This window comes from Hirsutella rhossiliensis, assembly GCF_020360975.1.
Source record: "Hirsutella rhossiliensis strain HR02 chromosome Unknown scaffold00017, whole genome shotgun sequence".
NCBI lineage: Eukaryota > Fungi > Ascomycota > Sordariomycetes > Hypocreales > Ophiocordycipitaceae > Hirsutella > Hirsutella rhossiliensis.
Genome location: NW_025408683.1, coordinates 1,478,811 through 1,550,279, shown reverse-complemented (window position 1 = coordinate 1,550,279; position 71,469 = coordinate 1,478,811). Strand labels below are relative to the sequence as shown.

Genomic DNA, 71,469 nt, shown 5'->3' with positions numbered 1-71,469 from the left:
GTCCAGTTGCGGGACTGTGGCCCTTTCAGAAGGGCCTTCCGTTTTGGGTCTGCACTCCCAACCACAAGACTATCCAAACCTGGCAAAAGAGTCTGGTTAGTAAAAGTAATGAAAGACAAGCCAAATACTCACCAAAGCCAGACATAATACCGCCTTCGTCAACATTCACGGTATTTTCTGGTTTAATCCATCCATACTCCTTTTCCTGATATCGAAGAACCAGTGAACCGCACGAGGCGTAAAAGCATTAAATCGGTTAGCTTCCTGACGTCTCCCACGCTTGTTCTTGATGTCCGGATGGCGATTGATGAATTTAGAGACCCAGTTGCGCCCCACTGTCCGCTCGTTGTTCAGTTGCTTCATAAGAGCCTCCACACATGCGCGGATCTGACTGTGGGAGGGAGCATAGCCGAGAGACTCTTGGCGGAGGATCCAAGAAACCAAGCGAGCTTCCTGAGACTTACTCAAGAGTTGACGAGGCTGGATCTGATCAGCCAGGGCTACCTGGCCTTTGAGTCTGTCGGAAATAGACTGCTGAGGTATGTCATACTTTTGGGCGGCGCGGTACTGCGACAAGCCGTTTTTTGTGACATCAATTATCGCATTAGCCATAATATCCTCCGTATAAATACTCCGAGGCCGCTTTAAGGTCATTTTGGTCATGTGGTGGAGGAATAACGAGAAGAATCATCGTCAGGAGGCGGAAGGAGATTAGGGGGTTGGATGGTAATTTCGCGTGCAAGGTACGCACAGGCCACAGACCCTGTACAAACATTCAACCATCGAAAAGTAGAATTCAATCAATCCTCTATCTACTCCAAGTGACGGCTTGTGAATATCTTCAAAGCTGGCTGGAATCGGTGTAAGTGAAATTGATGGGTTTTGGTGGGGATATTTCCTAATGCGCTACCGAAAGGTGGGTGTTACCGAAAGGGGGGTGGGGCATGGTAATAGCTTATATACCCCGCTAAAATAACTTACTACCTCGGTCCTTTAGGAAACGCTTCTATTTCTTAATCCGAGCTAGGCGAGCTATCGCTTCCTTTAATGCTTCTTTTACTTTCCGTTCGTCCGAATTAATCTTTTACTATTAATTTATAATACGATAAACTAGAAAAGAAGGAATATTAGTAAAAAAAAAAGGGATAAAGAAGGAAAGGGATAAAACGAACGGGCAAACGCTATATTATAACTATTATAAGAACGACCTACGGAGGTATATTTAAAATACTAATTAAAACGCTCGCCGACCTTATAAGTTAGACCTAACCGAAAATAATAGGAGTAAGGTATAATTTTAATACTATAGATCTTAGTCTAAGATACTAGTTCTAATTATTAATACGATTTATCGGAATTATAAGAATAGGATTTTTAAATATAACTAGATATACTATTAGTAGTATATCCTAGGAAGGATAAGGGTTTAGCTCGATAGCTTTTAATATTATAATTATTACGATCTCTATTATAATCTTATCTTTAATTTTAATTACTTAATTACATAGTTATAGTCTACGGTCTCTAACCTCCGACTTATTACTAACGTAATATACTTATTATTGCTTAGACTACGCCCTATTATATCTATTAATATAAACCCCTCGATAGGTTTATCCCTTAGGAATAACACCGGTCGTTATAAAGGGGAAGACGGTTAGAATATAAGCTATATAGCCGAAGCGTAAGATGCTAGGCGCTATAGACTATAGAAGAACCGTTAATATAAAGGTTATATAATAGATTAGTTAGATTAGTTAGATCGGATAATCGATACTAAGTAAACTAAGTATTAATTAGTTTAATTAGTTAGATTAGCTAGATTAGTACTAAGTAGACTAAATAAGCTAAATATAATAAGCAATATCGTTATAGTAAGGTAACTATAGATATATATTGCTACCTACTTTTACTCTTTTAGATAGATAGCTCTTTAGCTTTTAATATAATTATTATAATCCCTATTATAATCTTATCTTTAATTCCGATTACTTAATTACCTAGTTATAGTTTATAGTCTATAACCTCTAACTTATTACTAACGTAATATACTTATTATTACTTAGACCACGCCCTATTATATCTACTAATATAAACCCCTTAATAGGTTTATCCCTTAGGAATAATACCGGTCGTTATAAGTTAAAAGAATATTAGTAGCTTCTTTAAGTAGGATCTTCTTTATTAATTAAGATACTAGATAGGTATAAAGAGGACCGTTAGATAAAGGAAAGAAGGATAATTAAGGTAATATAATAATTACTCCCCTACTATAATTACTGCCCCTATAAGAATTAAATATCTCTGCCCTACCTATCCGACCCCTTACTTCTAATTTCACCTTCGTGTATTTTATATATACTTCTTATATCTCTCTTTATAAGAACTATATATACTAAGATTAAGGGATTCTAACGGTATAATTAGATCTTAATTTAGTTAAGAAACTATAAAGATATAGGGGGTAGAAGTTAGCCCTATTTACTACTAAGAAGTAAAGTTATTACTAGACTACCTATTAAATAGTATAATACTATAGCGCTTAAACTTACGATAATCGCAATAGCTTTATTAAATTAAGACTAATTAATATAAGGAATATATTATTAGAAAGCCTACCTTTATAATTACTTTTATCTTAAAGGACTACGTTGCCGGCAAAGGTACTATAGTACCTAGGCTACTTAAAGGGATGCCCCGCTATACCCCTCCTTATAAAGAAGGTTATAAATATAACTTATAACTACTAGTTAAACGGTAAGAGCAGGCTATATAACCTTATTAATCGTAAGTTCGACTCCCCCTAGGGCGGAAGAGCAGGTTATATAACCACGCCCTAGGGGGGGCCCGGGCAATAAACTTAGGGACCTAAAGGGAGAGGAAATAGGGGGCTTCTCCCTATATCCTCTCCCCTAGGTCCTGGCTTTTATTTTTTTTATATATACTATTCGAGCACTAGCCGCCGAATAAACTTCCCTTTTATTATATTTACCTTTCCTTTTTGTAGGATATAATTAGGAGCCTCCCCTATTTTTAGATAACCTCCTTAAATAGAAAATAAAGTAGCCGAATTTAATATTAGAATAGCCTTATATTTATTAGACTAAACGCTCTTCTACCTATTGCCCTATTATCTAGAAGCTAGGGTAGCAAGGGGGTATATTAAGGAGAGTAGGTATAAGAGGCTATAGTTATGCCTAGTAGACCTAATAGTTATATATAAGGAAGCCCGCCTAACTAATATAACTCCCCTAGCCTAAGGACATTATATAGGCCTAACTTAGGTATAGGAATACCTTAATGCCCTCTTTTAGCTAGCTATATATAGTTACTATACCTATATAAGCCCTCCTTATCCTAATAGATAGACTAAGATATATATTACTTAATTTACCTTTCTATGCCTACTTCTTCTACTATGCTCTTAAGCCCTGCTTAAGAGTAACCTTTTTTATAGACAATAAGATTAAAACTATAGATAATTCTTTTAAGTTTATATTTATATACGCGCCCGGTTTAATAAGAGATAACGTGGATCAACGTCTCTCGCTCTACCCTATATCCGACTTCTAGGCAAACCAGGGAGCTAGGCTGTCTAATAAATTCTTTCGATCGGCAAGGGTTTTCAGAGATCTCCTATGACCTGTCCGGCTGTATAGTATGCTGAGCGCCTTAACACGGCGGGCAATGCCGTTTACCTATGCAACTGGAACCAGACAATCCTCGACTCCGTACTTGCTCACGCAAACACCAAAATGGACTCGGTCCTATTTATAACTCGGAGTTTGCGTATATTTTCGGAAACCTCTCGCATTACGATGTCAATGGCTATCCGTTCTATCCAACGGCTTCCGACTCGTATTTAAAGGTCAGGGGCTCAAGGTCGTGGTCAACATTTGCAAGCACAGGCAGACCGTGGCTAAAGAGCCACGAGACCTTTCAAGGGTTCGAGCCGGCTTTTCCCACCCTAAACGAAACCGCCCTATATATGATGGGAGGTCCCTTTGAGGGTCTGTTAGCTTTCGACGGGCCCCGCTCTCATCTTGCCATCAGCAGACAGAGATTCGATGGAGAGATGCGCCTTCATCAACTCTCCCCACATGATTGAGCGACTGGGGTACTAGATGGGACACGTACGACCACAGCGGGCAGCAGCCAACAGTACCCAGGCTCGTTTACTTGTGCCCCCACACGCTGCGCCATGCAACTCGGCAAAAGATGCAATGCGGGGTGGCGCTGGCCAGTCAAATCATTTATTAGAGGGAGGGTAGTAAAAATACAAATCAGTTCCCCGCTTATTATAACCAAATCCGGCCTGCCTTGTTCTCTCACCGCTTTAGCTACCCGAGGCATTCGTTTGCCCTAGCATTGACTTCATCTGGAAATCGTCCTAGCCTGTATGCTTTCTCTAACGGCTTGCGTTGGCCGTGGATTACATATCATGGCCGCTCGCAATTCGTTCTATATTGCTCCAGGTCTTGTGCTTCTCTTGGCAGTTCTTGGGTCTTATACCTATGGCACCAGCCTTCGGCGGATGACTCTCGTTCTGGGCGTGTTCCGAACGCCCGCAAGCCAAGACTCTATACAGCCAAAGGATGTCTCTATCATCGGAAACACCTTGCATTGCGAGGACCTTCACTATCATGAAGCAAGCAAGCTGCTCTTTACTGCTTGCGAAGATGTGGAATCTACCCGATATTCGTGGTTTCCACCTCTTGCCAACTTCAATAATCCGACAGCTGCCTCCAAGGCTCGAGGCAATATCCGGATCATTGACCCAAGAGTACGTCCGTTTTTGCTTCTTCCATGTCCTCATTTGCTCATTCGTAGCAGACTTTAAAGGCCAGGGCCTTGCACTTTGAAAATTTCGAACCGCCCTTCGTTACACACGGCATCGATATAATCGACGATCCTAGTAGACGGAAGGGTGAGGCTGTCTACGTTTTCGCGGTCAACCATAAGCCAAGCCGTGAGCACTTCCAAAAGCCAACGCTAGTGCGCCCAAGAGTTATTCGGTGGTCGAAGTCTTTCACTACGTCATCGGATCCGACACGGTCCGACACGTTCGTTCAGTCTGGGATCCGCTCATAGCAACGCCCAATGACATTTGGCCCTATCACCGACATCCTTCTTCGTGACAAACGACCACTACTACAGGGACGGATGGTTAAGGATGCTTGAAGATCTCTACTACGAAGCAAAGTGGTCTACTACGCTCTACGTCGAGTTTTCTGCCAGCGCCGGTAGTCCGACGGACGACAGCTACAATGTCAAGGCCTCGGTTGCCCTTGCCGGTTTGCATAACAATAACGGCCTTGGCCACGGAAAACGTCACAGGACGTGTTGTTGGGGAGCGCGGCGAGCGGGGTGCTACATCTAGGTACATTTGAAGGCATGGACTCGAACAGCACAGCCCGCCGGATCGACGTCGTTGAATCGATTGAATTGGACTCCACCTTGGACAACCCGAGCTACTTTTCGGACCCCTTCGCGAATGCCACATTTGACGCCAGTGGCTTTATCGTCTGCGGCTTAACAAGAGCCGTCGATCTGCAGAAAAACAGTCGTGACCCCCATGCCAAAGACGGCGTCATGGTATGGAAGGTGGCACCTCATGGGCCGCATGGGCAGCAAACAAGCAATGCTCGAAATGATGTGGGCCTAGGGGGATGGAGCAAACGCCTGCTGTTTCAGGATGATGGCAACCGAATTCGCAGCTCGAGCACCGCTGTGTTGGTTGCTACCGATCCCTCCATCAACGGGGGTCGTCGCCGGGCGCAGCTCTTCGTCACAGGATTCTTGTCCAAGAGTATTGTGTCAATTGGAGTTGATTTGTGAGTCTAAGTGTTTACAGCCGGGGTGTGAGCGGCTTGTCGTATGGCGACTTGCGTTCTATGGTGCAAACTCCTCCCGTGATGGGACTTGTCACGCCACAACCTGAGCTGGAGAACAGATGAGACCTCCTTTTCATCATTGCCAATGCCCTAAGACACTCCAGGTATGGAACAAGCAAAATAGGCGATGGTCCTTAGAACGAGCCGGCAGGGTCAGCCACTATCAGGGGCCGAGGAAGCCGAGGCTTGGCTTGTCTCCCTCTATGCCTTCAAGCAGGGTTCGACACCAGGAGACCACAGGCCTTGAAGGGACTAGAATCTCCCTGTACACTTTCGGGATGTAGATGTCCATGTAACACAGCGGGCGGAGAAACGAGTAAAATCTCATTTGCTTGCCACGGCTTTCCCCTTGAATAGTCATCCTAGTAACATGGGACTATTCGATTTGGTCGTGTTTGGCCCATGCCGGACCGTGCTGCTTGCCCAGGCTACACAAAAATTTAATTGAGCGCTTCCCGTCGCCCGGGGCGGCTCACACACCGATTAGACTTTGCTTAATATTCCCTACTCAGAACTGATTTTACCTTTGAGAATTTGGTGTTGATAAATGATCGCCTTTGGGTCGTCGATCCAGTCAAGAGTTCGATTGGCTGCCCAACGCCGGCTGGCCAGCTGTCACCAACGGTTGAGCTCAAGCCCTTTCGCCAGCATTCTGGTCCGGAAAGCGCCATGGGCATTTGGATTGAGGGCTGGAAGCCACGTGCTGGATAGAAACCTAGATGACGTATCTGGACTGTATATAGGGCGGCAATTTCATTGGTCATTAAAACAGAGCATCGCGGGCCGTGGCTTGAGTGCGGAGGAGATTAGTCGAGCGCTTAAGCGCATTCTTCTCGGCCGTCACAAAAGTTCGGCCTGTAAAGGAGCGTTTGGAATCCCCTAAACAGTCAGAGACTACCTAAAAGTTGTAGAATAACTGGTCCTAAGTTCGTTCACCTAAGGTAGAAGGGGAGGGGTGTTCAAGTGCAAGAGTGCGACCTCGTGGCATTAAACTCGCCGAGCTGCCACCATCTCTCCTGACGCTGCCAGTTGACCTCATGCTTACTGGGATAAATCATGATAATCCATCTCGGCCATAGATGCATCTTTCGTGAAGAAGATATAATATCCAATGCCAGACGCGCACGGTGGCGATTTCTCGCTCCAAATTCTTAGATCCTGCTTTCCGCCTCATGCAGGCTTCACGGATTCAATCTCAGTGCTGAGGAACTAGGTTAGGAGCGAAGGGGGTCCGGTAGCCGTGTCCCCTAAAGGTCCGAAAGCTCAACGCCTTTGACAACTCTCGGCACCGACCACACAAACCGGTTGGTCTCGTTCGCGGCCACGTTACTACTGCCTACTTGCCTTAACCTAGTTTGTCGCTTTCGGCGCCTTGACGCCAGACTGGGGCTTAAATGGTTGTAGACGAATGCCGCGCTTCTGCATGCGGTACAGGCTGGCTTTCTTCTCGGCCGGCGTTCACGGCATACACCAAAAGCTGTTGTCATCTTTACCGCCTAGGACGCGCCTTCTCGTCAACGATATGACGATCGTGCAGCCCTCCGCACAGCGGCGGTCTCCCTGACACTGTCGACCATGGTATACAAACCCGCCCTCCGGGCAACTTCCTGCGCGGCGTAACCATATGTAGCCGTCTGCCATGGATTCAAGTGATGACGTGACGGCGATCCAGGGCCTATGACTAGGGTTTCTGTGTCGTCATCGTCGTTTTCATCAGCATTGCGCTCTATAACTTGGTGGAGCTCAATTTCCTAATAGCAAGCACCTTTAAGCAGTTTCGCGGCTTCTACTTTTGGGGCCTTGTCGTTGCAACATGGGGCATCGCCTTTAATGTCGTGGGCTACCTGCTCCAGCTCCTGCATGTTGACCCGGCGGGCTTCGTGCATTCCAGTGTCCTTATTGGCTGATGCACTATGATCACGGGCCAGTCGATCGACTTATACTCGCGATTGCACTTCGTCCTCTAACACCCGAAGCTCCTGCGCTACGTTCTCGCGATGATCATAACCAACGCGATACGCCTGGATATATCGGTCATAGTACTGGTTTACGGCTCTAACTCGAACAAGCTAGAACCGTTCGTGACGCCGTACTCCATTTTCGAGAAGCTGCAGCTGTCCGCCTTTACCGTGCAGAAACTCATTATATCGGGCCTCTATATTATCGAAACGACTAAGATTCTTCAATTGCTGAAGGGCGTGGCGCCTGCTGGACCGCGACGCGTCATGAGCCACCTGATTATCGTCAACTTCTTTATCGTTCTCCTCGACGTGAGCGTCCTGGCCTGGGAGTTCACTAAGCAATACAATATCCAAACAGCCTGGAAGCCTGTTGTGTACAGCGTCAAGCTTAAGGTCGAGTTCACTGTTCTGAACCGGTTCGTTGAGTTTTCGCAGCTCATGGGAACTGGAAGCTCGTTGCAGCCAAAGAATTGCAATACCCGGACCGACCTGGCGCTAGAGAGTTGCTCGACGAGCACGCCCGCGACGCCAACAGTCGCCAACTACAGAGTGCATGCGCGCGACACACAACGCGACGAAACGGTTCAACAACCACGTGTCCGATCTGAAAGGGGCCGCTGGTGAATTGCTCTAGTCGAGGGAGGAAAAGATTCGTTAGTTTCAAGGCGGCTCTAAAGAAATGGAAGAATACTCTCTAGACAGCTGATTCGGGGAGACGGTGTGGCTCAAATCGTCCCTTCGATGTACTCCCTCTCTACCCAGCACGGCGTCCGACTCCGGAGACCGATCGTGCATCCCGTGCGGGGCCATGGAGACAAGGGCGGGAAGGGAAGCTCATGATGGGGAAAAGCAAATACCGCCGTAACCAAAGCACAGACTGCAGGCACAACGCCAGGGCGTCCAGGACCAGTGGAGTCTGGGCTCACGAAAGAAATCATCCTCCTCCTGCTTCACACCACTCACGTTCCCTGGTCCCATCACGATGCTCTGGCTGACAGCCAACATGTCGCATTTTGTAAACGTCGATTTATTGGCGACGGCCACCAACGCCCAATATCTCCCAAACCTCTTGGGGGGCGCCGTCAAGCCAGCCATCTCGTTCCTGTCGTATTCACCCGACTTCTACGACGTTATGGGCCACAATGGGACGGCGCGCATGGTTTGGGATCTGCCCTGGGAGGCATTTCACGAAGCCGGCGTCTACAACAAAGAGGACAGTTCCCTCAATATCACGTCCAACTACAGGAGCCCGGGGAACAGCATCAACATCACTGTCGTCTCGCTCGACTCGGACGACTACGGCTAATACCAGCACTTTCGCCCACCGCCGTCGATGCCTAGGCAAGTCTACCGCTTCGAGTCGGATACATGAGTTGATTAGGTCGTAGCAGACGGCTTCGTTTAGCTAAATGGCATCGAGTTTTCGCTGGACAACAAACTCGTCTACGTCTCCGACACTGGCAGCCAGCAGTTTGACGTGGTCACCGGGCAGCCGGCAACCATCTATGCCTTTGACGTCGTCGAAAACAAGCGGCTAGTTAACATGAGACTCTTTTCGTATTCCGACGTGGGTTTCTCGGATGGCATCCACTGTGATACCAAGGGCAACGTCTGGGCAGGTGTTGGCGACGGCGTCCACATCTGGAATCCCGATGGCGTGTTGCTTGGCAAAATTCACATAGGCGAGACTAGCAACAACTTCGCCTTTGCCCCTGGAAAAGCGTTTGTTTTCTCCAACTATCGACTATGGGTTGTCGAGAACATCAAAGCCCAAGGCCGGGAAGTTTGCAAAGATTTCGGCATGGGTGGTTGATTGCACTCGGTGCGTACAATTTCGCCTGGAAGTACTAAAGACCGGGGCAATGCACTGGGCACATACGTTGTCGCGAACGCCGCAGCTTGAAGAGTGTGTATAGTGTGCTTCACTTCTCATCAGGGTGGAAATCTTGGCGGTTGTTTGACCCATGGATTTGTAAATGCAACTAAACAGACTTGTAATGATGAGTTTTCTGGACTATATACATAATCTGCGATGCGACATAAAATGCCACCCACTCGTAACTATAGTTGGTCAAAGCATTGCAACGGTGACGCTGTAACGCGCTGCGACTCTATGGTCAGTGTAAGTGTGAGTTCTGCCGCCTATCCATTGGGGGTCGGCAAACATCTCTTGTAACGGGGGATACATCGCGTTACTACATATGAACCTTCTTGCAAAGAATTGCCGACCAAACCAAAAACAGATTGGCCGTGTATGTCGAGAAATATTCTTAATGAAGCTCGCTTGGAATATAAAATTCTAACCCACGACGTTGGGGGCTTTTAACTGCCTCTAACTTCAAAGCTGGGGCCAAAGCCAAACAGGGACACTCTCGAAGAACAAATTGCCACAGCCGAAATCAGTCGGTTGATAATAGAGCGGCGCTGGGGTGGCACATTGAGATGAATATATCACACCATACGACTACCGAGCTTGCATAAACCGGGGCAGTAATAATGTACATCTTAGAGGATCGCCTACAACGAGGTGAAACTTGGGGCTTCAGCCTCCGACCATAAAGTTCAATTTTTAAAGGTTCCCTAAATGAAATCGTATCAAAGGCCCGAATGTCACTCTTCAACGCACACTTGTGTCGTAGTACGAAGCATATCGACATCGAAGTTGGAGCAGTTCAAGCTTCCAGAGAGGAAACGCACCGCCCGGTTCATCGCTGGCAAGCATCGACTCGACGCGGCTGTCCCAATACCGAAAGGCGATGAGAGCTGCTACTAGGGTGCCATATTCCTTAGCCATAAAGCACAACATGGTCACGTTGACTTCGTGATGCGTGCAGCCTTTCATGGCTCTAAGCACCCCTATTAGCCTCGCCATGGCCCTAGAGGCTGCATGCGAGTAATGATATAAAAAAAGGCTCTAAGCATTCAGATTGCTGCGACCTTCTTGTAAGCAGCGCTCTTTAACGTGACATCCGATCAGCCCCGTTGATAAACCGCCCCGACCGTACAACGCGTTTCAAGTGCGGCACGGCGTTTCGCTTGCCCTTATCAATCTCACCTGCGTTTTGGGATGCTACGAAGTAGTACAGTCGCCCTGCGCATTTCCCGGCAACCAGATGATAATCAGAGACGTCACTCGACTTCACCAGGCTCTCCCGGGCTTTGTCTGGAATTATTCAGACGACAGAGCGACTAGTTTACTTTTGCTCGTACCGGATCTGACTCCTGCCTGAAGCATCATCTACGTGGTCGCAACTTCACCTGTCGCACTAACACAGCTTCTGTTGAGTGACCTGATTGGTTTCAAGTGGGTGCTAGTCGGTAGCGCTAAGACGATCAAACCCGAGCATTCTAACCTTCGAGAGTGACGCTCAGTCCATCTCTCTCTTGCAGGATTATCTAGGTGTGGACGGACTCTACAGTCTCTCTCTTGGCGTCAAGTGTTTCGGCTAGTCTGGCAACTCGGGTTTTACTCCGGCAAGTGGCTGGCATGTCCTTTAAAAGACAGCAGGGGGCCAACAACACACAAAGAGCCATATTATTATGATACGTGCTCTACAATTGGCGATGCAGTCGCTAAGCGATGTCAAGACGCTGGCATCCAGGTGCTTGGCCATGTCTGAGATGGATTGATGCGCTTGATTGCATACAGACCAGCGGCCTCCCAAGGTCTCGATCTCCTTGGGGAAGCCGCATCGCTTAGCGAATGGGTCGAGTGGATTCCCGTCCCTGGTGGAATAGAAATTAGTCATAGAGCCCTGAATGTCAGGCGTGCTGTCGCGTTGGAAGGGCAATAATGGCAAACGATAGAAGTTCTAAGAATAGCAAATTGCTATGACTGCGACAAAGATGGATAAGATCTGATTGCCTAGGCGATATTTCAAGGAGATTGATAAAATTAATGCAACATCATTAGATTGCATCACCCGGACCAGGGGGCTCAGCGTCAAGTCGTCATGTTGCATCGCTCTTCATCTTAATATTCCTTGCCACGGCACCAGCCTGTGCCGGCCAGGGTTAAACATGAAACGCGGCATGAACATGGCCATACCATGCCACCCGAGGGTTTGCTCATTCTCTCAACTACAAAACGGCAACGCAGGCTAGTGTCAATAGTAGAGCAGCTTCATCCGACTCTGCCAATGCTTTAACCCGGAGGCTACTATGGCTGGGGACCGTCCTCTTGACGAGTGCAGAAACTCATAGCAAAACAAGGGGCCAGCTCACGAGCCATATAGAATAACCCATGTTGAGTCACATATAATATCAACCGTAGTCGAGCCGTCAGCTCCTCAAAAGTCTGCGAGATCTAGTCGAATTGCGCAACTAATGTCCCCGCTATATATTTTCCCTTAAATCCGTGATTCCAAGAAATGCATCTGTCCCTGTTTGGCAGGTAGAAGTTAGAGCAACCGGAGACACGCCTCATGTCTCCGATTCTCGATTGAACTGAATAATGTAAATATTCACTTGAATATAAAGGGCATTTATCTAAATATCTTACCAATACAATAAGATAAAACTCTACCTGTGCCGGAATTTATTGCTTAGAGTTCTATGAGATTGATAAATATATGAAACTATTTTCAGTAGACGATATGACGACATCGACGCTGGTGTTGTATGTATCTGATATGGCTCCTGTTTCTGGGGCCTCCACCCCCCCCCCTCCCTCGTGCCCCCTCCCCTCTTACCCCAGCGTCCCCCAGTAGTGGGAGCAACGTTATCTTCCGAGTCCTGTCACCAGGCGTTACTGTGCGCTGCCTAGTCAGTTGCTTTACACGCATAGAGAAGCTGCCTCAGTCAGCCACGTCACAAACCCGCGGTCAATGCAATTAACCGCCTTGGCTATGGCTAAGTGTGGTACGTGATAGAAGAATTTCATTGTTTTCGCTTTTGATTTTTCCTATGCCGGCAATAATGCTGCTTCACGGGGAGGAGATATCTCGGTTGAGGTTTGCGCACTGCTGCAGGCCGTCTTAAGGCCACATTGTCCGAAGACCCCTACCTGATACTTTGCCAACAATAAGATAAGCGAACAGAGGCCCGTTTACTTCACGGGACGAACTACTTAGTGATCTTGCTTGACCTGTTGTTCTCCACCGATTGTCTGCGACATATTATCCCATGCTGTCTGAGGTGTTTACATCAAACATTGAAAGCGACGCTGTTCTATAATAAGAACCCCCACTTCCCTTCGTCGTATTATTCCGTATCCGTACTCCGAGTCGGGATACGTACAGTATTGTTGCCGAGTCAGGGCCCGCAGATCCTGCCGGGGCGAAACCTTGTTAGGCCTTGCATTTGTCACCGCCCCTGACGGACCAAGAGAGGAATCTGGCGCATATTCTTCACATTGAGTCCTCCCTCATAGGGGAGGAGGGGGCAAGGCCAAAGAAAAATGCCCTCCGTGAAGGTTTCCGCAGTGCATCATCTCAGTACGCATAAGGGATGCTGTGTTTCTAAGCAAAGTACCTTGAGCCCAAATCGACTTTGGAATCATGATGCGGCACGTCAACGGTCCACAAATTACTACATTAAGCGATTACAACGCATGGATCGTCTGGTTCTAAGCGCAACGCAGTAGTTATCATCAAGGCCCAAAAGGGGGACCTGAAGCTGGAAATAAAACAGAAGTAAAGTGTGCATATGTTTGATCAAGGGTTTGTTACATTAAGCCCTTGCGTATCCAAGGAAGGGTAGTCTTTGCGTGCGTTTGACGTCTACATGAAGATCGGTGATGGGGAAGCGTCACCACATTCCCGTCGTTAGGCCTGTCCGGGGCGTCACTAATTAGCTGAGATGACGGAAATAATCACACACGCGTTATCAATGGCGCTACGTACAGTGCTTCTCCGTCAGACTGCCAGTCTCAAACTTGGCGAGGGTCGCGTTTCATCGCCTCCGCATGACTTCGTCGCTTGGGCTTACACGACCGCCGAGTGATACATGGTCAGTTGGTAGCGGCCCAGTCTCCGCAATGGCCACGACTTTTACTACATTCGTCTCATCAAAGGGCGGCCCGCGACATATTCTCCGACAGGGGCCCCAGACCGCCGGTTGAAGCGGCAGTGTGCTTCCTTTGCCCCTGTCGTCGGCCGCCCGCCCTAGCGCAGCCCCCGAGAATGGCGGAGCCGCAGCACATTTCCTGTGGAGAAAAAAAGGGAAAAGGAGCGTTTCGAGTCCGAGCAGCGGCAACTGGAAGACTTCTATCCATGGGGGGATCGGAGCTGGCGTCGGTGGTTTGACGCCTGCCTCCCGCCCTCCGGTCTGCTGTCTTAAGTCTTTAAAGGCGCGGAACCCCGGATTTCCGTACTTGCAAAAAGCTTCATGTCCCTCTGCACTTTCTGCGGCGCCGTCACTCGATTCGCTGGTCGACGACTCTTCGCTGGTCGAATTCATGGGGCTTGCTTATTGATCATTTGTCGAGCTGGAATCTCGACATTCTCGCGTAATTGCTCGCTTTGACACCCCGCGGCACGAAGCAACGACCTTGGTCGCCGGCAAGAAAGGGACACCTTCCCCCATCTCCTTCATTCCCCCACGAGCCGATCTGCTTCTTTGCAGCGGGCGACGAAGCTGCCGACCATGGATGCAGACGCAAAGCCTCAATGTGGGGGAAAAAAGGAAGCGGCAGAATATGACTTGGGCCTGCACGTAGCAGGGCTTTGTGAGTAGCCTAGCCGCGTTGCTAAGACTCGATACTGATGACTTGATAGTCCTGGTTCTGGCAGCATCATGCATAGGTACGGTCAAGCCCGACTCCCCTTGCTGCAGCTTTCCCGCAGGAAGCGCCCCGCGCTGACTTCACGCCCAACAGGCTGTGGCTTCCCCGTGGTGGCCAAGAAAGTCAAGTGGATGAAGATTCCCCCAAAAGTCTTCTTTGCTTGCAAGCATTTCGGAACCGGGGTTCTCATAGCCACTGCCTTTGTTCATGTGAGTCCGGCTCCTAAGGCTAGCTTACCACACCAACTGGAGGCGTCTTGGCTAAACCTTCGGCCCAGCTTCTCCCCACCGCCTTTGAGAGCCTCGGAAACCCATGCCTTCCCAACCTTTTTACAAAGGATTATCCACCACTCCCCGGAGTCATCATGATGGGTTCGTTGTTCACTCTTTTTGTGGTTGAGATGTGGCTCAATGCGAAGACGGGAGGACACTCGCACGGCGGGCCCACGGGCGAGAGTCTCGACCTCAACAAGCTGGCTGCCCTGCACTCGCCTCGCCATAAACAACCACCGCCGGCCTTTGATGAGGCCAGTTACGGTTTCCCAATGGACAGGAAAGAGCCTGTTGACATTCAGTCTGTCAAGAGCGTCTACGAGCGGCACGTTGCTTCTAACGTTTACGACGACGACAATGCGCGAGATAGCCTATCAACCATGCCCGCGTGGTTCGTCGTCTTCTACGAACAATATATTCGCCAACACAACCAAATGATAGATTTGGTAAACTCGCAGCAGCAATCGAACTCGCGATCGCCCAAGGTGAAGGATGGGAGTGAGGTTTCTACATCCGAGGTGGTCTACTTGGACGAGGAGAACCAAGCCGTCGACCCACAGGTGTTCAAGAAGATGTCGACAAACATCACATTGTTGGAGGGAGGCATTCTATTCCACTCCGTCTTCGTGGGAATGACGATTTCCATCACTATTGACGGCTTCGTCATCTTGTTGGTCGCCATTCTGTTCCATCAAATGTTTGAGGGCCTTGGCAGGATCCCGAATCGCCGCCGTGCCATATCCCAAGGGAAGCTATCGGCCGTGGCTGCTAGTCTTTGCCTTTGGGACGACGGCCCCATTGGTCAGGCTATTGGCTTGATCACCCGGAGCAGCTATGATCCGAGAGCGCATTCGGGCTTATCATCGTCGGTGTTTTCAACGCCATGTGAGTGTACCTCCTCTCCACCGGAGCCCAGCAACCAAGCCTGTGGCTGTTCTTCAGGCTGATAATTTCCACTCAGATCATCGGGTCTGCTTATCTACGCCGCTCTGGTCGACCTCTTGGCCGAGGATTTCCTATCCGAGGAGGCAAATCACTTGATGAACGGCAAGAAGAAGGCCATTGCGTTTGCCTGGGTTCTTGCCGGAGGTAAGAAATCACCCCGACTATAGCTTCCAACTGTCGCTGACCTCGAACTCTCGAAGCCCTCGGCATGTCCATTGTCGGAGCATTCGCTTAAAACCCAGCAACGAGGCGAATCACACCAGCTGAGAAGCAGACAAGACCAGGCGCTTACAAACGTCGCGGCCTCCACGTACACCTGTCTACCGCCTGCCCCTAGCATGATAGCGTTTGCTCGTTATTCTCTTTGATGTTTCTAGACATGCTAGATTTGCGAGCAAAGACGCCCTTGCGAGGTCTGTGGTTCTCGCTACGGATCAGTTGTGTACATGTACATTATGGGAGGCTATGCGTTCCGATTACGTTGCCATGCAAGGCCGGGACGTCTAGAAGAGCTGGGTGACATGTTCCATCTCAGACTCTATAGGTGGCCACATTCGACCAGACGCCGCCGGCCAATGCCACGTCGTAACATAAATAGAGGGTTTGAAGCATAAGCATGTACCGTTTATGAGCGACCCTAGTTTAATAAATCTGGACTGGGTGAATGCCTCGCTCTGCCAAATATACTCTAACTTGAAGGCTCAACCCATAATCTCTTATCTTCTCTCCCCAAAACTCATTCCATTCTAATCAATAATGCCTCTTGATACCGGTTTCCGTTTGCATTCCTCTCAAGGTTTAGCCCCTGACTTTCTCCGAGGAGTTCTACTCCTACTGACGTAAGTTGCCGTTCAGACATCCACCTACCTCCACGTGCTACCTGTTCGCCTCTTATCGTTTTAATAATTTTCTGGCCTTCTGGCCAGTCTCTCAGTAAGGGTTTGAGCTTTTCACCTGATTGACACTGGAGTTCACGTCTCATTTATTACAAATAACTCCGGCAAGATTAATACTGGTAAAGTTGAATGATCATCTGTAGTGCGTTGGTAGAAGGCAGACCAGGCGATGGAAACATCGGAGAGGCGTTGAGTATGTTATGTCATTATTGCCGTAACAATAATGTTGCTCTCTGGTATTAGAAAGGAATACAGCTAAAAGGCTTGGCCGGGGGAAAGAGCAGACACGACCGATAGTGAGAGCTATGTGAAGCATCTGTGATCACAGGCTGTGACTTGTTGGAGATTTCCATGCCTCTCCACGAAGTACAGCAGCCAAATATATCAGCTAACAGGGCGAAGAGTGCGTACGGGCCCGGACTCGAGGACTCGAGGGCAGCTGGCTACCGGGACCGGCACACCTAGGTTGCCACATAAGGTTGTAGGGCCGAAATGGAGATTATATCAACTCTCGGGCAGCCAGTCGGCTTGGCATCGATGACAAGTGGCCATGCCCTTCGTAATAGAGTAAGTTATGAGTGAACAGCACCCGGTTTAGATCTTCAGCCTGTCAGCTTCGAAGCAAGCTCGCTTCCTTGGCGTAAAGGAATGATGTTCTCGGTACGCGCAAATTAGACACCTTGGCGTGATACAAGGCACCGGGGCAGCAAACTTTTGGCTAACAATACGCCCGTTGAATAGCGTGAACCGTATGGCAACGAAGAACTCTGCAATAGTTACATCTTTGGTGCGGTACATCTTCAAATACTGTCGAGGGACCCAAATTTCGAGGCTGAATTAATCCTCTTCCACTTTGTATCTGCCATATCTCCTCCAGGGGACATATCTGCCGACTCCCACCAACATTAATATCCCTACCTGGGCAGCCTCCTCTTATCCTGCATCGCTGAGTACACAAGGCACTTTCACACAGCGTATTCGCGGGAGGTCCCCATTCCTGAATCAAGCACGGACGCTCTTCTATCACGACAATGGTGGACAGGGAGCTGTGGCGCCTTCAGTCATCCGGTAGAGTTTCCGAAATATAGTAAGTTTGTGAGCTGCCGTCGCCACGAATGAATAGTTCCATCTTCATCTATATTTATAATTACTATGCTATCATCGACTTTTCCGCAGGCATCAGAGCTGACGAGTGGCTGAACAGGGGTCCGGTCTTTAGTGACGGAGAGTACACCTACCCGCCCATTGCTTTTGCTCTTTACGAGCCACACCAGATTCCCGTTACTCTGACCCTCCTGCAGCCGCTGTGAACGGAGCAGAACCTGACATACTCTCTCTCTGATAAGCAAGCCCCTTCCTCGCCGCCAGGCATTTCTTGCCGCATTCAATTCTGTTCACGTCGCTTGCGCTCCCTTTGCTTATAACTCCTCTCCTTTCGTGCTGCTAGATTTTTCAATCACACCCAGAACCCCTGCTGCGGGTCCGTAGTCTTTTTCTGCTCCGATATCTGGCTAGCCAAGTTTCATATCAATGACGTGAACGAAGGCCGAATGGCGATACTCGGGTTCGCCGACGTAATCATTCGTCACTCGACTTGGACAATAAGTTAACCGAACGTCATTTTTCCAGGTCTTGTCCTGGAGGTTCGGCGCCTGCCAGCATGTTCCCTTGACTGATTTCGAGCATGCGCAACTTGGCGCGAGATCGTCACCTCGCTATTCTCTTCTCTGCACCTACGGGGTCTCCAAAGCGATTGCTACCCACAACGAGCCAAGTTAAATATCAGCAGCCTTGCACCGTGTTTTCATGAGCACTTTATCCGACCTGTTTTATTTGAATCGACAGTGGATTCGGTTCAAAGACCATTGTCAACTACATTTGCCGCGGAGATGAAGTTGCTTCGTCATCATTCATAGGATATGTTCTCTGCATCGACCTGCGGCGCTGATAAGAAGCATAGCTAGTCCAGCTAACGTACTGCTGCGTAGCCAGCAGACTCATGAAAAGTATTTACAATATCCAGTTAGGTTACCTAACTTTATGCGCTATCGGCGTTGTGTAACAGCCACACCGTCCAATTTCTTTGTTGCATCGGGGCACGACTTCTCTCCAAAGACGCATGGCATCTGAACCCGTCTGAGAAACCGATCTCGCGCGGAAGCGACCGAATCTTAGGTATCTTCATCCTGCATGGCTTTTCCCAAAGCTCCGGGGTTTCTAGGCACGAACCGGGCACGGTACCGCTTTGGCATTGCCACCAAGCTGGTGGGATCCGCATTGCCTCGTATCGGGTGGCAGTCAACCTGGTCATGCTTCTCGATGCGGAAGCTGTTGAATAGCCTCATATAAAGGAGATAGAGTTCCCTGTTGGCCAACAACGACCCAGCGCACATGCGGTAGCCAACGCCATATGTGAATAGAGGGCGTCGGGTAGCTCCAGCCATCGTTCAGGACGGAAGACCTCAGGATCGGACCATACGTTGGGGTCTTTGCGCATTAGCTCGTTCCAGCCTGGGCAGGGGGCTTGATTCTCGACTCACCCATATTGCAAGCCCAAGCGTTGAGGAAAATCACCGACCCCTGAGGGATCGTGAGACCCTCGTAGACAACGGTCTTCACGGATGCCCGCGGCAGGGCAAGGCGCAGGACGGTAAAGTATCGCAGCGATTCACGTACAAGGGCAACAATGTATTGGCATTTCTGGTCGTCGGCAGATTCACACATTGGCTGGCTGTCGTCGTAAAATTTGCGTATCTCCGACACGGCCTTTTCTTGGATTTCGGGGTGCTGAGAGAGAAAGGCCATGAACCAGGCGACCTGTGTGGTCACGGTGTCAAGACCGCCAGAAAGCATCGTCAAGCTGATGGAAGTGAGTTCATCCTTGTTCAGCCTTGCCTGCTTGTCCATTATGACGTTGGCCTGGATACAAGGGCTGTAGCTGCCGTTGGCGATGCGATCATCCAGTCCCTTGTTGAGGGCGGACAGGTACGCGTCGCGCCGGCTGCGCATCTCCTTGGCCTTGGCCGAGTGAAGATTAACGGGGTTCAGGCGCAAAATAGGGATGAAATCCTGGAGGTTGCCCGTTGTAGACCGAAAGCGGCTAATCTCCTCCTCGACATGGGTAATCTCGTCGAAGAGGTCATCTTTTTGGCTCTTCAACCGGGTTCCCCAGTTCAAGGTCAGGGCAAGGGAGAGGGACAGGCGCTGGATCATGGGCATTGGGTCGGTCGGGGCTGTTCCGGCCTCTCCATAGGTGTACAGCTCCTTGATAAAATCGCGGGTCTCGACGTCAAGGTGCGAAACGTACGTCTGCACCGAAGGCTTGTTGAGTGCCGAGGCGGCGCCCTTGCGGCGACGCTTCAGCGAGTCGCTATAGGGTGACGTTCCAATGGTTGTACCGGCCGTATCAGAGAGAATCTAGGCAAAGCCGTTAGTGTGCCATAATTTTGAGAGGTAACGATGCCGGGGATTTGGTGCGTGCCTTATGAAAGGTGTAAAATTCGGGCCTCGAGCTCATGGCCTGGGCATTCTGGCCAAAGATGGCCTTGGCCGCCGCGGCCGAGTTGATGACGACGACCGGGACATTTCCCAGCTGGATCTGATAGACATCGCCGAACGAGCGCGCCCAGTCTCGATACTTTTCGGCAGCGTTGACGCGAATGTCCCAGAGGTTCCCAATCAAAGGCCACCCGGAGGGACCCTTCATGCCACTGATGCGGGCATTGTGCCGGACAAGCTCGTTGATGAAGAGGTATATGAGGGGGGCCACAACAAAGGTGACCAGAACCGATTGCCCTGTATTGTAAAGGAGCTGGTCCTTGAGGGAAAGGAGGAGGTGTGCTATGGTCATGAGAGGCAACGTGCAGGTGATGAATGCGAGTGTTGGGGAAGACGGCTTCGGACTGGGGCTGAACAGGCCTGTCTTCAGTCCCATGGCCTCTTTATCTACCCGCCTCTGCCAAGTTTCAAGCAATGTAGACTGCGAACATGACTCTAGCAATAGGCCGGGGGCCACCATGCAGTAACCAGTGATACAATGATGCAGCAATGGATCCACCACAGGGACCTCAATTGCGGGGAATACAGATGATAGGCGGCGGTGGCTACAGACGGCACAAGTTTTCATACCGGCAGCCCTCGGAATGTCGGAACGCGCGGCTGACGGGTCCGAGCAAGGGTCGGGGGAGCGAGTCATGTCCTGCATTCTGTGAGCCATGCAATACTTGTACAGTAAACGCCCACATCCGTAAGTAATATCCCATTCTTCCGCGTGAACGCCAGAGCCCATACGCCAGCCGCCCTCTCGGAACCGCTGCTTGGAAACGTGGTGTCGATATTCCGCCCCCACCTCTTCCCTGCCTAGTGAACCTCACCCCGAGGACTGACATGGAGCCGAGGGCCATGGATGATGACGCTTCAGCGACTGGCGAGGCCGGGCCCAGGCCGCCCAAGCGACAATCCCTGGGGACAGAAGGCCCACGGCGACCAAAGCGTGGCAAGTACACACCGGTAGCATGGTAGGCAAGACGCCCCTTTGCCAGTGAAGAATGCAGACAGAAGGGCTCATAGACATCATGTGCTGCCAGTGACGAGTGCAAGAAGAGAAAGCTCAAGTGCATCCCGGCTGGCGATGGGGGCTGCGAGCGCTGCATCGCCGGCGGGCTGGCATGCGCCTACGCGTCGGGGCCGCCGCCGGCCACCAAACAACGGCATCAGAGGTCCGTCCCGTCCCGCCGATGGCATCGGTATGCATAGCCAGGCTGACATTCTATTCTCTCGGCTACAGCGACCAGGTTCGGTCTCTGAGCGATGAAATGGCTCAACTCCGCCAGCAGGTTGCCGACTTGGTGGGCACTGTCAAGCAGCTCAAAGACCATTCGCCGCGTCCCGCCTCCATGGCGCTGCAGTCGCCGGACACGACCATTGTCCAGTCTCCCTCGACTGCCCAGAAGGAAGCTGCGCCGAAGCAGCCACAGTTCGTCGGGCCCACCAGACCGTCCTTTGGCCTCCTGGTGGGCGAACGATCCTTGACGCGCATGGGCATTCCGACCTTCGAGTCCCCCCCTCCGAGCGGCGCCCAGTCTCCGGCCGAACCCCTCCGGGAGATAACGTCCGAGGCCGAGTTCTGGCATCACTGCACACCGGGCGAGATGGCAAGGCTACTTGCCGTCTTCGAGGAGGAGGTCGAGTCCGTATACCCTTTTATCGACATTGTCGAGCTCGCGTCTCGGGCACAGCAAATCCTCGACTTTATCCGAAGCGGCAAGTCGACAAGCGGCGAAGTACGAGAGGAAATGCAGCTCCCCGTGAGCGCCAGAGATGTTGAAATGGCCAAGGTTGCCATAGCCACCGCCCTGGCCGTTGAGGCGCACGGCAAAAGCAAGTTGAGTGCCACAATAGCCGAGACCGTAGAGCGGAATGTATCAAGGATCTCGAGTCCCCAGGTCGAGCTCAAGGAGATCCAGCTCCTGACTATGCTGGTATGCTTTCCCCCTTCGCCGAGTTGGTCACCTCAACATGACCCCGACTGACCCTCCATACGCAGAGCATTTACTACTTCCACTGCGACGACGAGCTACTTGCGTGGCGCACCATTGGCATTGCTGCCCGCGAGGCTCTAGAGATGGGTCTGCATCGCCGAAAGAGCTTGTTTGACAACTTCAGGACCCGGACACTCGTCGCCTGGCTACACGCGTCTTTTGGTGCGTCTACGTGCTGGATCGCCGATGGAGCTTTGGGACGAGCCTATCCTTTGCGCTCTCAGACCGCGATATAGATCCCGGTCTCCCTGAACCGGTGAGCCGAGCACTACCTCGAATCTGCAACGCGATTACACTAACGGGCCCCCAATGACTAGGATTCCGATTTCTGCTACCTCAAGTGCATGGTAGGCTACGGTCGGCTCTGCTCCAAGCTCTGGGACGCTATTCCGCCACTGGGTTCCGCCTCTCAGTCTATCCCTGAGGAGACAGTTCATGCCTTGGACCTGAGCACGCAAGACTGGCTCGAGTCCATTCCCTCCCATCTCCGACTCCGACACCCGCGCCTCGGACTCGCGGCACGGACCCAGCCTCGCGTCTTGCACCGGCTCCGGGCCTTGCTCTACCTGCGCGGAAATCACACGCGCATCTCCGTCTACCAGCATTATCTCTTCAACACAACCAGCATCACGGCGAACCTACGAAGCGCATGGCTGGTGGTCAACATTGCGCTGGATAGCGTGCAAATCCTGGTACACTTGAACGCAACCACGGACATCTACTCGCGGCAGCAAAACGCCTTCAACTACTTTTTGGTCAGCGCCATGGCGGTGATTTTCCTCGCAGTATGTCATGCGCCCAACATATTCACAGAGCCCTGTAGGAAGGCTTTTCTAGACGCGGTTGATCTCGTCCGGGGCTTCTCGCGCCACAGCGTCGTGAGCCGGAGGCTGTGGAAAAGCATCCGCGGCCTGCTGCCGCGCTTGAGGAGCCTTGGTCTCCAGAGCTCAGACGGTTCGTGTACCAGCAACGATATGGGGCCTGCGAGGGGTAGCCCTTCGCTGTCGGGAGGTGAGGCACCAGGCGTGTCTGAATTCCGAGAGGCGCTGCAGGATCCGATGAGGACGGACAATGGCAGCAGTCTTTGGGATGCGCAGACCACCAGTGACATAATACCCGAGACTGAGATGAGCAACTCGGTCCCGGACATGTTTCAAATGAGAAATGATCTTTTGGACATTTTCGATGCCCTCGGACAGGGCCAGCACTTTCCAGGAGAGTTTGGTGCTCACTTCTATGGTCCCGATGACACGGATTTGTTGAATGGAAGGGGAGGGGAGATTTCTCGACGACTTCAGGGATTGATATGAGTTTGTCATAGACTTGAAGCAACGCAAAGTTAATGGAGAGCTAGTATATCTTTGTGTAAAGGCTCTGTGTATGAAGGCTGTGCAGAGCAGAGGCCGGTGCCAGCTAAAGCTCTGCATTTGGTCTATAAACGTTTCCTATATACTTGATTGACTAGCCCGAGAGCTCATTTTCGAAGAAGACCATCATGGCGCCCTGGTGCACCGACTTTGCGACAGCTTTCAGCTCTGCGTGGGCCGCACACTCATTGTCGTAGTAGGTCATGTCGTCTACAGAGCGAAAGACAGAAATCACTGCCAACGTGAAGCCCTGCGCCCGTTGATCAGGCTTTGCCTTCCCCGCCGTGACTGAAAGCAGGTAGGGTTTCCCGTCCTGGGTGAAGCCGCGTTAACAATTGTAGGCACGCTAAATTGTGAGTCTTATACTGGGCCGGCACGCGGGCCAGACTGACCTTGACGGCCTTGGTCGGCATCTGCTTGTACATCTGCAGCAGGCGTTCTTGATCCTCGTTGCCGGGGACTTTGAAGAGGGTCACTCGATGGATTGGTGAAATCATCTTTCCTGGCTCCTGCTACTTTCCGTGGAAACAAGTCCAAGAATAATTCGATTGCAACACGGCTGGCGGGGATCGTGGATGAGTTTTTGGAGGCGTTTCGATCAGGGTATGTTGAACGTCTATGGATAAATCTCTCACCACGGCCTTTTTACGTCGTGAACGGAATCTCGGAATCAGAACGAGCAAGGCCATGTAGCACCGGATACTGCCTCTAGACTACAGATTCTCTGTTTATTCGACGACGGAGTCGACGAATTGTGTCTACAAACTGTGCTACAGCTGCTGCCGCTTGCCCTGAAACGGGACCCAAGCGGTCGCTAGAAGGCACGGCCAAAGCGCAGCCAATGCGTAAACCTGGAGTGTTCCGAATTTCCGTCGTTGGCTATTTACGTGACATACGTCCCGAGCCTGCGTCAGCCTAGAGCGTGATGCAAATCACCACCAGGGATCGCGGAATTCGGAACTGCCCTTTGCGTTTCGTTTCAGTCCAAATACGGCAGCAACCCAGCATTAAACCCTTGAACCCTCCACCCGCAAGGCCTCGCCTGGGTTCCCCGAGTTCCAAATGCTAATGGTTTGCGCTATCGAATCGCTTCAGGTCTGGTTTCAGACGCCATCCACGTTTCTGCGGCGGCTCTGCTCATCGAGGCCGGAGCTCTGCTCGGACTGTAAACCGAGGTATCAATTTGCCAACAGGTCAACTTGACTCGAAGGTCAGCCTGCCTTATATATCCATGCTTAGTGGAAGTTCGCTTCAGTCCCGCTTTTCGTGGCCATCGTATATCATTGAATTCCTCCCAAACGTTGAAGGTGACATTTGTTTGCCGGAAAGCTTTATCCTGCCCTTCTATATTCACTCGACCGTACGTCTACAGGCCTCGAAGCAGCTAAATGGCAGAAGCAGTTCTTGTTGGCGCTGGCGGACGCCAGGTCACTGGTAAGATCATTGATGAACCGAATTCGCCGCCCCCGGTCCCGACTCCTCTTCAAGGCACTCATGAAAGTTGCCTCTAGTCCCCACCGGCCTTTTCATCGACAACAGCTTTTCCCCGGCCACGCGCGGCGAGACGATAGACTTGGAAAATCCAGCCACCGGCAAGTTTCTCGCAAAGGTAGCCGCGGCCCAGGTCGAGGACGTAGATCGTGCGGTGTCCTCTTCTGCGGATGCCTTCAAGTCCACATGGCGCTTCGTCACGCCTGACAAGTCGCGATCGCTCCTCAACAAGCTGGCCGACCTCCTTGAGCGCGATGCCGAGGACTTGGCGTCGATCGAGGCACTTGATGCCGGCATGTTATACCGTGGGTCACTGACCATGAGTATACCGCAAGCCGCCGAGACCTGCCGCTACTATGCCGGGTGGGTTGGCAAGCTTGAAGGTCGATCCATGAGTATTGCCGAGGGTATGGCATATACACGGCGGGAACCCATTGGCGTCTGCGCTGCCATTGTGCCCTGGAACGCTCCTCTGTAAGACGGCACCACTATTTCGAGTCCTTGGCAGCCGTTGATGCCGATTTGCTGACGCTTGTCATTTACCCATGAGCAAGCATGATCACAATGTGGAAGCTGGCCCCGGCTATAGCAGCGGGCAACACAGTCATCGTCAAGACCCCCGAAATCGCCCCCCTATATGCTCAGAAGCTCGCACAGCTCATCAGAGAGGCGGGGTTTCCCCCGGGCGTCGTCAACATAGTCTGCGGTCTTGGTCAAGTGGCCGGCCAAGCCCAGGCCACATGTTGGTGCGCAAAATCTCCTTTACGGGAAGCACCGCGGTCGGCAGGAGGATTTTGGAAAGCTCGGCGCGAACCAATTTGAAGAAAGTCACCGTGGAGCTTGGGGGCAAAGGTCCTAGCATTGTGTTTGCCGATGCATCCTGGGAAAACGCGCTGCTTCATACAACGATGGGCATCACGGTCCACAACGGGCAAATATGCGCCGCTGGGAGCCGCATTTACGTGCAAGACGAAATCTATGATCGATACGTCGCGGAATTCTCGGCCCGCACCAAGGACTCGGTCGCTGGAGACCCCTTGCTGGACAGCACCACCAAGGGTCCCTTGGTCAGCGCCGGCCAGAAATCGCGAGTCACGGGCTACATCCAGACGGCATTGCAGGAGGGAAATAAGCTACTTCATGGCGCCGACTCATATTCAATCCCTTCTGGAGGACATTTTGTTTCAAACACGGCTTTCGTGGATGTGCCTCCCGTTGCTACCATCATGCGCGAAGAGGTCTTTGGTCCAGTGGCCAGCATTGCCAGGTTCAAGACTGAGGAAGAAGTTGTTGGTCTGGCAAACGACACAAACTACGGGCTGTCTGCGGCGGTCTTCACAGATGACATCAACAAGGCAATGCGCGTGAGCGACGCCATCGAATGCGGCCAGGTGACTGTGAACATGTGGGGAACGATCAATTCGAATACCCCCTTTGGAGGCTTCAAGGAGAGTGGGTTCGGTCGGGACCTGGGCCAAGAGGCGCTGGAGGAATGGACTCAAGTCAAGTGCGTCAAGTTCAGCATTGTACATAAGCTCTGAGAGAATATAATGCGGTGTGCGAGCGCAACCTGAACGCTTGTCCCGCGTCTCATTCCGATCGGACAAGCGTCCTACCATATTCTAAACGTGTGGTGCTTAGGGCTCTCGCTGCCATTGTTCCTTTCCCGTAGGGTGAGCCGTAGACCGCTAACGCTACAGCTTGGAGTGAAGAACAGGTGCAATGTCTTCTACGCAGCGAGGTACATAGAAACCTCCCTTGCTGGGCCTAACAAAGGCCCAATGATCTCTTGTTTTAGTACACCTGGACTATTATTTGATGAAGAGGATTCATGAGAGCGGAGAGAAGAAGGGATTTCTTTTTGAGAGTTCATCTTCGTCTGTCTATTCTGCTGTTGAGCCTAGCCGTAATGACATCGCTACATGTATGCGTTCGGGAGCCTTTACAGTCGCGACTTCTCGCCTGGTTTCTTGGACAAGCCTTTATCCGCGCAGCATCTGTCAAGCACCCTCTTAGAGCCAATGTCGGCGCTTGAGGGTACGTCGAGTGCTGGGTTCTCGGTGAAGAAATCTGACGGCGTAATGTCCACCTGCAGCATCTCTACAGGCCTGGATGTCGCGAACAATAATATTAGCTTGGGCGATTTCTTAGCGGATAAATCAAAGCTCACATGACCGGCCAGTCCTCAACTCGAGGGTTATGTGTGAGGCCAAAGACGCTCCAGACCACGATATCCTCGTCCAAAATGTCTTCCTTCCGTGCCGCGGCATCGGCCACGCCGCCGATTTCGCGACTGCTTTGAAGAGTGTATCGACCTCCGGCATACAACTCGTCGTCCTTGTACTTAGTCACCCATATGTGATGCTGGGCGAAGAGTGCGCGCTGGGCCTGGACACTATTGGGATCCGCCAGCAACAGCTGAGTTGGCGGCGTAGTAACCTTGTAGCCAACCGGCTTGCCACTGACGGGGTTCCGCTTTGACAGGTTCTGGACTTTGAAGACGCGATTGTTAAAGGGTGCGAGGTCGACTCCCACAGATGTCGTGATGGGCGTCTGGCGGACCTCGTAGTAGTTTCCGTTGGGGTTGGTGCGCTTGTCCATGCCATTGGGCAAGCTCTCCTCCTGCACCAGCGTGTTTCGATGTCCGTCGATGGCGGGATCGATTCGAACGCAAAAGATGTGCTGGTGGTTCTGCGCCAGGGCTCCGGGGCTGACCACATTGCCCCAGGGAGCAGTCTTGCCGGCGTCGATGTTGACGACGGAGACGATTCCCGTTGCCCGGGCCTCGACTGCGATTCCGGCTGCCTGGTCAAACTTGAAAGCAAAAATGTACTCGTAGTTGGCGAGCGTGATGATGAACTGTACGACGAGCTCGCGGCGACGCGTCACCACGGCTCGCCCGGTCCGCCAGTTGGTGTGCTTCCAGTTGATGCCATTGTCCTGCTCGTGTAGGCAAACGACATTTTTGGTGACTTCGGCCGAGCCGTCTGCTTTCGTCAAGACGCCGTCAAAGTACTGTCATGGTTGTGTTAGCGTCTCGTTTCGGTTACCGCCTCTCTTCAAAGCTATCCAATGGCCCAATCACCTTTATGACGCCCAAGCAGTCACACCCGAGGGTGAGATTGTTCACTGCGTGCCCGAGGCCGCCGTCACCGAAGTCAAAAGCCTGCTTACGATGGAAAGGGGCCCTTGGGTCGGCGTATGGCACCGTCTGCACAACAAGGCCTCCGTCAGTCGCAGCTCGCCGCCTCAACGAGGACAGGCGCTTACCATGTCGCTGATGCTCAGTCGATAGAGCACATTGCGGCCGTCGTAGCGAATGTCGTGCAAGACTGCACCTTCGCGTGGGTTGAATGTGACCCTCATGCGCCACTTCTGCCACTCGATGAGATTGGGGTCCGAGATGGTGAAGCTTGGCCCTTCCGGCTGCTGCACCGTTAGCGGCGAGGTCCTTCCTCATGCCTGACGGCAGCAGCTCTGGAACATATTCGGCCGAACGGCAGTGATCGAGGATGGCTGGCTCGTGAGTCCGCCCGCTCAATGCATCATCTTTGCCGCCCGTGGCTGGCTCGTCAATGCGCACTATCTCATTCTTCCTCGCGTCCATGATGGGTATCAAGGGAATGGGAAATGCGTAAAAGTTAGAGTCCGGGTTGCCGCTGGCTGCGTGCCTCCCAAAGCAAAGGCCCTGGAAGAAGCGAGTCGCCATCGGCGTCGTCGGGCGCACCGTAAGGCCATGGCTCAACGACGAGCTCGAAGCCGGGAGGCAGCTGGATAGCCTTGAGCTTCTCTTGGAAGAGGGAAGAAGTTTTCACACATTCTACCAGCTTCTCAAACTCGAATCTGTGCCGCGCGAATGGTAAGCATCCGATCTCTCTTGACACTGAGCGCTACGCACGTACACGGTCAATCCTGCGTGATGCTCAGGTCCAATGATTTGGTGGCTGATGCGTTTGGCTTTTAGGAGGTCAATGACGGACTCGTGATATTCTGCCGCCTTAGATCCGCCAATGACGTCGTATCGGACCTGCGCCAGCCGTGCTGGACGTGGGGTATCTGATGTGATTCTGTCGGCATGCTCCAGCTCTAGAAATTCTTTTACTTCAGCTTTAGGCGGCTCAAGCAAGAAAGTGGCGCGGAAATCGATAACGGTCCCAGGGTGCAGCTTGAGCACCAGGTCTCGAGCCCGATTTGTTTCGTGGATCGAGAGGCCGGAAAGGGGGTGGGGAAAGGAGGTGACCATGACGGAAAGCAGGATGAATGGCAGTCCTATCCAAAAAAGCGTCAAATTCACGATATATTGGCGGCAAGAGACTCTGGCCAAAGAACAATCGCGGATCAGTACTTGTAGAAGTCCAGGAAGAGTTCTTGCTAGTAGAAGCACCCACCCGTATGATATACTCTTTGTGAATGGTGGGTGCACTGGTAGGTTGAACTCTGTATTGCGGCTCATCCGACGCCAGAGGCGGGCGAGGTCGGGTCCGGGAGCCGCGGACACGCGCTCAATTCCATGTCTTTGCCCGCTTCTGGCTCATCAACTACAATGCTCAGCAGGGCTCGAAACGGCTGGTGAATAGAAATGACAGGGATGGAGCCAGCACAAGCACATTCGCTGCGGCACAGACTCACGGAAGCGGAATTGTATCCGAAAACAGGCGCCACAAGTCTAAGCTGATGAAAAGAGAGCTAGTGCTTCACAATCGGAATTGATGTTCCTACTAACCCCGAAGAGCTACAATGCGACATGTAGGGACAGCAGATCAGGGATTGGAACTCTTGCACCCCGAAGTTTCCGTATCAGAACTTAGTCCTTTATCCAGAGAGCGTCTTCTACGCTCTAAACGGCTTTTAAATAAACCAGTGCTTATATTACCGCCCCTCTATAAGAGAAATAGCTAGCTATCGATACTAATAAGGATACCTTAATATTAACTACCTATATAGACTAGGCTAAATATAGTAGAAAGACGCTATCGACTACCTTTTATACTATCCTATACTTTAAGTAGTAAGCGAAGTAAGTAACGAGTAAGGAGATCGGAAAAAAGAAGGCTAATAGCCGCTACCTATATTATAGCTCGTCTATATACTTTATATTAAAGTACCCCTTCTTTTAGCTAAGCGGCCTATTATAGTTTAAGTAATAAAAATAAAACCGCTCTTTACCTTAGATAATAAAGAGGACTCCGCTCTTTTAGGCCTAAAGGAAAAAGAGTAGCTTTAGAGTAAAGATAAGCTTTAAAGCCCTAATTACTAATATTAGTAAAAGAGAAAAAAAAAATTTCTACTTATATAGAAAAGAAGCTTACTTTAATATAGGTTATAATTAATAACTCCTTACCTATCGCCGCCTTTATAGATAAGGGCTATTAGTACTATACTATAGTTAATAAGGCGCTTATATAAGAGATATAAGTACTAGTAAAATAGATTACTATAAGGTAAGTAAAGGACGCCTTAAGTATAATAAAAGGTATAAAGATTAAGGGTATTATATAGTTAGCTATAGAGGTTAATAGCTATTATAAGCTTATTATAGCTTATATAATCCTTTAACTAGAGTTTCCCTTAATCCTTAGGATACCTTAGTTATTATATATAAAGTTATACTTAATTTTATACTAAAAAAAAGCTATAGTTTAAGCCTATATAATAGTAGGTCTACTATAATAATAGTTTTATAAGTATAAGACGAAGTATATAAGCGTTATACTTATAAGGGCTTTTGCCTTATATAGGCCTAAACGAGAGTCTAGGCTAAGTCTATATATAAGCGGCCTCCGCGCCTATATAGGCTAGGCCTATACTTCTCTTCCTTTTCCCCCTTATAGATTATTAACCTTCTTTTAATAGACTATACCTAAGCCTATGCCTCTACCTACTCTATAATAGTATAATCTACCCTTTATTTTACCCTCTCTATATCCCTATATATAGAATAGCTATTTTTAGCTGCCTTTAAAGCTAACGTTTAATTACCTAGTCTAGTTAAACCGCCTACGCCGGTATATATATATACGAAATATCTATACTTCTATAGTAGTAAAATTAAAGCGAACGTAATACTTAGTTTACCTAGGCAATTAAGAGCCTCTTATAATAGTAGGGCTCCGTACGACTAAGAGCGGTACTACTATACCTTAGTAAGTTCAATAGCTCCTTTATAGAGCTCGAGCTATAGCTACTTAATATAAAAGCGAAGCTCTATACTAATAGCGCTATAATAAGGGATATCCGCGCTTAATTTAACTATTTTTACGCGAGCCTATCCCTATACCTATAAAGGCATCTCTTACTATTTACGTATACTAATATAAATAGACTAGTTAACCTCCTTATAGAGCTTTATACTAATTATAGTAAACCTAATATAGCTAAGTTAGTAGGCTAAGAGCTTATAATGCTTTATTAAAAGCGGAGTAAAGCTATTCTAGCTTACCTTATATAGTTTAAAGAGGTGCTTTATTAAGTAGATATTATAAGAGTCTTTAACTATTATAGGTTATAAGCTTAGGCTATAGCCTAAGCTATATAGTTATATATAAAGGGCCGGATCCTATACGTATATATATAGGCTAGCCGCGTATAGGAGAGCTCTATATAGCTTATTAATATTATCCTATAAACGGTACCTATGCCTATGCCTTTGCCTACTTTATAATAGTATAAGCTATTAACTAATAGATCTAATAGATATCTCTCTAAAGAGGGCGCCTCCCCTTTAAGGAAGTACTCTACCCCTCCTTAAACGGATAGGAAGTATCGTAGCTATCCTAAAAGCGATTAAAAGCGCGACGGCTAGCGAGAAGGATAAGGTTCTATCTACCTTCCCCTCCTTTACTTCTTCTTTCTTAAAGCGTATAGAGTCGTTTATCGACGCTATACTAAGTATAGCTAATAACGGCTCCGCCGCTACCGCTACTCCTACCCGCGCCTTTATAACTATACCTACTACCGCCGCCTCTACCTCTACTATACTAGCCGCCCTTACGTTGCCCTTCTAGGTAACGACGCCGTCCCCGCCGCCGGCCGTAACGCCTAGCCCCTCTACCCCCGCCTCCGCTACTACTACCCCCGTAAGTCCGCTACCTAGCGAGCGTAGTAGCTATTTTCCGCTAACTTCTTAAAGTATAAACGCTAAGTATAGGCCGGAGCCGCCCGCGCGGCCCCCTATATACGGTGCGCGTCGTAGGAGCTCCCCTATACCGACTAAGTCGGGCGCCGCCGTAGCGGTAGTTATTACTAGTGCGCGCGTGCCGGCCGCGCCTATAAGGCGGCGCCTCCCGTCCTACTCGCTATAGCGTCGGCTTAGAAGGCCGGCGCGCACGGGTAGGTATAGGGGGCTGCTAAGAAGCGCCTTACCGCCGCCGCCGCCGCCTACCGTAATCTCCGCGCCCTCGAGCGCTAGGGCCTCGTCCTTAAGTAAGTTCCTTTTATCTAGCTCTTTTACTTCCGCTGCTAACTCTCCCGGTACTAGGGATACTACCTCCGTCGCCTTATCGGCGGTCCCTTAGCCGTGCCCGCCGCCGCCCCGCCGCTGCTACTAGCCGGGCCCCTCGCCCCGGAGCCCCTAGAGCCGCCGCTGCGCTAACTAGCTCGCGGGCCAGAGGGCCGCCTAAGCGCCTTAGAGAGCGCCGCCGCCGCTAATAAGGTAGAGGAGGACGACGAGGATAAGGATAAGGACGACGATAAGGACGAGGAGTAGGTCTAGGTAGTCTAAGGGCTTCGCCCTAAAATAAACGCTATTTTTATCTCCGCTTATATAATTACGCTCGCGTTATCGTAACTACCTACTCTACTTTACCTACTTCGTAGTCTTAGCCTAGGCTACTATCGGTAGTCCGCTAGTCTATCGTTCTTATCTACCGTTTTAAATAAGGCTTTAAACTTATCGAGGGCTATAGTTCCCGTAAACTTATATATAGGTTCCTATATAAGGTCGAGATACCCGCGCTACTTAATAAGGACCTCCTAGCGTTTCCCTCTACCGACCTTTCTCTAGCGCGCGGCCTATATCTCTTTAACCTCGAACTCGTCCTCTCCCTCTACCTTAATTACGGGCGGTTAAGCGTCCGCTACTTCTTATCTAGGTAGTAGGTTAAAGGAGGCTCTATAAAGGAGGTCTACGTTAATCTTATTATAGACCCCTATTAGGAGACTATTAAGCTTTATAACCTACGGGCTAATAACCCTCTATACCGTAAACTTTATATATAGCTAGTTAAGCTTCTTTTTTAGTCGTGCCGACCTATAGTTATAGAGGTCTAGCTATACCTTATCTCCTACCGCGAACCTATCTACTAGGGCCCTAGTCTTATTAGCGTGCCGCTCTTAATCTTACGCCGCGGCGGCTATCGTAGATTAGTAATAATCTATAGTCTCTTATAGCTTTCGTATAAACGTAGAAGCGCGGCCCTCCGGTAATAAATTACTATACTACTCCGCTACTACGTCTACGGTAAAGGGAACTAATAAGGGTAGTTCGAAGCTATACGTTATAAAGAAAGGGGCTATCTTAATAAAGGTATATAGTTTACTATTTAACGTAAGTTAGGCCGCGGGGAGCTACCGGTCTTAGTCTACTTAGTTACGGGCTACGATAGCCTATAGGTAAGCCTACGCCTCTTAGTTAACCCTCTTAGGCCCTCCGTCGGTCTATAGGTAATATGCCGTGCTAAGTAGCTACGTAATCTAAAGTAGCTAGTATAAGTACTACTAAAAGCGGCTAGTCTAATTCGATCCTTTATCGCTTATAATAAAAGCTAGCTAGCTATATAAGCGGGCCTAGTACTATAGGAAGCGCTCTATATAGGACTCTATATCTATAGAGGGTATTAGCTCTAATACTATAGACTTACTAAGTCGGTCCTTAATTACCTATAAATAGCGGTTGCCGCCCTTTATAAGTAGGAGGTCCGTTATAAAGTCTATCTATATATATATATAGAACTAGTCGGGCACTAGAAGCTACTTAAGCAGCCCTTTAAGCTACGCCCTCTAGATCTTTATATAGCTATAGATATTATAGTTATAGAGGAAGCGACGAACGTAGTACTATAAGAGGGGCTAGTAAAAGTCCCTTATAAGGCCTACTACTATGCCCTATTTGCCTAGGTAACCTATAACGCTAGAGTTATAGATAAGTTAGACTAGCCTCCCTTAGAGCTCGTTCCGTTCGTCTAGCTCCGGCGGTCCCTCCTTCTCCTTAGCTTCTATAGTATACGGTGCGCCCGGTACCTATAGTCTCCCCCGTTAGCGTAGATGCCCCCGTAGGTCGATATAGTAGTCGGCTACCTATACCTTTAGCTTTAGCTTTAGATCTAAGCGTCGAGCGCCGGACTTAATAGCGCGGCGCACGCCTTCGTAGGTACGGTCTAGAGCCGCTATCCTATCCTATAAGCGTTAAAGGGCCTTATCTTAGAACACTCTCGCTGCGCGCGCCCCCGGGCCGGTCTATCCCTCCTCGCCGGACCGAGGCAAGGGCGCAGGGGGAACCGCGTCTTCCTCTACTAAGGAAGCTCCTATATAAGTCCGTAGTGCTTCCTATAGGATAAGCTATAGATCCCGGGCCTCGATATCCGCTCCTATCGGCCGGTCCTAATCCTTTTAAGAAAGCGCGTCTAAGACCGCGGAGTCCCGCCTAAGGCGGTACTTAATCGAGAAGTTAAAGCGTAAGAGATACTCCGCCTAGCGGGCTTACCGCTCTAAGAGGTGCTAGCGAGTTATAAAGTACTTAAGGTTCCTATAGTCTATAAGAACCTCGAAGCTCTTATAGCTCCGGAGCTCCGCTTACTATTACTTAAGGTAGCTAATAATCGCTAGTATCTCCTTATCGTAAATAGCGTAATTCCGCTCCGCTAGGGTTAGCTTATAGGAGTAGAACGCTACCGGTTACTTCTACCCGTCTACCTCCTAAGAGAGCGTTCCTCTAAGTGCCTAGTTGCTATAGTCCGCTTTAACTAACGTAGACCGGTCGAAGTCTTACTAGAGTAGTACCGGGGCTTAAGAGAATAGGTCCTTAAGCGTATAGAACGCTCCTTCCTATACGGGCCCCTAGCGAAAGGCGGTCCGCTTCCTAGTAATCTCGTTTAGGGGCATTATAATATAGGAGAAGCCCTTAATAAATATCCTATAATAGTTCGTGAACTTAAGGAAGCTCTATATACCTATCTACGTAGTTAGGGTAGCTTAGTCCCGAATCGCTTAGATCTTTATAGGGTCCGCCTATATACCTATGCTTATATAGATAATAAAGCCTAGGTACTTAACCCTCTTAACCCCGAATTCGCACTTATCTAGGTTAAGGTAGAGCCTATAAAGTTAGAGGCGCTCTAAGACCCTCCGTACTTTCTATATATAGTCCTTATAGGAGCCGCTTATATAGATAAGGATATTATCTATATATATAGAGGCGAACTCGTCGAGGAAGTCCTAAAGCACGTTATTAATATAACGCTAGAAGGTAGCGGGCGCTCCTAAGAGGCTAAAGGGCATTATAAGCTACTTAAATAAGCCGTAGTATATATAGAACGCTGTCTTCTACTCGTTACCCTCTAAGATCTATACCTTATAGAACGCTTATTTTATATCTAGCTTTATAAACTACTTCGCCTTTAAAAGGTTATAGAGCGTATCTAAGATTAAGGGCAAGGGGTAGCGGTCTAGCCTTATAATTACGTTTAAGGCCCTATAGTTATAATAGAACTATATCCCGCCCCTTAGTTTACGTATAAATAGGACTAGCGCTCTTACTTCGGAGCTACTTACTTAAATAAAACCCTTATCTAGGAGGTCCCTTAGCGTCTTCTTTAGCACTAGCAGCTCCGCGTATAATATACTATATAGCGGTCTAAACGGTACGGGCAGTTCCTGCCCCTTCTTATCGGTATAAAGTACGATCCTATAGTCTACCCCTAGCTTATATAGGTTAAGCTTATCCGCTTCCTAGGACTTAAATAGCGGTAGGAGGTCGTAAAAGCGCTCCGGTATCTATTACCGTAGCTTAGAGGGCGACTTTAGCTTCTTCGTCTAGAGGGCCTTATCAATATCCGCTAAGCTAACTACGTAGACCGCTGCGTTAGCCGCTGCCCGGCCTTGCCCCTGCTCTACCCGTCGCACGGTTCCTACGAAGATAGAGGCAAGGACTTCTTATACTAAGTATAAAGCTCGCACGCCTAGTCCTACGCCTATAGAACCGTCGTTATAGTAGACCTACCGTTATATAGGCCTAAACTATAGCTTCCTTTAGTATAGAACCGAGTATAACTCTATATATAATAACTAGGGTTTCCTAAGGATTAGGGGAAACTCTAGTTAGGGGATTATATAGGCTACGATAAGCTTATAGTAACTATTAACCTCTATAGCTAGCTACGTAATGCCTATAATTACCGTACCCTCTATCGCGCCTAAGGCGCCCTTTACTCGCTTTAGGGCGATCTTTTCTACTAGCACTTATATCTCTCGCGTAAGCGCCTCGTTAATTATAGCGTAGTACTAGTAGCCCTCGTTTATAAGGGCGGTAACGGGTAAGGAGTTATTAATTATAACTTATATTAAAGTAGGCTCCTCTTTTATATAGGCGGATAATTCTTCCTTCTCCTTTACTAGTGCTAGTAATTAAGGCTCTAGAGCCTATCTTTGCTCTAGAGCTACTCTTTTTCCTCTAGGCCTAGGGGGGCGGAGTCCTCCTTATCGTCTAAGGCGAGCAGCGGTTCTATCTTCGCTACTCGAACCGCTATAGGCCGCTTAGCTAAAAGGAAGGGGCATTTTAATATAAAGTATATAGATGCTCCGTAATATAGGCAGCGGCCGTTAGCCTTCCTCTTCTTAATTTCCTCGCTCGTTACCTACTTCGCCCGCTACTTAGAGTGCGGGGCGGTATAGGGGGTAGTTAACGGCGTCTTCTTACTACGTCTAGCCTAGTCCGTGCGGGTAGCCGATATTAGGGTATCCCCGTCTATGTCGATAGCCGGTTATTTATCTTATAGAGGGGCGGTAATCCCGTCGCCGCTATACGGCGTGCGCTTACGGAGCTTTTAAAAACGCGGCGTCTGCTTATAGCCCTAAGCTACCTTTATTAACCGGCTTATATACTCGCCGTAGTTAGTAGGCATAATTATAAGGATAAGTAGCTCCTATAGGGCCGGCGTAATCGAATTCCGTAGCTATATAAGCTTCGCGCTATCTTCCTATACCGTAGTCCCTACTACCTATAAGAGCGTCTCTTTAAAATTAGGAAGGAATTCGCTAAAGGTTTATCTATCTCTTTACTTAAGGGTCCGTAGCCTATCTTATGCCTTCTCCCGCTCTTATACGTTGCCGAACGTATATATAAGGTATTAGAAGAAGTCTTATAGGTCGCGTTTGCCCCTAGGGCCGCCCTTATCCTAGAATCCGGAGATCCGCCGTATCTAGGGCTCCGGTAGCGTATAAAGGAGCGAATACTACGCTATATCGCGATAGCTATTTAGGCCTTATTTCTCGTCGGTTATAAACTTCGTCTATAGCCGGCTAAGGAAGAAGTAAAAGGACTCCGGCTTACCGTCCTAAGTCGGCTAAGGGAGCGGCTTCCTCGTCGGTAGTATCGCCGCCGTAACCGGCGTTGCGGAGGTCGTAGGGGTTAAAGCCGGTCTCGTAGATAGCTCCCTTAGTATAGCGAGAACCTCGTCCTTCTCGCTAGCTATCGCGCTTCTAATCGCTTCTAAGATAGCTACGATACTTCCTATCCGTCTAGGGAGGGGCGGAGTGCTTCCTTAAGGGGGAGGCGCCCTCTCTAAAGAGATATCTATTAGATCTATTAATTAATAGCTTATACTATTACGGAGTAGGTAGAGGCGTGCGCGTAGGTGCCGTCTATAAGATAATATTAATAAGCTATATAGAGCTCTCCTATATACGGCTAGCCCGTATATATACGTACGGGATCCGGCCCTCCGCACGTAACTATATAGCTTAGGCTATAGCCTAAGCCTATAACCTATAATAGTTAAAGACTCTTATAATTATTACCCTTATAGATAAGGGCTACTAGTACTACGCCGTAGTTAACGAGGCGCTTACGCGAGAGATATAAGTACTAGTAGAAAAGATCGCCCTAAGGTAAGTAAAGGGCGCCTTAAGCACGATAGAAGGTATAGTAATTAAGGGTATTATATAGCTAGCTACGGAGGTCGATAGTTATTATAAGCTTATCGTAGCTTATATAATCCCTTAATTAGAATTTCCCTTAATCCTTAGGAAACCTTAGTTATTATATATAAAGTTATACTTAGTTTTATATTAAAGGAAGCTATAGTTTAGGCCTATATAATAGTAGGTCTACTATAACAACGGTTCTATAAGTATAGGACTAGGCGTACGAGCTTTATACTTAGTATAAAAAGTCCTTACCTCTATCTTTATAGGAACTATATAATAAGTAGAGTAGGGGCAAAGCTAGGTAGTAGCTAACGTAGCGGTCTATATAGTTAGCTTAGCGGATATTAATAAGGCCCTTTAAATAAAAAAGCTAAAGTCGCCCTTTAAGCTATAGTAGTAAATACTAAAGCGCTTTTATAACCTCCTACTACTATTTAAGTCCTAGGAAGCGGATAAGCTTAACCTATATAAGCTAAGGGTAAACTATAGGATCGTACTCTATACTAATAAGAAGGGGTAGGAACTACCTATACTATTTAGACTACTATATAGTATATTATATACGGAGTTATTAGTACTAAAGAAGATACTAAGGGACTTCTTAAATAAGGGTTTTATTTAAGTAAGTAGCTTTAAAGTAAGAGCGCTAGTCTTATTTATATATAAACTAAGGGGCGGGATATAGTTCTATTATAACTATAGGGCTCTAAACGTAATTATAAGGCTAGACCGCTACCCCTTACCTTTAATCTTAGATACGCTTTATAACCTTTTAAAGGTAAAGTAGTTTATAAAGCTAGATATAAAATAGGCGTTCTATATAGTATAGATCTTAGAGGGTAATAAGTAGAAGATAGCGTTCTATATATACTATAGCTTATTTAAGTAGCTTATAACGCCCTTTAGCTTTTTAGGAGCGCCTACTACCTTTTAGCGTTATATTAATAACGTACTTTAAGACTTCCTCGATAAGTTCGCCTCTATATATATAGATAATATCCTTATTTATATAAGCGGCTCTTATAAAGACTATATATAGAAAGTATAAAGGGTCTTAGAGCGCCTTTACTTTATAGGCTCTACCTTAACCTAGATAAGTATAAATTTAAGGTTAAGAGGGTTAAGTACCTAGGCTTTATTATCTATATAAGCGTAAGTATATAGGCGGATCCTATAAAGATCTAAGCGATCTAGGACTAAGCGGCCCTAACTATATAAATAGGTATATTAAGCTTCCTTAGGTTCGCGAACTATTATAGGATATTTATTAAGGGCTTCTCCTATATTATAAGTCCCTTAAACGAGATTACTAGGAAATAGACCGCCTTTCGTTAAGGGCCTATATAAGAAGGAGCGTTCTATACGCTTAAGGACTTATTCTCGCGGGCCCTAGTACTACTTTAGTAGGACTTCGACTAGTCTACGTTAATTAAAGCGGACTATAGTAGCTAAGCACTTAAAGGAACGCTCTCTTAGGAGGTAAACGGGCGGAAGTAACTAATAGCGTTTTACTCCTATAAGCTAACCTTAGTAGAGCGGAATTATACTATTTATAATAAAGAGATACTAGCGATTATTAGCTACCTTAAGTAATAGTAAGTAGAGCTCTAGAGCTATAAGAGCTTCGAGGTTCTTATAGACTATAGGAATCTTAAGTACTTTATAACCTATTAATACCTCTTAGAACGGTAAGCCCGCTAAGCGGAGTATCTCTTATACTTTAACTTCTTAATTAAGTACTAGCTAGGGCAGGACTCCGTAGTCTTAGATATACTTTCTTAGAGGGATTAAGACTAGCTAACGGGAGTAGATATTAAGGCCCGGGATCTATAGCTTATCCTATAAGAAGCGCTATAGACTTATATAAGAGCTTCCTTAGTAGAGGAAGGCGCGGCGCTAATAGATAAGCCTTCCCTTATACCTTTACCTCGGCCTAGCGAGGAGGGATAGACCGGCCTAAGGGCGCGTACGGCGCGGGTATTCTAAGATAAGGTCCTCTAGCACTTATAGGATAAGATATCGTTTTTAAACCGTACCTATAAGAGTATACGCCGCGCTATTAAGTCCGGCGCTTAACGCCTTAATTTAAAGCTAAAGCTAAAGGTATAAGTAGCCGACTATTATATCGACCTATAAGGGTATCTACGTTAGCGGGGGAGACTATAGGTGCCGGGCGCGCTATATACTATAGAAGCTAAGGAAAAGGATAGACCGCTAGAGCTAGATAAACGGAACGAGCTCCGAGGGAAGCTAGTCTAGCTCGTCTATAACTCTAGTATCGTAGGCTACCTAGGTAGGTAGGGTATAATAGTAGGCCTTACGAGGGATTTCTACTAGCCCCTCTTATAATACTACGTTCGCTGCTTCCTCTATAACTATAATATCTATAGCTATACTAAGATTTAAAGGGCATAGCTTAAAGGGCTACTTAAGTAGCTTCTAGTACCTAACTAGTTTTATATATATATATAGATAGACTTTATAATAGACCTCCTACTTATAAAAGGCGGTAACCGCTATATATAAGTAATTAAGGACCGACTTAGTAAGTCTATAATATTAAAGCTAATACTATCTATAAATATAAAGTCTTATATAAAACGCTTCTTATAGTACTAGGCCTACTTATATAGCTAGCTAGCCTTTATTATAAGTAATAAGGGATCGAATTAAACTAGCTACTTTTAATAGTACCTATACTAACTACTTTAAATTATATAGCTACTTAGTATAGTATATTACTTATTAACTAATAAAGGGCCTAAGAGGGTTAACTAAGAGGTATAAGCTTACTTATAGGCTATTATAGCCTATAACTAAGTAAACTAAGACCGTTAGCTCCCCGCGGCCTAACTTATATTAAATAGTAGACTATATACTTTTATTAAGATAGCCCTTTTCTTTATAATATATAGCTTTAAACTACCCTTACTAGTTCCTTTTACTATAGATATAGTAGTAAAGTAGTATAGTAATTCGTTACTAGAGGGCCGTGCCTTTATATTTATATAAAAGCTATAAGAGACTATAGATTATTACTAATCCGCGATAGCCGCCGCGGTATAAGATTAAGAGCGGTATACTAATAAGACTAAGGCCCTAGTAGATAGGTTTATAGTAAGAGATAAGGTATAGCTAGACTTCTATAACTATAGGTTAGCACGGCTAAAGAAGAAGCTTAACTAGCTATATATAAAGTTTATAGTATAAAAGGTTATTAGCCTATAGGTTATAGAGCTCGATAGTCTCCTAATAGGGGTCTATAATAAGATTAATATAGACCTCTTTTATAGAGCCTCCTTTAACCCGCTACTTAGATAAGAAGTAGTAAACGCTTAACCGCTTATAATTAAAGTAAAGGGAGAAGACGAGTTTAAGGTTAAAGAGATATAGGCCGCGCGCTAGAAAAATGTTAGTAAGGGGAAACGCTAAAAGGTCCTCGTTAAATAGCGTAGGTATCTCGACCCTATATAGGAACCTATATATAAGTTTAGAGGAACTATAGCCCTTAATAAGTTTAAAGCCTTATTTAAAATAGTAAATAAGAATAATAGACTAATAAACTACTAATAGTAGCTTAGGCTAGGACTATAAAGTAAGTAAAGTAAAGTAAGTAGTTATAATAACGTAAGCGTAATAATATAAGTAGAGATAAAAATAGCGTTTATTTTAGGGCGGAGCCCTTAAACTACCTAGACCTACTCTATAAGGGAATACGTATTACGGTATAATTAGTTAGGTAGTAGAGATAGCTAGAGGTACTACGCTATATATATTATATTCTCCTTATCGTAAGACTAAAGCTTATAAGAAGAGGGATTTTTCCTCTTTAGTTTAAGTAGTAAGAGGTCTATAATATATAAGTAAGGTAAGCACGATTCCCTACTAATACCCTACTAATATATTAGTACTACGTACCTAAGTACTTTATTAGCTTATACCTCTTAGTAGCGCTCTTATAATTATCTCCCTTCTTATATAAACGTCTTAGCTATATCTTTAATATATATTACTTTCGCTATACTATATATATTTAGTTAAAAAGAGAGGTAGTTTTAGTTATATATCGCGCATATATACTTATATAAGTATACGTTAGTCTATACTTTATAACGTTAATAGTTATTATACTAGCGGTAGCCGCTAAGTAACTATTACGGTATCGCCTATATATTAGCCGCGTAACTATAATATAAAGAGCGTGCGTATATATCTCTTACTTCTTTTATTTTCTTTTTTTCTTTAACTCTTCCGCTTACGATTACTATAAAGTTTTATGCCTTTTTTTATTAATCCCTTATACCTTTTTATATTACTTTTTATCGACGATTTATTAATAATAATACCTTCTATACTAAAGAAAATAAAGAACTATAACGCTAATTTCTTACGCTATATATAGGAGTAGGTAGCGGCGGGTTCGCCCTTAAAGTATAAGCGATCGGCCTAAAAGTCTTATAGTAACGCTAGTTCCCCCTTAGTAAAGAAAGCTAAGAAAGGTATAAGGGAATCCTAGTCCTAGGAGACTTTTAGTCCGGGACCTAATATTAATAAGGGTTATGCCCTCGTTACCCTACTAAATACCCTAACTCTAGCTATCGATAAGCCTACCTCTATAGGCTAGGAAACTTATAAGTCTATTACCCTTATTAGCGATACTAATACTAATAAGGAGATCGTGCTTAGGCGCTCTTAGGTAAGTGCTAATAACCTAGCTACTCTATCTTAATAGGGCGGCTCTAGCTAATTAGAGATTATCGCCTAGGCCGCTCTTTAAAATAAGTAGGCTAATATTAATAATAAGGCCTAGCCGAACGAGGGCTAAGACTATCTTAATACCTAGCTAAACGAGGGCTAAGATAACGATAATAGTAATAATAGAGATAGCCGCGATCCGACTCCTCCTACTAATAAACCTAAGAATAGCGGCGCTAGAGATAAGGGTACCTAGGCGGCGGCACGAGGCGGTCGCGCTCCTATAAAGAAGCGTACCCGATCTAAGGCTAAAGCCCGCTTAGTTAGGGCCTATAAGGTTATCCCTCGTAAGCTCTAGTATATATATTATTTTAGGACGGTTATTAAGGAGTATAGTACGACCGAGCTTAAGCTTATCGAGGTGCTCTCGATTAGCTATATTTTCTTAGGGGTTTCCTTAACGCGCTATAAGTAGTACTATAGATATACCGCGACCTATAACTAGGTAAGTTTCCCCTTAACTTTAAATATTATAATTAATAAGCTAATCTTTCTTAAGGCTGCTACTTTTATATTTAGTAACCGGGCTAATATAGTCGCTATTATTAAGCACTTATATAAGCTTAATAAGCTAAAGACTAATAACGAGGATACTAAGGACGATAGCTTAAATATAGGCGTGCTTATTTTTAAGGAGGCTAATCGGCGCTATCTCGCTATTATAGTATAGTATTTAGCTAAGGCTTTTAACGCCGCTAAGATAGCCTATCGTAAGTCCTTTAAAACTATAAGTATATAGAAGTTTACTATTATAAGTTTTATCTAACCTTTTTATTAGCGACCGCTTAATAATATACTAGGTCGAGCGTGCTAACTACTATATACTAATTAATAAGCGCTATAAGCTTATTATTCGCCTTAACCCTACGCCCTTATTTAATATCGCCTATATAAGCCTAGAGTACTAAGCCTAGGAATCCTAGTTAAAACTCTGCTTTATCGACGGCGATATAGGCTATACTTTATAGTAATACGCCTTACTATTTACTAAGGCCGAGGTAAGTGCCGTGCTAATAGAGATAGGTCTCGATATAAAGGATAAGGAAGGAGCGGAGGATAGGGTAGTTCTAGTATTTCCGGAGGTATTCGGTATAGTAAAGGGGGCGCCTTAGTTAGTTCCCGCTACGCTAGCGAAGAAGAGGGGTAGTTAGAAGTAATAAATAGGTCTTATCTTTCTTTTATTTAGCTATAACTATCCTTCTCTCCTTTATCGTTAGGGCCTTAGTAGAGTTATAGTTTAGTTTTATTTTCCTTAATAATATTTAATAGGTAGTATAAATAGTTTTCCCTTATTCTCTTATTTTACTATTTTATATATAGTTATAAGACGTTCGGGCGTATTAATATATTAATAAGTTTATAGCGATTTAGTAGGGATTCGTTACCGATTTAATAGCGTCTCCTTATACTAGTAGGTTTCCCTACCTTACTTAGTCTTATACCTCTTTTTCTTAGTTAAGCGAGTAGTATATTCTTTAATAAGGTCTTAGCTATTTACTATATCTTTAATATCGACCTATTAGTTATACTTAGCTAGCTATCCTTTCTATTTAATAAGGAAAAAGGTATCGCCCTTAGATCTCTTTTAGTCTTTAATCTCTTAAACTTCTTATTCGCCTTCGTTATCTTCTAAGTCTAGTATTAGTAGGGTTTCGCTATCTTTATAGGTGCCTTTACGCTCCTTTTATAGCTTTAAGAGACTAATATAGAAAACGTTATAAAGGCATAAGTACTTCTTAGAGAGTATAAGATAATATACTTACTTTCTAATAGCTTATAGGACCTAAAATAGTTTAATATACTTAAGTAAGAGTTTTCTTTTTTCGTCCTTAAGGCGTAAGTTCTTTATCGATAATACTATAAGGTCTCTTACTTTTAGTATAAGCGGTTAGTGCCTTAAATCGTAGTATTTTACTTACGATTTAATAGCCTTTCCTTAGTATTCCTTAAGCCTCTTTTATAGCTCCTATAGCCTAGTAACTCTTACTCTTACTTTAGGTACTCCCCTTTAAATAATATCGTCCTTAGTATTAATATAAAAGTTTAGTTAGTAACCTATTAACGCTTTATTAAGTAATAACCTAGTTATTACGTTCTTTATATTATTATATATAAATTAAGTAATATATAAAAGTAACGCTTAGTTAGTTTATTCTAAGTTCGTAAAGTATCTTAAGTAGTACTATATAGCTTAGTTTATTTATTTTATTTACCTATTAGTTTATAGGTAAAATACCGTTAATAGCCTATATTTTACTTATAAGATAAAATAAAGATCTAACTAAAACTTACTTATAAATAGGGACCCTCTATTTAAGATAATACCTTTTAAAGGTTTATATACTAATTTAACTTAGTAATAAAATAATTCTACTAGCTTTAGGGCTATTATTATCTTAGAGATAGAAAAGAAGAGGTAATACTTAGTATATTAGTCTACGATTACTAAGATTATATTAACGTCTTATCTATTATACTATACTTTAGGTAGACCTATAGTAAAGTTTATTAATAATTCTTCCTATAGTCGTATAGGATATAGTAATAATTATATAGTACTATAAAGGCAATGCCTCTTAGACACTATACCTTAATATACTAGGTAAATATAAATATATTTATTTATATCTTTTATTATTCTATCCTAGTAGAATTTCCTTACTAGTAGTTTGCTAGTATATTAAGAGCTAAAGTATCTTATTAACGGATCGTTATAAAAGAGCTATATTAGCTCTTACTATAAGGCTACCTTTAAAGGCACTATAATATAACCCTTTTATAGTAGTAGTCTATCTAGGCGCACTAACTAAAAACCCTTCCCTTTTAAGAAGTCTTCGGTCTCTTTTAGCCTACTAATTACTATATTAACCGACTAAGTACGTTTTAATAACTTTAGTAACGGTTCTAGAACTTCTACTATATAAACCTTTATATAGTAGGCCGCTTCTTTAGCGGTCTTCCTTAAAAGTAACTATTTATAACTAGCTCTCTCTTTAGCCTAAGTAGCTAATCGTTTAAGTCTTACGCTTAAATTATTATAGTTTCGCTATAGATAAGCTTATATATTTTCCTTATATAAAGGCACTTTACTATACTTATATTAACTTAAGGTTAAGCGTTTCTTTGCTTATAAAAACGCTTTATTACTTCTTTATATAGATATAGTATTAATAGTAGCTAGTTTCGCTTATAGCTCTAGTAATAGTTTTATAAATAAGGGCTTCTCGCCCTTATATCTAGGCATTCTTAATAGCGCGTCCGCTAAGTTAGATTTACCTATATAATACTTAATTATAAAGTTAAATAGTACTAAATATATATACTATCTTACTTACCTCCTATTTAGGGAGGTCTAGTATATAAACGTTTAAAGGTTATAGTAATTTAATAATACCTCTACTTTATACGCTGCTCCTTTAACGTAATATCGCTAGTATTTAAATAACTTAACGATAGTAAAGAGTTCTTAGTCTAGAATACTATAATTAAGTTCGGCTCTAGTAAACTTCCTTAACTAGAATGCGATCGGATAGTAACGCCTTTCGTTATTAGGTTAAGAGATAATCCTTATTATTATAAATTATAATATATCTATTTCGATATAAATACGTCTTTCTAGATCGTAATATTAAAGGAGTAAGGCTCCTTAAAAAGTATCCTTAAGAGCCTAAAACGCTGCCCTTTTAGCGAGGTTTAGCTCTATACTCCCTAGCTTCTTTTTATTCTTACTCCCTTTTAGTAATATAGTTAGGGGCGCTATAACTCCTAAGTACCTATATATAAATCGTTAGTAAAAATTATAGAACCTAAGGAAAACCTAAATATTATAGTAGGTTATAGGTTTAGGCTATTAAGCTATTACCTCTACCTATTAAGGGTCTATTAATACCCTATTAATAGATAATATAAACCTAAGGAACTTAACTAACTATTAATAGAAGATATACTTCGATAGTTTTATATAGAGCTTTATAGCCCTTAGCCTTTCTATTACTTATCCTAAGTATTTAGTATATTCTTTTCTTATCTTAGAGTATATAAAGATATCGTCGAGGTAAACTATATAGATTATATTTACGAGCCCCTTAAGCGCTTAATAGATATAGCTCTAAAATATAGCTAGTGCGTTAGTAAGTTTAAAGGGCATTACTAAGTATTCGAAATATTTATAACGCGTTTAGAAAGCGGTCTTTTATTTATCTCCTTCTTAAATTTAAATATATTAATACGTATTCTATATATTAATCTTAGAAAAATACTTAGCTCCTTAATAGCGGTTAATAATCTCTAAAATAAGGGGTAAAGGGTACCGATTCTTTTACGTAACTTAGTTAAGTCCTTAGTAGTCTATATATAGCTATAGGGTGCTATCCTTTTTTAAAACGAAAAGGATAAGCGCCCTAGCTAGGCTCTTTAACTCCTAGATTATTTTCCTTTTTATCGTATCTTAGATTTAGTCGTATAATACTTAGAGTTACCTTTATAATAAAGGGTAAATCGGTTTATAAGGAGGTTCTATATTAAGGATTAAATTAATTAAGTAATCCGTTCCCTTTCTAGCTAGTAATAAATCGGATTTATTAGCTAAGAAGGTATCTTTAAACTAATAAAGAGTCGGTAGGATTTTAGCCTATTCTTCCTATAAAATCCCTTTATCCTTATCTTTATTTAGTAGCAGGATTAGCTTAGGATTAAGCGCTATTATATATACCCTTACCTCGTTCCTATATTCCTAAAGGAATCTATAGGGATTCTATAGGGTTTCGCTACTTAGTTAATACTTAAATTACTACTATCGTTTCTATAAGATAATATAAATACGTTTATCCTCTAAGGTAGTAACTAATAAAAGGATTAGTACCTAATTATTTAGCGTTAACTTATTAGTACTAATATAAAAACAAGTAATTATCTTTTTAGTACCTCTTATATTTATTATTTAGAGCGGCACTAACTATACTCTATACTCCCTTACCCTACTATTACTAAGCCTTAATAACTTAAGGTATAATAGCGCTACTTATAGTAATCCCTATTATTAGGCAAAGTATATATCTATAAGGTTAATAGTATTATAAGTATCTAAGTATATAGGGACTTTAATAAGGTTTCGCCCTAATATCGTTATAGGAGTTTTAAGTAACTATCCTATAAGTATTAAGTTTACTAAGGAAGAGGAATTTACCCTAATATCTTACCTTTTCCCTATTTTATAGTATTAAGTCTAAGAGTCTTTACTAGGGTTTCTACCTTTAAAGAATTAGTATATTTTATAGATAGGTATCCTAGCTTATTATATTAAAAATATATAATTCCTAATTAAGTAGAAGATCCTCTTCCTTAATAACGTCCCTTAGTTTAGCCCTTAGTAGGTATATCGCTAGCTTACTAGTTATCGGTCGAATTAGTAGTATTTCCTTAACGATTCGGCCTAGCTTATCGGCCTCTTTAATTCCTTCCCTTATATATACTACCTTAGGGTATAGCACTACTTTTATTCCCGGTTCCTCTAAGGGTAGAAGTAGTATTAGTACGTCGCCTCTTATTAATAGTAGTATCTTAATATTATTAGGCGACTTATATAAGCTCTTCCTATTAGTAGGTATAAATAGGTATTAAATAAAGGTTAATTTAGTCTCGAAGTTATAGCTCTAGCTTAGTAAAAAATATAAGAGCACGCGCCTTTTCTAATAAGCGTTTAAAATACCTCTTTAAGGAGTTAAGGTATAAGCTAAACTTTAAGGGGGACTAGCCTTCTTATTAGTAAGCCTCCTTTAATTACGTTACTAATAGTATCTCCTTATTTATAATATCCTTAATTAAGATAAGTATTTATTCCTTAAAGTATACCTAATCTATATTATATTTAGTTTAGTTAATCGGCGTCTATTCTTTAAGGTATTAGCGGTATTTTACTTTATAGTCGCTATATATATAATCTACCGCGTAGAGGATCTTCGTTTCGTTACGATAAAAGCGTCTAAGCGCTACTCTAAAGGCGTCCTTTAGATCGTAAGTTTAGTTTAAACGTTTCCGTATATTAGTAGGTTAAGATAATTAAGCGATGTTTTTAATCTTAACCTCGCTACCGCGACTACCGTCCGATTTAAGGGAGTAGGACTATCGACGCTTTCTTAAATAAATAGCGATAATACCGGTACGTTTAGTAATTTCCTCCTTTAATTATATAACGTGGTCTTATAAGCGTTTCGTCTCCTTTAGCTCCTTAATATACGCTTATAAGGCTATAAGCTTTTCTTTATAAGTTAATAGTCTTATACTTATAGGTAGCGATATCTTTAATATAGTTAGAATATCGTTTATAATAAGGGTCTATTCTAAGGATATATCTTTTAGTTCTTTATCTCTTAAGTAGATACTTAATATACGTAACGAAGAGGCCTTAACTAGTTAACTACTACGTCGCGCTATAAGAGCGTTATATAGTCTTCTTTAAGTAGCTATCTCTACTAGGTAACTAAAAAGGGAAGCTTTAGAAATTATAAGGGAATATATATTACGGTACGATTAGTTAGGTAGTAAAGATAGCTAGAGGTACTACGCTATATATATTATATTCTCCTTATTATAAAACTAAAGCTTATAAGAAGAGGGATTTTTCCTCTTTAGTCTAAGTAGTAAGAAGTCTATAATATATAAGCGGGGTAAGTACGATTCCTTATTAATACCCTACTAATATATTAGTACTATATACCTAAGTACTTTATTAGCCTATACCTCTTAGTAGCGCTCTTATATACTCCTTATCCTTATTATCGTCCTTATCCTTATCCTTATTATCCTCCTTTACCTTATTAGTAGCGGCGGCGCTCTCTAGGGCGCTTAGGCGGCCCTCTAAGCCCGCGAGCTAGTTAGCGGTAGCGGTAGCTCTAAGGGCTCCGGGAGCAAGGGGGGCCCGGCTAGTAGTAGCGGCGGGGGCGGCGGCGGGCACGGCTAAAGGGACCGCTAATAAGGCAATAGAGGTAGTATTCCTAGTACTAAGAGAGTTAATAGCGGAAGTAAAAAAGCTAAAGGAGAGGAACTTACTTAAGGACGAGGCCTTAGCGCTTAAGGGCGCGGAGATTATAGTAAGCGGCGGCGGCGGCGGTAAGGCGCTTCTTAGTAGCCCCTTATACCTACCTATATATACCGGCCTTTTAAGCTAACGCTATAGTAAGTAAGATAAGAGGCGCCGCCTTATAGGCGCGGCTAGTACGCGCGTATTAATAATAACTACCGCTATAGTAGCGCCTAACTTAGTTAGCGTAGGGGAGCTCCTATAACGCGTACTATATATAGGGGGCCGCGTAGGCGGCTCCGGCCTATACTTAGCGTTTATACTTTAAGAAGTTAGTAGAAAATAGCTACTACGCTCGCTAGGTAGCGGACTTATAGGGGTAGTAGAGGTAGAGGTAGGGGTAGAGGGGCCGGGCGTTATAGCTAGCGGCGGGGATAGCGTCGTTATATAGAGAGGCGACGTAGGGGCGGCTAGCGTAGTAGAGGTAGAGGCGGCGGCGGTAGGCGCGGTCGTAAGAGCGCGGGTAAGAGCAGCGGTAGCGGCGGAGCTATCGTTAGCTATACTTAATATAGCGTCGATAAACGACTCTATATACTCTAAGAAAGAGGAAGTAAGGGAGGGAGAGGTAGATATATCTATCGTAGAAGTTAGTATTATAAATTACGGCCTCTTACTTTATAAGGCGGAGAACTTATTAGTTAAAGTTATTATTATTAGGGCTATTATTACTATTATAGCTACTACTATAAGTATATATTAATAAAGTAGCTTATATAGCTAAGAACGAATTAATACCTTAAGTAAAGCGGAACTTACCTATTACTACTACTATTATAGTTAAAGAAAAAAGAGAAGGAAAGGAAGGAGAAAGTAAGGGATGCCGCCTTATATACCCTTAGGTAGAGGAGGCTACTTAAGGCTAAGGGGATAAGCAACCTAAGGCTTACGTAGGTCTAGGCCGGCCGCTAGCTACCTAGGGGCGTATATAATAGGTCGCGCCCCTATTTAAATAGCTAGCCGGCCGATAAGTATAGAGCCCGGTTCTAGCTACCTAGGCTAATAAGCGCGGGGATAATAAGGCTAGTAAGGCTAGCACGATTAATAGGAAAGGGTAGGGTAAAGCTAGTAGTATAGGCCTAATAGTATAGAAGCTATTAATTAAGTAACGCCGCGCCGCGCTTAAGGGAGGGTATTATATAAAAGTCTTTAACTATTATAAGTTATAAGCTTAGGCTATAGCCTAAGCTATATAGTTATATATAAAGGGCCGGATCCTATATATATATATATAGGCTAGCCGCGTATAAGAGAGCTTTATATAGCTTATTAATATTATCTTATAGATAGTACCTATACTTATACCTTTACTTACTCTATAATAGATATATATAGCTAGCTTAACGCGGTAAAGTATAATTACCTTATTATAAGCTTAAATATAAATTAGCGTACTTATTTAAGTAAAAGGTCTATACTACTAGATATATATACCGATCTTATTTACCTTCTTTATAAGCTTAGTAGTAATATATTTCTTTTTTCGTTATCTTTTATAGTATAAGAAGAGGATAACGCTAATAATACTTTAGATATCTCTATCTCTACCTTAAGGACTAAGGATAAAAAGAGGTAGCGATAAGAGGGTCGCTATATAGGCTATAGTAGTAAATCCTATTAGTTTTTAAAGTGCCCGCGCTAGGAGGCGCGGGTAAACGTACTTTAAGTAGTAAAAGGGCGCACGCGCTAGGATAAAAAGGAGGTTAGGTTTAACGATAGCGACTCTAGTAATAAGTAATCTTAGTAATACCTTTATAAGCTTCGTCGGCGTCCCCTTATATATAGTAGTAGCTACTATATAAATAGGACGTATACTTATAGCGACTAAAAAGGTAGCTAAGATATAAGAAGGCCGTTAATATAATATAACTATAGCGAAAGGGAGTACTTATATAGCCCTATATAAGAGGGAGCGGAGCCTTATATATTAAAGTACTATCCCCTATATTATAGTACTAAGAGCTACTACCGTACGCCGATATAAGAGGGGCGGGATACTATAAGCTTACTAAAGCTAGCTACGCGCTATTCTATATACCTCTACTCCTTAGCTAAAAGTACTAAAGCCTAACTCTTAGGGCGCGGCCCTTACTAATAATATAATCTATTTAAGAAGCTCGCTTAAGAAGGTATTATATATTATTTACTAATGTTTTTTCCGCGATTAAGCGTATATAGTCCGCGTAAAGGTTCTATCCCCTTAAGCGCGGTATTAGGTATTATTTAAAGGCGTGCCTCTTTAAAAGCTAGGTAGGGGTATAATATAAGGGCTTTTACCCTATATAGGCCTAGACTAAGGTCTAAGCTAAGTCTATATATAAGCGGCCTCCGCGCTTATATAAGCTAGGCCTATACTTTTCTTTCTTTTCCCTTTTATAGATTATTAACTTTCTTTTAATAGACCGTACCTAAGCCTATACCTCTACCTACTTTATAATAATACTTAGCTTAAGAAGTCCTTACCTTTATCTTTATAAGAACTATATAATAAGTAAAGTAAGTAAAAAGCTAAGTAGCGGCTAATATAGTAGTTTATATAGTTAGCTTAGTAAATATAAGAGTCTTTAACTATTATAGGTTATAGGCTTAAGCTATAGCTTAAGCTATATAGTTATATATAAAGGGCTAGATCCTATATATATATATATAGGCTAGCCGTATATAAGAGAGCTCTATATAGCTTATTAATATTATCTTATAGATAGTACCTATATATATACCTTTACTTACTTTATAATAGTATAAGCTATTAACTAATAGATCTAATAGATATCTTTCTAGAGAGGGCGCTTCCTTTTTAAGGAAGTACTCCGCCCCTCCTTAGATAGATAGGAAGTATCGTAGCTATCTTAAAAGCAATAAAAAGCGCGATAGCTAGCGAGAAGGATAAGGTTCTCGCTATACTAAGGGAGCCGTCTATAAGACTAGTTTTAACCCCTACGACCTCCGTAATACCTATTACGGCGGCGATACTACTAACGCGGAAGCTACTCCCTTAGCCGACTTAGGATAGTAAGCTAGAGTCTTTTTACTTCTTCCTTAGCTAGCTATAAATAAAGTTTATAACTAATAAGAAATAGGGCTTAAATAGCTATCGCGATATAGCGTAGTATTCGCTCCTTTATATACTACTAGAGCCTTAAATATAGCGGATGTTTAGATTCTAGGATAAGGGCGGCCCTAAGGGTAAACGCGACCTATAAGACTTCTTTTAATACCTTATATATACGTTCGGCAACGTATAGGAGCGAGAGAAGTCGTAAGATAGGCTATAGACCCTTAAGTAAAAAGATAGATAAACCTTTAGTAAATTCCTTCCTAATTTTAAAGAGACGCTCTTATAGGTAGCGGGGACTATAATATAGGAAGATAGCGCGAAGCTTATATAGCTATAGAATTCGATTACGCTAGCCCTATAAGAGCTATTTATCCTTATAATTATACTTACTAACTATAGCTAGTATATAAGCTGGTTAATAAAGGTAGTATAGGGCTATAAGTAAACGCTATATTTCTAAAAGCTTTATAAGCGCACGCTATATAGCGGCGATAAGATTACCGCCCCTTTATAAGATAAATAACCGGCTATCGATATAAATAAGGATACCTTAATATCGGCTACCTATATAAACCGGGCTAGATATAGTAAGAAGATACTATTAACTACCCCCTATACCGCCCTATACTTTAAGTAGCGGGCAAAGTAAGTAATAAGCAAGGAAATTAAGAAGAGAAAGGCTAATAGCTACTACCTACGTTATAGCGTATCTATATACTTTATATTAAAATGCCCTTTCCTTTTAGCTAAGCGGCCTATAGTAGTTTAAGTAGTAAAGATAGAACCGCTCCTTACCTTAAATAATAAGGAGGACTCCGCCCCCCTAGGCCTAGTAGAAAAAGAGTAGCTTTAAAGTAAAGATAGGCTCTAGAGCCTTAATTACTAGTACTAGTAAAGGAGAAGGAGGAATTATCCGCCTATATAAAAGAAGAGCCTACGTTAATATAGGTCGTAATTAATAACTCCTTACCTATTACTACCCTTATAGATAAGGGCTACTAGTACTACGCTATAGTTAATAAGACGCTTACGCGAGAAATATAAGTACTAATAGAAAAGATCGCTTTAAGGTAAGTTAAGGGCGCCTTAAGCGTAATAAAGGGTATAGTAATTAGGAGCATTATATAGCTAGCTATAGAGGTCGACGGTTACTATAAGCTTATTATAGCTTATATAATCCCTTAACTAGAGTTTCCCTTAATCCTTAGGAAACCCTAGTTATTATATATAGAGTTATACTTAGTTCTATACTAAAGGAAGCTATAGTTTAGGCCTATATAATAATAGGTCTACTATAATAATAGTTTTATAAGTATAGGACTAAGTATATAAGCTTTATACTTAGTATAAGAAGTCCTTACCTTTATCTTTATAGGAACTATATAATAGGTAGAGCGGGGGTAAGGCTAGGCAGCGGCTAATATAGTAGTCTATATAGTTAGCTTAGTAGATATTAATAAGGCCCTTTAAATAAAGAAGCTAAAGTCGCCCTTTAAGCTATAGTAGTAGATACTAAAGCGCTTTTACGACCTCCTACCGCTATTTAAGTCCTAGGAAGTAGATAAGCTTAACCTATATAAGCTAGGGGTAGATTATAGGATCGTACTTTATACTAATAAGAAGGGGTAGGAACTACTTATACTATTTAGACCGCTCTATAGTATATTATACGTAGAGCTACTAGTACTAAAGAAGACGCTAAGAGACCTCTTAGATAAGGGGTTTATTTAAGTAAGTAGCTTTAAAGTAAGAGCGCTAGTCCTATTTATACGTAAACTAAAGGGCGGGATATAGTTTTATTATAATTATAGGGCTCTAAATATAATTATAAGGCTAGACCGCTACCTTTTACCCTTAATCTTAGATATGCTTTATAACCTTTTAAAGGTAAAGTAGTTTACGAAGCTAGATATAAAATAAGCGTTTTATAAGGTATAGATCTTAAAGGGTAATAAGTCAAAGACAGCGTTTTATATACGCTATAGCTTATTTAAGTAGCTTATAACGCCCTTCGGCGTCTTAAAAGCGCCCGCTACCTTTTAGCGTTATATTAATAATATACTCTAGGACTTCCTTAATAAGGTCGCCTTTATATATATAGATAATATCCTTATTTATATAAGCGACTCTTATAAGAACTATATATAGAAAGTATAAAGGGTCTTAAAGCGCCTTTAACTTTATAGGCTCTACCTTAACTTAAATAAGTATAAATTTAACGTTAAGAGGGTTAAGTACCTAAGCTTTATTATATATATAGGTATAGGTATATAGGCGGATCCTATAAAGATCTAAGCGATCTAGGACTAAGCGGCCCTAACTACGTAGATAGGCATATAAAGCTTCCTTAGGTTCGCGAACTATTATAAGATATTTATTAAGGGCTTCTCTTATATTATAATACCCTTAAACGAGATTACTAAGAAATAGACCGCTTTTTATTAAGGACCTATATAGGAAGGAGCGTTCTATACGCTTAAGGACCTATTCTTATAAGCCCTAGTACTACTTTAGTAAGACTTCGACCGGTCTATATTAATCGAAGTAGACTATAGCGGCTAGGTACTTAAAGGAATGCTTTTTAAGGAGGTAGATAAGTAGAAGTAACTAATAGCATTCTACTCTTATAAACTAACCTTAGCAGAGCGGAATTACGCTATTTATAATAAGGAGATACTAGCGATTATTAGATACCTTAAGTAATAATAAGTAGAGCTCTAAAGCTATAAGAGCTTTAAGGTTCTTATAGACTATAGGAACCTTAAGTACTTTATAACCCGCTAGTACCTCTTAAAGCGGTAAGCCTACTAAGCAGAGTATCTCTTATACTTTAACTTCTTAATTAAGTACTAGCTAAGGCGGGACTTTATAGTCCTAGATACGCTTTCCTAGAGGGATTAAGACCGGCTAATAGGAGCGGATATCGAGGCCCGGGACCTATAGCTTATCCTATAAGAAGCGCTATAGACTTATATAAGAGTTTCCTTAGTAAAGGAAGGCGCGGCGCTAATAGATAAGCCTTCCCTTATACCTTCGCCTTAGCGTAGCGAGGAGGGATAGGCTGGCCTAGGGGCGCGTATAGCGCGGGTATTCTAAGATAAGGTCCTCTAACGCTTATAGGATAGGATATCGTCTTTAAACCGTACCTATAAGAGTATACGCCGCGCCGTTAAGTCTAGCGCTCGACGCCTCGATCTAAGGCTAAAGCTAAAGGTATAAGTAGCCGACTATTATATTAACCTACGGGGGTATCTATATTAGCGGGGGAGACTATAGGTACTAAGCGCGCTATATACTATAGAAGCTAAGGAGAAGGATAGACTACTAGAGCTAAATAAACGGAACTAGCTCTAAGGAAAGCTAGTCTAGCTCGTCTATAACTTTAGTATCGTAGGCTACCTAGGTTAATAGGGTATAGTAGTAGGCCTTATAAGGGATTTCTACTAGCCCCTCCTATAGTACTATATTCGCCGCTTCCTTTATAACTACGATATCTATAGCTATATTAAGATTTAAAGGGCGTAGCTTAAGGGGCTACTTAAGTAGCTTCCGGTGCCCGACTAGTTCTATATATATATATAGATAGACTTTATAACGGACCTCCTACTTATAGAGGGCGGTAACCGCTATATATAGGTAATTAAGGACCGACTTAGTAAGTCTATAGTATTAAAGCTAATACTATCTATAGATATAGAGTCTTATATAAAGCGCTTTTTATAGTACTAAGCCTACTTATATAGCTAGCTAGCCTTTATTATAAGCGATAAGGGATCGAATTAAACTAGCTGCTTTTAATAATACCTATACTAGCTACTTTAGATTATATAGCTACTTAGTATAGTATATTACTTATAGACTAACGGAGGGCTTAAGAGGGTTAACTAAGAGGTATAGGCTTACTTATAGGCTATTATAGCCTATAATTAAGTAGACTAAGACCGGTAGCTCCCCGCGGCTTAACTTATATTAAATAGTAAACTATATACCTCTATTAAAATAGCCCCTTTCTTTATAATATATAGCTTTAAATTACCCTTACTAGTTCCCTTTACTATAGATATAGTAGCGAAGTAGTATAGTAATTTATTACTAAAGGGCCGCGCCTCTACGTTTATATAAAAGCTATAAGAAACTATAGATTATTACTAATCCGCGATAGCCGCTATAGTATAAGATTAAGAGCGGCACGCTAATAAAACTAAGGCCCTAGTAGATAGGTTTATAGTAAGAGATAAGGTATAGCTAGACCTCTATAACTATAGGTTAGTATAGCTAAAGAAAAAGCTTAACTAGCTATACGCGAATTTTATAGTATAGAGGGTTATTAGCCTATAGGTTATAAAGCTTAATAGTCTCTTAATAAAGGTCTATAATAAGATTAATATAAACCTCCTTTATAGAGCCTTTTTTAACCCGCTACTTAAATAAGAAGTAGTAAACGCTTAACCGCCTATAATTAAGGTAGAGAGAAAGGATAAGTTTAAGGTTAAAGAGATATAGGCCGCGCGCTAGAAAAAGGTTAGTAAGGGGAAACGCTAAGAAGTCCTTATTAAGTAGTATAGGTATCTTAACCTTATATAAGAACCTATATATAAGTTTATAGGAACTATAGCCCTTAATAAGTTTAAAGCCTTATTTAAAATAATAAATAAGAATAATAAATTAATAAACTACTAATAGTAGCTTAGGCTAGGACTATAAAGTAAGTAAAGAAGAGTAAGTAGTTATAATAATACGAGCGTAATAATATAAAGGGAGATAAAAATAGTATTTATTTTAAGGTAGAGCCTTTAAACTACTTAGACCTACTCTTTATCTTTATTATTATCCTTATCCTTATCTTTATTATCCTCCTTTACCTTATTAGTAGTAGCGGCGCTCTTTAAGGCGCTTAAGCGGCCTTTTAGGCCTATAAGCTAGTTAGCGGTAGCGGCGGCTCTAGGGGCTCTAAGGGTAGGGGGGGCCCAGCTAGTAGTAGCGGCGGTAGTAGGCACGGCTAAGGGGACCGCCGATAGGGCAACGGAGGTAGTATCCCTAGTACCGGGAGAGTTAGTAGCGGAAGTAAAAGAGCTAAAAAAAAGGAACTTACTTAGGGACGAGGCCTTAGCGCTTAAGGGCGCGGAGATTATAGTAGGCGGCGGCGGCGGCGGTAAGGCGCTTCTTAGTAGCCCCCTATACCTACCTATACGCGCCGGCCTTCTAAGTTAACGCCGTAGTAAGTAAGATAAGAGGCGCCGCCTTATAAGCGCGGCCGGTATACGCGTATTAATAATAACTACCGCTATAGCGGCGCCTAACTTAGTCGGCGTAAGGGAGCTCCTATAACGCGTACTATATATAAGGGGCCGCGCGGGCGGCTCTAGCCTATACTTAATATTTATACTTTAAGAAGTTAGCGGAAAATAGCTACTATACTTACTAGGTAGCGGACTTATAGGGGTAGTAGAGGCGGAGGTGGGGGTAGAGGGGCCGGGTATTATAGCCGGCGGCGGGGATAGCGTTATTACCTAAAAGGGCGACGTAAGAGCGGCTAGTATAGTAGAGGTAGAGGCGGCGGTAGTAGGTATAGTTATAAAGGCGCGGGTAGGAGTAGCGGTAGCGGCGGAGCCGTTATTAGCTATACTTAGTATAGCGTCGATAAACGACTCTATACGCTTTAAGAAAGAAGAAGTAAAGGAGGGGAAGGTAGATATATTTATCGTAGAAGTTAGTATTATAGATTACGGCCTCTTACTTTATAAGGTAGAGAACTTATTAATTAAAGTTATTATTATTAAGGTTATTATTATTACTATAGCTATTACTATAAGTATATATTAATAAAGCGGCCTATATAGCTAGGAATAAACTAATACCTTAAGTAAAGTAAAACTTACTTATTACTATTACTATTATAGTTAAAGAAGGAAGAGAAGGAAAAGAAGGAAGAAGGGGGGGATACCGCCTTATATACCCCTAGGTAGAGAAGGCTACTTAAGGCTAAGGGGACGGGTAACCTAAGGCTTATATAAGTCTAGGCCGGCCGCCGGCTACCTAAGGGCGTATATAATAGGTTATACCTTTATTTAGATAGCTAGCTAGCTAATAAGTATAGAGCTTAGTTTTAGCTACTTAAGCTAATAAGCGTAGGGATAATAAGGCTAGTAGGGCTAGTACGATTAATAGGAAAGGGTAGGGTAGAGCTAGTAGTATAGGCCTAATAGTATAGAAGCTATTAATTAAGCAACGCCGCGCTATACTTAAGGGAGGGTATTATATAAGAGTCTTTAACTATTATAGGTTATAGGCTTAGGCTATAGCCTAAGCTATATAGTTATATATAGAGGGCCGGATCCTATATATATATATATAGGTTAGCTATATATAGGAGAGCTTTATATAGCTTATTAATATTATCCTATAAACGGTACCTATACGCACGCCTTTACTTACTTTATAATAGTAGATATTAATAAGGCCCTTTAAATAAAGAAGTTAAAGTCGCCTTTTAAGCTATAATAGTAAATACTAAAGCGCTTTTATAACCTTTTATTACTATTTAAGTCCTAAGAAGTAAATAAGCTTAACTTATATAAGCTAAGGGTAAACTATAAGGTTATACTTTATATTAATAAGAAAGGGTAAGAGCTACCTATACTATTTAAGCTACTATATAGTATATTATATATAGAGCTATTAATACTAAAGAAGACGCTAAGGAACCTCTTAAATAAGGGTTTTATTTAAGTATATAGCTTTAAAGTAAGAGCGCTAGTCTAATTTATATATAAGCTAGGAAGTAAGATATAGTTTTATTATAACTATAGGGCCTTAAACGTTATTATAAGTAGTATATTAAAGGTTAGATATAAAGGTTATAAAATAGGATAATTCGTATTAAGGAGGACTACTATAGGCGCTTCTCTTATATATAGCGCCTTAGGGGTCCGGACTATTTATTATTTAGTATCCTTAGTAGGAGCTATAGCGTATTCCCTACTATAGCTAATATAAGGAGCATAGGGCTAGTCCTTATAGCGCCCTTCTTATATTAAATTACCCGCCTCTAAGAAAAAACTACTATCTATAATAACGTATTAATTTAATTCCTTTAAGTATCGGTTAAGTAATCTTTCCTTTATCTTATAAGCTCTTTACTTATAAGTTAATTTCTTTAATATCTTATATAAAAAAAGGCGCGTTTTTTTATAGAATAGCTAGTAAAGGGCTAGTAGCGTATTTATCTATTTAAAGTCCGTATATAGCTCTTAAGAGCCCTCGTTAGTTAAGCTACCTAAAGCGGGCTTTAATAGCGGCTAGGCGTCTTATATAGCGACTCGCGGCTTCTTTAAGTACTATAGTATCGTCGCTTATAAGCGGTAGGCCTTATAGTTTCCCTAGTAAAGGGATAACTAGCCGCGTAGCTAAGATAGTAGGCGTTACTAAGGGCGTTTTAAGGGGCATAGCTAAGAGCGCCCTCTCTTAAGCGGGTACTAAGGGTATTAAATAAGGAGCTTTAATAGCCTTAGTTAAGCGGTCTTACTTATATTAAAATTCCTTTATAAGCTAGCGCGATACCTCTAGCTCTTTAACTTAAGTATTATAGAAGGCTCCTTATTATTTTTAGTAGATTAAGTTCTCCTTAATTAGTCGTCCTTACCTCTTAGCGGTAAAGTCCTTAGCCTTAATAATATATTCTACTTTATAAAATCTATTATTGTCTCTTAGTTTAGCTACTCCTTTATCTACTAAAACTAAGCTTAGTTCTTTTTCTTTATAGTACCTAAGGTATATTAAGTAAAGGTACTATACTAAGATTACTAGGTAGATCTTAATATTCTTTAATAGCTTAAGTTTAGCGGCTAGGTTATTAACTATTTATATAATATAAAATAGTCCTTTTTATTACTAAGATTATTTCTTTAGCGGTTTTACTAGCTTATAGTATCCTTAGTATAGTTATAGGTAGACCTTATCTCTTACCTTAAAAACTATTAGTTAGTACTTAGTATTAAATTATCGTTTAGTATATATAGTAGCAAGGTCTATTACTAGGTTAGCTTATCTTTATACTACTTTACGTAAGTATAGGACTTCTTTAAAGGCTATAAAGTTAGTAGTATTTAAGGGGGTATATAGCTTATATTTAAAGAGAAACTTATATACTAAGAGCTTTATTCTAGTATTATATATATAGTTAAGGTCCTATTAAAGTACTAGGATTAGTAGTTTCTGGTCTATCTAACGGTCTTCTATATATACTATATATAAAGCGGTCTTAATAGTTTAGTTATACTATTTAGCTAGTTTATCTAAATAAGGGTTATATACTATAGTTATAGCGAGCTTAGTTTTAAATACTTTCTAAAAAGCTTTTTAAAAGTTACTAGTAAACTTACTATCTTAGTCGCTTATAATTATACTAAGCATTCCTTAGTTACTAAGTATAAGTTATTTAGCTAGCGCTATTACTTAGTTAGTAGTACTATAGTATATATACCTAGGGATTAATAGTATTACTTACTAGCTATATAAGTAATAGTAAGTAGAGTATTAAAGGTACTAAAGTTAAGGATTTACTATAGAGTATCTACTAATAATATAAGGGGCATATCTATAATAAAGTCTATAGTAATAGTCTATATTAGTCTTAGGGGTATAGGTACTAGCTTATATATACTAGGTTCTCGTTAGCGGTCTATCTATCCTAAGTAGTATACCTTATACTTAGTAATCTAGCTTTAAGCTTACTTTATTACTTATTATATAAAGTACCTTTTAAGCTCTTTTAGTATTTTAAAAAGCTTATAATAGTTTCTTTTATTATAAGCAGCTAAAAGAAGTTATTAAGTTATATATTAAAGTATATATAGGCGTATAGATCTATTATTAGCTTAGTAATATAAGAGGTTATCTTTAAAAAAAAATAAGATACTACTTTACTTAAACTTATAGCGTTCTTTTTCTAAGCTTAAAGGAAGTTTATTTATAGCGTTCTTACTATTAGCTAGTATCTATAGGATCTTAGTATAATAAGGGTCTACTTAGTATCTTACCTTTAATTAAGCTTTAACTTTAAGGGCTATAATAGCTTTACTTACTATTAGTATATTATTAATAGTACTATATTTAGGGTATTAGCGTGCTATTAATTCGTATATCTTAAGGGCTAGTAGCTTACTTAGGGCGTTAAGGATAAAGTTCTTCTTTCTTAGTAAGTAAGATACTTATAGGTCGTATTATAAAAAGTAAATTAAATAGCTAATTAGCCTCCTATTAGCTTAGTCGGTACTAGTAGTATCTATAGTCTTTTTCTTTACTATTTACTTAGTTATTAAATAGTCTATAAGTATAATTAATAGTAGTATAAATAATTATACTATAGTATATATTTTCTTAATAGCTTAGATAAAGTAAGAGACTTTAAGCTTTAAAGGGCTATAGTTAGCTTTAGCTTTTATAAGCGTTTAAGAGAGAAAAGCTTTAAGGAGTAAAGACTTAACTAAGATTAGCTTATTAAGAGTCTAGTATACTCTATCCTTTAAGTAAAAGAAGTAAGCTATATAGCCTTTTTAAAGAGATCCGTTTAGCTAGTAAAATAGCTACTTATAGGGGTCTATATAATAGATTATTTAACTTATAGTAAATTTCTATTATAAGAGGTTAAAGGCTATATATTTATATATTATTAGTTTATACTATACGTTTCTAGTAAAGGCTTTATACTTATTTAGGTTTCCTAAAGTAACTTTACTATCTTCTCTTCCTTAAGCGAGCATCGCTATCTTTTAAGCTTATAGTAGTCTTATAACGAGGCTATAGTATAAGATTAAGTTCCTAATAAAACCTATAGCTCTAATATAAATTTTTAGTATTTAAAGAGTATTAAGGAAGTTAAGTATTAAAAAGGCTATTATTTTATACTAAGTAGTTCTTATACTAAAGGCGTTAATATAGTATCCTAGTAAGTATACTAAGGGATATTTAATCTAGCTCTTAGTAAGCGAGATACTTAGGCGGAGCTTAGTAAATAGCTAAAAGATTTATTCTAGGTACTTAAAGTACTCTTCCTTTATCTTTAAATATTTAATAATAATATTATTAATAAAGGCTTATATAAAGGACTTAAAAGGGCATAGCTACTTATTAATATACTATTAAGCGTATACTAGGCTATTATAAAAGCTAATAGGCGCGATAGTAAAGTTCCTAAGACTTTAATAGCTTATTATAGTAAATTAGTCTTAGTATTTTAGCTAAACTAAGAACTAATAAAAGAATAATAAAGCATTAATAGTAGTAATATACTTAGCTCCTTTAAGTAACTAAATAATATCTTTTTATCTAGGTAAAGGGGAGCTATTAAGTATAGTTATACTATTAATATACCCTTATAGTATAGTAGTTATATACTAAGGAGGACTACTAGCTATAATACTAAAGTCGGTTTAAATTTAGCTAGGGGTATAATTAATTTTTAGTTAAACTAATAGACTACGCTAACCTACTTATTAATTAGCTAATTAGTGCTTTTAGAAGCGCTTATAAATATACTAGTAGTCTAGCCCCGCTATAAGTAGGCCGGCCTAGACCTCGCCTACCTAGACCTAGCGATAAATTTATTAGGACCTCCCTTTAACCCCGGTCTAGGTCCCCTAACCGGGAAAATAAAAACCTAGGACCGATACTAGTAACTTAATAAGTATAGCGCGAAGCTAGTACGATAACCCGACTACCGCCCTAGCTAAAGGCCGGTATTAATAAATAGCCCGCTAAGCCTTATAGCGGAAAAATAAGGTAGAGCCTAAGAAGATATTATTATAGGATTATAAGGAACGGTGTTCCTACTATAAATAAAGCAGCTATAATATACTCTCTTAATTATATAAGCTAATAAGTAGTATATTAATTATAGATAAAATCTTATCCTATAAAGTAAGAATCGCTTATTATTTTATATATTATTAAATATTAAACGGGTTGCTAGTTATCGTATAATTAGGAATTAAAGGAATAGAGCTAGCTTAGAATACTAGCTAAGACCTCTTAAGAATACTAGCACGACTAACCTCCTTTAAATATAAATATTAGTAGAACTAAGACACTTCTAGCTATACTTAAGGTATTACTAAATTCCTTAGTCTTAGGGCTATACGGTAGCCTAAATCCGGTCTTAAAAGGTTCTTCCGTTTAGCTATAATTATCTATATAAGGCAGTATATCTACTAGTAAATAGAGAGAGAATTATTAACTTTAATACCTCTTTTATATACTAATATACTACTAATAAATTCCGTTAAAGATCCTACCTTATACTCCTTCTTCCCTTTTATTATATAGTCTTATATAATTCCTTAATTTCCTAAAATTCCGCTTTTACTTATATACCTTAAGAAGGATAAGGTTAGCGATAATTATATATTTAACTAAAAAACGCTTATACTACCGATTAACGCTATATACCCCGCGTATATAAAGGAGTTACCTTCTAAGGTTACTTTATAGTAGGGCTAATATAATTCTAACTAACTAAAAATAATACCTAAGATAGCTAGTATAAGTTTCCTATATATTATAACCGCGACCTAGTATAAGGGCGGACTAGCTATAAAAGAGGGGAGGGTTTTCCTTTAAGTACTTTAGCTTTTCCTTTCTATTTAACGCCGAAGCTCTAAATACCTTTAAATAGGTTACTAGTATAATCTTAATAATAATAATAATATACTATTAATACCTTATAGGTCTATTACTACTCTTTCTTTTTAAACTTTATTTACTATTCTTTAAATTATAAAAACTAGTATAGTAAAGGGCGTTAGGCTATTAACTTATTTTATATATTCTTAGTTATAGAGTTTAGTAAATATTTTATTAATAATAGATTAGTCCTTAAGCCCTTATAAGTATAGTTTTTATATAATTTTCTTCTTATACTAGTTATCTATTAAGGGCATTATAAGTTCTTCTCTTAAGGTAATAATAGCGGCCCTTATATTAGTCTAAATAGTTTTAAATTAAGTATAGAGCCTTTTTACCTTTTAAATAAAGGCTAGGTTATTAATATATATAAAGACTTTATTATCTAGCTTTTCTTTAAGGAGGTCTAAGGCTTATTATATATAAACCTAGTATAGGATACTATTAAACGCTAGTTTATTAAGGGATTCGTTAATAATAGCTTACTTAATATCCTTAGTAGCTTTAAATAGTTTTACTTAAAGGTTTTCTAAGGCGTATTAGCCTAAACGTTAGCGTATATAAGGATAGTATTACTAAGTAAGAGTAGGTTTCTTAATAGCTTAGGCTAATCTATTAAAGATATAATTAATATTATAGTAATTCTTAATACTTTATTAGTAGCTATAAATACTTTATTAGCGGTAGTAAGCGCGGAGGTTTAAGTATTAAAAATATTAGCTACTTATAGTATATTAGTCTTTATAAAGCTTCTTATTTAAAGGAGAGCGAAAGTAGCTATAGCTATAGCTATACTTTAAGATTCTATAGTAAAGTAGCTAGTTTCTTTAAATTTATAGATTTATCTTATTTACTCTTTTAAGAGTACTACTATATCTTTATTTAAGTTATTAGCAAAAGGTTCTATAAGAATTATCTTTATATTTATTATAGTATAGTATATACTAAGATATATAAAGTAAAAGGTATAAGCGCGGTCTTTTAAGAGTTCCTTTTATATAGCTAATACTTAAATAGATTATTTAAGAAGGTATAAATAATAAGCGTAGAATCGGGTAATCGATAAAGTAAGCGGAAAGATCGGTCGAAGGAGTATAAGGCAGGATTTCGTCCGGAATTTATAACGAGCATATAAGGGGCTAAATAATATATTAAAAGAATAGCGTTATAAAAGATGCTTGTAAACTTACTTATTCTATCTACTACTCCTAGGGAAATCCTTCGTCTTTTATAGACCATTGCTCGCCTACTAGTAGACCAATAAGTTAGCTTTCTAGTATATTCTATAGTGCTTAAAAAGCTCTATCTATAGTATATCTTCCTAACTTAATAGGTGGTCTAATTGTAGCGTGATGGTTAACGTAAGACTATAGGTTCTGATATAAGTAGTGGATTTAACTAGAATGTTCTATGCCCTACCTATTCTCGTATCGCGGATATCTTCGGAACCGCTAAGCTAAAATAGGTAATAGGGTATCCGTTCTGCTCGTAATTAACATATGCATTTTATATATATTTTTATTTATAAGGATAGGCTTATCCTAACCCGCCTTTCCTAGAGAACGGTATAGATCTCTAGTAGAGGTCTTTATCTTTTAAGGGTTATTCCCTTAGACTGTATTATAGAGCCTCTTTTTACTAGCTTATTCTATAAAGCCTCCCTATGCCTATTATTTCTTTATAACAGTAAAATAGGAATATAAGGGTATATTCTTATAATAGGTATAATAGTATTATAGACCGCTTATACCTTTTATATTATATCTACTTAGGTCTTATAAAAGATATCTTAAATTAGCTTTAAAAAGGGAGTATTTTACCCCTCTTATTAGTAGTAAATACCTAGGCCTAGAACGGTAAGGTAAAAAGATTAAGGGGTGCTATAATAGAAAGGGCCTATATAATAAGACTTACTATAAGGCTTTTATACGACCTATAAATAGAAATCGTCGAAGCTACTTATTATCTTTAAAACCGGACCCTTAGGGACGCTAAGGACCCTAGGGGCTATAGGGACCTAAAGGACCCTATAAAGGAAACTTAAGGAATAGATTAAAAATCCCCCCTTAAGCTCTTTATAAAAAAGAGGGCCTTACTAGCTTACTTTTATACCTATAGCTATAAGGTATACACTATAACTACTAATATATAGCTAAAAAGGAAGAAGAAAAGAAAGCTTAACCCTAGAGCCTTTATTAGATACCTTATTAGCTATAATTCTATAAATATCTTTTAGATTTAGATTTCTTTTTTAAGGAAGGTTATTTTAACTAAGGACGTTATTTTAAACGAATTTAGCTTCTTTAATAGAAAGAGGGACTAAGAGACCCTCTTACTCTTATAACGTTAGCTAATTTAATTAATTTAAATCCCCCCTTTATAATAGTCTAAAAAAGAGGTCTTAGATAAGGAAATAAAAGAAGAAACTAATATTAAAGTAATCGAGGATAATATTAACTTTAAAAAAGAGGAAGCTACTAGATTAAAAGATCTAAATAAAAAAGGAGACTATAGAAAAGTAGTAGAGCTATAAGACGCCTACCTCTTTATACCTCTCTTTATAAGATAGTAATACTTATATATATTAGCTGCTTTATTAAGCTTATTACTATAAAGTAAATATAGCGGTCTCTTATATAATAAAGGTAAGCTAGGTACTTATATACTTTATACTTATAGCGTAGCCTTAGGTTATAATTATATTAAGCTAGCTTTCTAGCTATAAATATAATATCTAGTTTAATATAAATTACTAAATAAATAAGCGACTTAATTAAAAAGATATATTTATATATCTCTTCTTTTAAGACTTACTTCTTATAAAGAATAAGCTCTTTTATTATTAATAGTATTTAAGGCTTATAAAGAATATTATTATTAAGGAGATAATATTTCTTTATAGTCTTAGAGATATAGGAAGCTTATAAGAGCTATATCTTTTTAAGAGCCTTATCTTTAATAATCTTAATACTAAGGAACTAATATAGCTCTCTTATATATATAATAGTATTTTAATAGGTAAGATTATACCCCTATAAATATTAGCCTATAAAAGGGATAAGACCCTTAGCGCTTCTTATCTACCCCCCCTAAGTATACTTAAAGGCTTTATAAAAGCGCGGATTATTTAATTAGATATCTTCCTTAATTATAGTTAATTTAAATATTTATTTTCCCCCTTTAAAGTAAAGGCCGCTAGTTACGCGACTTTAGTAAAGATAAAGAAGTATAAAATAAAGAAATCTCTAAGACTTATATTAATAACCTAAGACCCTTAAAGCTATATATAAGACTAATAATTAGATAATTATATATTTAACTACTCTATTAATCCTTTACTATATACTATATATACTTTAGGTATATACTTTTATCCCTATTAAAACTAGTCTTTAAGGCGTAAACTTATTATTCCGTTTTATTTATATAGCGATAAGTAGCTTTATAAAGCTAAGAATACTTAGAGGACGATAGTATTATTTAAAAAAATAATCTAAGGATTTAATAATTAAAGTAGTAACTATATTAATAGTTAAGGTTAAGGACTTAATAAACTAAAAGGCTTACTAAGAAATAAATAATTAGATAATACCTTCGCTAATAGTAAAGGAAAAGTAATAAGCTAATACTAAAAAACCTTAAGCTCTTATTATTAGCCCTATAACCTTTAATACTAGCGACTTAGTTAGGAAACTATAATCTTTATATAATACTTTAAAAGATATAAATAATAATAATAGTATAATCTAGACCGTTATAAAACCTAACTAAGACCTCTTACTTATATATATACTAATAATACTAATATAGGTATTAATAGGAGATACTTAAATAACCTTAACCTTAGCTCTCCTTTATATAGTAGCTTATAAAGAGCGCTTACTTCCCTTTAATAAATAAGAAAGTAAGTAATAAGATACTTATAATAAGATATCCTTTAGCTTTAAAAGCTCTAACTTTAAATTTTATAACCTTATAATTTATAAGTCTATTATATTTAGAAACGCTAGCTATTAAGAGGGATTATTTAATCCTACTACTTATAATATTAAAAGAATTAAGGTAGATATTAATAAGATTACTTATAAACCTAGAGATATACTTACTAAAAGCTAAGATAATTATATAAGAAGGCTCTATTAACTATAACTCTTACTTATTAGTAAATTTAATAGTAAAAATATAACTAAATTCCTTAAGAAGTTTAATTAAGAGATATATATTAACTATATTTATAATATAGATAAAATAAACTAGCGTAAAGTCTATATCTCCTTTATATAAGCCCTTACTATTAAAATTATTATAAATAGACTTACCTAAGAAGAAGTAAAGAAAAGACTCTTTAAATACTACTATATATATAATATTAAATATCTAGAAACTACTAATAACCGCTTAAACTATTATAATACTAAAAAGCCTAAGATTATTATAAAGGTTATAGAATAGCTTAGTCTCTACTTATACCTATAGTATAAGGTATAACCTAATAGTTAAGAAGAATCTATAGTTTAGTTATACTTTATTTATTATATAATACTAAAGGAACTTATTATTAATATTATAAAGAGAAATAGGAAAATATCTAAAGTTATCTTAAAACTCTTATATAAAAGCCTTATCTATATAATTAATAACTACTTAGTACCTTACTAAGATATTAAGTAATAAGATATAGTATCTAACGTTTATAATTAAAAGCTTAAGAACTTAAAGAAAGATTAGCTCTTTAAGGAAATTAATAAATTAATAAAGAAAGCCGATTTTAATAAGGGTAAAGAAAAACTTCTTAAAGAGTTAAAGAAAATAAATAAGAAACCTAGATAGCTTATAAAAGAGATCTTAAACCTAATAAAGGCCTTTAAAGATATAAAGATTAACCTTACTTATTAATAAGAGTAGATATATAACTAGCGTAATAAGGAATAAAAATATATTAATAGTAAAGGCTACTCTTTAAGTTATAAATAAGGAAGTAATATAAGTACTATTAAACTTTACTACCTATTTAATTAATATATATAGTCTTAGGTTAATACTTTTAACTAGCCTAGGAAATATTTTTATTATAATAAAAAGAGATATTACCTTAATAAGTATAAGGTATACTCTTAGGACTATAAAATCGGATTTATAATATATAAAGTAGTAAATAAGACTTTTTACCTTAAAAGAAAAAAATAATAAAAGCGTAATTCCCTTAGTACTTACTAATATATTCTATTAAATAGGTATATATATTTAAAGGCTAATTATATATTAGGTAGATATATAGCTAAACTCCTTTATATTACCGCTTATAAAATAGGTTAAAGCTATAGTTATACTATCTTACTTAAATTAAGCTATTAGTATTATAGAGTTTAGTTTCTTAGACTAGTTTTAAAAATATAAAAGCTTATATAAATAGAAGCTAGGGAATTTAAAAGTAAGCAATATAAGAAAAAAAGTAAGAAGGATATTAATTATTTTAATTATAGATAATATATAATAAAGTTATATATATAATTAAATAATCTATATAACTATAATAAAGATTAATACTTATAAAGGAAAAAGATAAAGAGTTAAAAAGGATATAAAGGAAATTAAGATAATGAGAATAGTAAAACCTAGCTTTAAGATTATTCCTATATACTAGAGATATAAAGTAGATCTAAATAAAAAGTTTAATAGACTTATAAATAGAATTATTAGAGAAATTATATATAAAAGAATCTTAATCCCTTTAAATTACCTAATTAACTTTATTCCTTAACTAAGTAAGATACTTAGTATAAGATATATAGATATAGCCTAAGGTATAGAAAATACCAAATTCTAGACCTTAAAGAAGGTAGAGAGTAATATAAGACCTTATAGAACTATAATACTAGTTATAAAAGTAGCTAAAGATAATATAAAGAGTAAATTACTCCTTCTTAAATATTTATAAGGAAAACTCGCGGTAGCTTTAATATAAGTTAAAGAATAGGATAAAGAATACTAAGTTAAACTAATTAAGCTTACTTACCTTACTTATAAAGAATCGGATTATAAGTACCTTTAGGTTTAATAAGTATTAAAGGAAGTTAGGTTTATAATTAATATAATTAGCGTAATATAACTAGCTTAAGAACTTTTTAATTAGTAAACTTTAAAAGTAATAAGACTAAGGAAAGATAAATTTATTATATAAGAAGTAGTACTCTTAATAAGATACTAAGAGATAACTCTAAAAGACCTTATAGCGATTCTTATAATATATATAAATATAGTCCTTATACCCTTCCGCTTACTTAAGTATATATAAGACCTACCTTATATTTAAGTATAGCTTAGTAGCTAGAAAGCTAAAGTTCTAAGCACCTTAATTAGTACTAGGTTTAAAAGAAGCCTTATTACTAAAAGAAATATAAATATATATAGGTTTAAAATTATATTAATAAGAGTATTAATAATATTATATACTAATTCCCTTATAGATATAGTTAAGGAGGTAGAAACTAATATTTATTTAAGTATAGCTTAAATACTAATCTATCTTTATATTACGCTAAATAAAGTCTTAGTTCCCTTTATCTTAAGTATACTATTTATTAAAGCTATATATATACTATTTAATTATTCCTTAAAGAATAGTAATATATAGGTTAAATATTAAATCGGTATTATCTAAGTAGTTACCTT

General features: G+C 41.3%; 9 protein-coding genes across 9 annotated transcripts in view; 4 read left to right on the top strand and 5 right to left on the bottom strand.

The window, feature by feature from the left end:
- HRG_10892 (DDE superfamily endonuclease domain-containing protein) overlaps positions 1-165 on the bottom strand; it is a gene marked incomplete at both ends in the record, with an annotated part of 502 nt that extends 337 nt beyond the window's left edge. Inside the window, 2 exons of the mRNA XM_044869362.1 lie at positions 63-79; positions 133-165. Coding sequence (XP_044715711.1) covers positions 63-79; positions 133-165 — 50 coding nt within the window. The remainder of the gene's footprint in view (positions 1-62; positions 80-132) is intronic.
- On the bottom strand, positions 166-654 carry HRG_10891 (tc5 transposase DNA-binding domain-containing protein; the record flags this gene model as incomplete). Its single annotated transcript, XM_044869361.1, has 1 exon — positions 166-654. One exon carries the CDS (start codon positions 652-654, stop codon positions 166-168), a length of 489 nt encoding a protein of 162 aa, XP_044715710.1.
- A 7,237-nt stretch (positions 655-7,891) lies between these two features.
- On the top strand, positions 7,892-9,161 carry HRG_10890 (uncharacterized protein; the record flags this gene model as incomplete). Its single annotated transcript, XM_044869360.1, has 2 exons — positions 7,892-8,271; positions 8,732-9,161. 2 exons carry the CDS (start codon positions 7,892-7,894, stop codon positions 9,159-9,161), a joined length of 810 nt encoding a protein of 269 aa, XP_044715709.1.
- A 5,279-nt stretch (positions 9,162-14,440) lies between these two features.
- On the top strand, positions 14,441-16,031 carry HRG_10889 (ZIP zinc transporter domain-containing protein; the record flags this gene model as incomplete). The annotated part of the gene is made up of 7 exons (XM_044869359.1): positions 14,441-14,522; positions 14,572-14,598; positions 14,673-14,788; positions 14,857-15,612; positions 15,696-15,736; positions 15,813-15,940; positions 15,997-16,031. 7 exons carry the CDS (start codon positions 14,441-14,443, stop codon positions 16,029-16,031), a joined length of 1,185 nt encoding a protein of 394 aa, XP_044715708.1.
- Positions 16,032-18,863: 2,832 nt separating this feature from the next.
- HRG_10888 (cytochrome p450 domain-containing protein) lies at positions 18,864-20,542 on the bottom strand (the record flags this gene model as incomplete). The annotated part of the gene is made up of 5 exons (XM_044869358.1): positions 18,864-19,056; positions 19,167-19,179; positions 19,233-19,305; positions 19,369-20,109; positions 20,174-20,542. 5 exons carry the CDS (start codon positions 20,540-20,542, stop codon positions 18,864-18,866), a joined length of 1,389 nt encoding a protein of 462 aa, XP_044715707.1.
- A 536-nt stretch (positions 20,543-21,078) lies between these two features.
- Positions 21,079-23,542, top strand: HRG_10887 (fungal specific transcription factor; the record flags this gene model as incomplete). The annotated part of the gene is made up of 6 exons (XM_044869357.1): positions 21,079-21,209; positions 21,279-21,410; positions 21,479-22,172; positions 22,238-22,394; positions 22,457-22,488; positions 22,550-23,542. The coding sequence occupies 6 exons, from the start codon at positions 21,079-21,081 to the stop codon at positions 23,540-23,542; spliced, it is 2,139 nt and encodes a 712-aa protein (XP_044715706.1).
- A 151-nt stretch (positions 23,543-23,693) lies between these two features.
- On the bottom strand, positions 23,694-24,096 carry HRG_10886 (stress responsive a/B barrel domain-containing protein; the record flags this gene model as incomplete). The annotated part of the gene is made up of 2 exons (XM_044869356.1): positions 23,694-23,912; positions 23,992-24,096. The coding sequence occupies 2 exons, from the start codon at positions 24,094-24,096 to the stop codon at positions 23,694-23,696; spliced, it is 324 nt and encodes a 107-aa protein (XP_044715705.1).
- Positions 24,097-24,987: 891 nt separating this feature from the next.
- Positions 24,988-26,631, top strand: HRG_10885 (aldehyde dehydrogenase family domain-containing protein; the record flags this gene model as incomplete). The annotated part of the gene is made up of 4 exons (XM_044869355.1): positions 24,988-25,033; positions 25,111-25,564; positions 25,645-25,836; positions 25,893-26,631. 4 exons carry the CDS (start codon positions 24,988-24,990, stop codon positions 26,629-26,631), a joined length of 1,431 nt encoding a protein of 476 aa, XP_044715704.1.
- Positions 26,632-27,032: 401 nt separating this feature from the next.
- HRG_10884 (copper amine oxidase, enzyme domain-containing protein) lies at positions 27,033-29,333 on the bottom strand (the record flags this gene model as incomplete). The annotated part of the gene is made up of 10 exons (XM_044869354.1): positions 27,033-27,198; positions 27,261-27,383; positions 27,435-27,472; positions 27,530-28,105; positions 28,176-28,219; positions 28,265-28,301; positions 28,361-28,516; positions 28,674-28,753; positions 28,818-28,933; positions 28,993-29,333. 10 exons carry the CDS (start codon positions 29,331-29,333, stop codon positions 27,033-27,035), a joined length of 1,677 nt encoding a protein of 558 aa, XP_044715703.1.
- Positions 29,334-71,469: the final 42,136 nt, after the last annotated feature.